At 50.4% G+C, this 68,586-nt stretch overlaps 4 protein-coding genes and 1 non-coding gene across 10 annotated transcripts; 3 read left to right on the top strand and 2 right to left on the bottom strand.

Annotated features, from left to right (window-relative positions):
• Positions 1-4,729: 4,729 nt before the first annotated feature.
• PRPF19 (pre-mRNA processing factor 19) lies at positions 4,730-14,523 on the bottom strand. Its single transcript, XM_043872841.1, has 16 exons — positions 14,284-14,523; positions 12,440-12,589; positions 12,170-12,246; positions 11,269-11,410; positions 11,113-11,186; positions 10,931-10,993; positions 10,030-10,071; positions 9,829-9,903; positions 9,411-9,486; positions 9,128-9,237; positions 7,969-8,124; positions 7,670-7,739; positions 7,372-7,457; positions 6,902-7,072; positions 6,668-6,773; positions 4,730-5,227 (listed from the first exon to the last, which is right to left on the bottom strand). The coding sequence occupies exons 1-16, from the start codon at positions 14,300-14,302 to the stop codon at positions 5,130-5,132; spliced, it is 1,515 nt and encodes a 504-aa protein (XP_043728776.1). The 5' UTR covers positions 14,303-14,523; the 3' UTR covers positions 4,730-5,129.
• A 4,798-nt stretch (positions 14,524-19,321) lies between these two features.
• Positions 19,322-19,428, top strand: LOC122677581. Its single transcript, XR_006335844.1, has one exon. It is a non-coding gene; the product is annotated as a U6 spliceosomal RNA (small nuclear RNA).
• Positions 19,429-29,036: 9,608 nt separating this feature from the next.
• Positions 29,037-37,828, top strand: TMEM109 (transmembrane protein 109). Of its 2 annotated transcripts, none has more exons than XM_043872829.1 (4): positions 29,037-29,297; positions 34,512-34,756; positions 35,684-35,786; positions 36,208-37,828. In XM_043872829.1, the coding sequence occupies exons 2-4, from the start codon at positions 34,520-34,522 to the stop codon at positions 36,597-36,599; spliced, it is 732 nt and encodes a 243-aa protein (XP_043728764.1). In that variant the 5' UTR covers positions 29,037-29,297; positions 34,512-34,519; the 3' UTR covers positions 36,600-37,828. The 2 variants fall into 2 exon arrangements, with proteins under 2 accessions (XP_043728764.1, XP_043728754.1); XM_043872819.1 differs by having other exon boundaries at positions 29,040-29,204.
• Positions 37,829-38,784: 956 nt separating this feature from the next.
• TMEM132A (transmembrane protein 132A) lies at positions 38,785-52,401 on the top strand. 5 transcript variants are annotated; one of them, XM_043872794.1, is made up of 12 exons: positions 38,791-39,044; positions 40,060-40,180; positions 41,638-41,726; positions 42,072-42,290; positions 43,200-43,531; positions 45,225-45,374; positions 46,387-46,585; positions 46,670-46,813; positions 48,298-48,500; positions 49,799-50,075; positions 50,482-50,673; positions 51,099-52,401. In XM_043872794.1, the coding sequence occupies exons 2-12, from the start codon at positions 40,090-40,092 to the stop codon at positions 52,158-52,160; spliced, it is 2,958 nt and encodes a 985-aa protein (XP_043728729.1). In that variant the 5' UTR covers positions 38,791-39,044; positions 40,060-40,089; the 3' UTR covers positions 52,161-52,401. The 5 variants fall into 5 exon arrangements, with proteins under 5 accessions (XP_043728721.1, XP_043728702.1, XP_043728694.1 ...); XM_043872775.1 differs by having other exon boundaries at positions 38,792-39,044; positions 41,638-41,852; XM_043872786.1 differs by lacking the exon at positions 40,060-40,180 and having other exon boundaries at positions 38,785-39,044.
• SLC15A3 (solute carrier family 15 member 3) lies at positions 52,397-67,400 on the bottom strand. The gene is made up of 8 exons (XM_043872805.1): positions 66,693-67,400; positions 63,004-63,293; positions 59,061-59,208; positions 57,289-57,399; positions 56,335-56,503; positions 54,062-54,220; positions 53,091-53,246; positions 52,397-52,612 (listed from the first exon to the last, which is right to left on the bottom strand). Exons 1-8 carry the CDS (start codon positions 67,248-67,250, stop codon positions 52,458-52,460), a joined length of 1,746 nt encoding a protein of 581 aa, XP_043728740.1. The 5' UTR covers positions 67,251-67,400; the 3' UTR covers positions 52,397-52,457.
• Between the last annotated feature and the right edge of the window lie 1,186 nt (positions 67,401-68,586).

The raw sequence follows: 68,586 nt of genomic DNA, 5'->3' as shown, positions 1-68,586 counted from the left end.
GAGTGGCTAAGCACACACATGTCCATTATCAACATTAGGACATATAAGAGCAGTGTAGGGTATTCCTATATTGGGACTTTACATGTAAAGGATAACCTGTGCAAGTTTATCCCTTACAGGCTGGCCTCCCAGAAAAGGAGTTGGCCTCTTATCTCCATGGAATCCAGCCACTGCCAAGAACCTAAGGTGCTGATCATTACAAAGCTTGGACCCTGGCCCCTTAATTATGTCAGAGGAGGGCGCTGGTGCTTCTCCAACTATGAATGCAGTGAGTGAATCTTGCTGCCTGCTAGCCACATCAAACAGCTGCAACAGCATGCTTTCGACCCTAGATTCATGGTCATTTCAGGGGAAAGAGCTGGGACAACCACCCCCACCACTGCCTGAACCCAGCACAAACAAGGAGCTGGCAGATTAGGGCCAGAAGAAAGACTCTGCCACATCATAGTGTTACTGTATCCCTTCCCCTGGGGACAACAAAGGAGAAGCTATGCTTCCCAATCACCCGACTCAAGAGTACCTCAGCGGGATAGTGGGAGTCACTCCCCTGGAGCACCCTGCCCAGGATGAATGTGCCCTGGGAACCTGGCTGTCCCCATCCTCAGTGAATGCTATTCCAGCAACCTGGGGGGTAGTTCTGTTTGGCCACTTGCACTTGTTGGCAAAATAGTTAAGAACTACAGCTACGTGAGAAGTCTCTTGAGAGTCCCTTGGACAGCAAGGAGAGCAAAAAAGTCAGTTCTAAAGGAAATCAACCCTGAATATTCACTAGAAGGATTGTTGCTGAAGTTGAAGCTCCAATACTTAGGCCAACTGATGCAAAGAGCTGACTCATTGGAAAAGACCCTGATGCTGGGAAAGATTGAGGGCAGGAGGAGAAGGGGGTGACAGAGAATGAGGTAGTTGGATGGCATCACTGATTCAATGGACATGAATTTGAGCAAACTCTAGGAGATAGTGAAGAACAGGAACGCCTAGTGTGCTGTAGTCCATGGGGTTGCAAAGAGTCGGACATGACTTAGTGACTGAACAATAGCTGTGAGTGTCAGTACTGATAAGTCTCAAGAAGAATGTTGAGTGGATAAAGTCAAAGATTGCAAGCTGAATGATTGCAGTTATACAAAGTACAAAAGTCAGCAAAAAAAAAAAAAAAGGAAGAATAATAGATTGTGGCAAAATTATAAAAGCGAAGACATAGATAGTGGCATAAATATAAAACCCCATATCAGTGTAGGGTAGCAGTTTTCTCTGCCTGGTAGAAAGAAGGATGTGTTTGTGGAAGGGTGCACAGCGGGCCCTCAATGCTGTCTTTCCTAAGCTGGGTGGTGGGTACGAGGGTGTTTATTATCCTTTGAACAGAAAAGATATGTTTTAGACCCTTTTGAATGAATGTTTCACAGTTGAAATAAGAAGAAAAAAAAAAAAAACTTTTAAAACGTGGTTAAGACCTGTTCCAAATTTTGAAACTCTTCAGATGAGATCTTAAGACTTCAAGATGCTGATTGCGACTGGCTGTCTCCCAACCTGCCTTAACACAGTCTGTGGGGCATTTCCACACATCCTGCCCCCCGCTGCCCCCCACACTGTCTGTCTCCTGCCCCCGTCCCCGCTCCTTCCTCCCTCCTAATTTGGGCAAGGCAGTGGGGCTGCCAGAGCCTCTCCGTGCACCAGCCACCCCTATCCTGGGACAACCTAGGGAATTTTTACTTCTCTAAAATATGCCTATGTCAACCTCTCCCCAGATTTACCTGCCTTTCAAAACAGCTGCACCCCATCTTCTGCATTGGTACCTCTATCCGAAGTCTACAGCCCAGGGTCATATCACCTGCATGCTCCCACCTCCCTGCCTCATCACATTGCACCTTGTGTCACCAGAGCTTAATAAATGGAAGAGTTACAAATGAAGAAGGCCCTGTGGGGCCCCACTTTTATAACACAGGTGTGGATCCCAAGGCCACCAGGGCCAGCAGTGTCACTCCAGTGCAGACAAGAGCAAGGAAGAGAAGCAGCCAGCTATGGAGGTCTTCCCAGGAGGCACGTATCAGCTCAACAGCCCTGTTTGATTTGAGGCACTAATTGAGTTTTACAGACAGAAGGTATTAATAATCCATCACATGCTCTGTCATGTCCGACTCTTCGGAACTCCATGGACTATAGCCCGCCAGGCTCCTCTGTCTATGGGATTCTCCAGGCAAGAATACTGGAGTGGGTTGCCATGCCCTCCTCCAGGTGATATTGCCGACCCAGAGATTGAATCTGCACCTCCTGTGTCTCCTACGTTGCAAGCAGATTCTTTGCTGCTTGAGTCATTGGGGAAGCCCACACCTGCAGAAGCAGACATGAAGACCAAAGTCATAGAAAGCTGTAATACTGGGATTCAAACCTGGCTTCTGACACCAAAAAGGTGAAAGTGAAAGTCGCTCAGTCGTGTCCGACTCTGCGACCCCATGGACTCATGGAATTCTCCAGGCGAGAATACTGGAGTGGGTAGCCTTTCCCTTCTCTAGGGGATCTTCCCAACCCAGGGATCAAACCCATGTCTCCTGCATTGCAGGCGGATTCTTCACCAACTGAGCCACAAGGGTTAAGGCCTGACACCAGAGCCCACACCTAACCACAGCCCTACACTCCTGGAACACCACAGAGCTGCCTGCTCCTGTCTCAGCTGACGCTAGGGCAGCCAGCTGTCTCTGAAGCCAGTTTACAATCCCAGCTCTACTATAATACTTAGTTTTCTGTCTGTGGAATGCAGATGATAGCGCCTGACTGGTGCTGAGAGCTGGGTCCTGGTGCCTCTGTTACCGGGGAGACTAGTGTAACTACAGCGCCCCCAGGTGGCTGTCTTGGTCAGTGCCCCAAGGCTGAGCAACCTTCGACAGCAGAGGCACAGGGGTGCGTGTGGGGACTGGGTCCTCATGCATGGACAGGTCTAGATGGATCGTCAAAGGGCTAAAGTTCACATAGAATGCAGTAAGCATGAATTACAAAAATTCATGAGCCTAATGACAGGAGCCCAGAAAAGACGAGCCTCTTACAATCTATCAATTGAGACCCAATTCCAAAAGATGCACCTTCAAGGCAATGAGCTGAAATCTAGACATGGCAGGAATGACAGCTCCCATTCCATTTTGGCTGAAATAACAGTCTGTCATCCATCCCCACCCTCCCCCTTCCTCCCACCACTTCGTCTTTTGTGTTCTGAGGAGAGACAGAGTCAGCTTCTGGGCTTTGTTTGAAGCCCCAGAGCTGAAACTGTCTGCCTCTTTGCAGCAATGAATTTGAATGCCAGCAGAGTATAGGGTGCTGCCTTCAAGGAGATTAAAACCTAAGTTTTAATAGTTAAAAGATAAATGAATAAACACCTCCAAGGTAACATGAGGACACTCTCCTGGCAGGCAGGGACCCCAGGGAGAGTAAACAGCAGAGCAGGCAGAAGTAAAAGCTGCAGCAGCAGTTAAAATATGTGCAGCATGCACCGCATTCATCAGTCCAAACACTGCTCACACACTAACCTACTTAAGCCTTGTTGTTTAGTGGCTAAATTGTGTCTGACTCTTTGAGACCCCATCTCTAGCCTGCCAGGCTCCTCTGTCCAGGGGGTTTCCCAGGCAAGAATACTGGAGAGGGTTGCCATTTCCTTCTCCAGGGGATCTCCCCAAACCCGGGGATTGAACCTGAGTCTCCTGCATCAGCAGGTGGATTCTTTACCACTGAGAGAGCAACCAGGGAAGCCCACCTCAGCCTTCCAACATCCTAGTAAGTACACTAATCTTAACGGACACTAAACAGAGACAAATTAATCAATTTGTCTGTGGCCTTACTCTACTTAGTGCCAAAGCCCGGAGTCTGTCCCCAGGCTTGCAGAGCCCACCTTCTAGGCTGGACTGCCAAGGTGCCTGAGGCCCCATGGGGGTGCAGGAAGCTGCCCAGTTGCTGGACAACTAAAGGCAAGGTTGTTTCAGGCATAAAATGAACAAAATGTCATCTCACATTCTTTCCCCCCCACGTTCCACTGGGACCGCTCTTCGAAAGGGTACTGATGACCTCCCAAGGCCATACCCAGTGGCACCACACTCCAGTCATGCTGGCTTCCCGAACCTGCAGCATGCATCTTGACCTTGATCTTCCAGCCTCGGAACCTTCCCTCAACTGCAACACTCCTCCCCTTTAGCTCCCATCAGTCACCCTCCAGCTTATCATCTAGAAGAGGCCCTTCTTGACCATCCAAAGCAGCTACACAGATACCCTACCTTAATTCCCCAACCACAGGGGGTGTGAGTTCCCTGACATTCTGCTAATTTACTGTTTGCTGGCCTGGGTCCTCCTGGACCAGTTTGACTTCTAATCTTCAAATACCAGAGTCATAGAAACATTTCTGATTAAGGCCAGTTGAGACAGATTTCCTGCCACCTTGGACTGAAGGACTGAGGACGTCCTGAGAGATGGGCAGCTCTGTGGCAGCGAGATCCTCAGAACTCTCCCCTTCCACTTCCAGGCTCACATGGGAGCCATCCCACAAGGCAGGTGACATGAAACCCTATAAATCACAAAGTCAAGGCCTGCAGAGATGTGGAAGAATCATTCTGGCAAATGGCTTGTAGATTATTTTTTAATTTCTGTTGTCCAATTAAAGAAACAACAGAACGACAGGCATCCTGGTGGTCGAAGTCCTATTTGGTGCTCCCTCCCCTTGATTACTCCCCGCTACAAACAGACACAGGAAGGTGGCTATGTTTGTTGTTTTCTTTTTTTAATGAAACTAGAGCGCTGCTTACAAAAACCTGCCTGAGCCCTCAGCCCAGCCCCTTCACAGTTCCCTTGGCTCAGCCTCTCCCCAACTCACGGGAACCAGAACACGGTGGGTGTGGAACAGCCATCAACTCCATCAACTCCTCGCGGAGAGAGGCCCTGGGGCCGACCCTGAGCCCTCAGTGGGTGACGGATGAGGGTGGTCCATGCCACTGCGGCTCTCAGGCCACCACCGGGACCAGAGTGAAATGATGCGAGTGTTCCACCCCATACACCCCCCACCCCCCCCAGTAGTCTCTTCTCCCCTGCCCCCCACCCCCACCCCTAATGCTATCCCCACTACTGAGACGAGGCCCCACTCCGGTCCAGAGAGCTGCCGCCTACAGGCTGTAGAATTTGAGGCTCCGGTCCATTCCTGTGGAAGCAATGAACTTGGCGTGGTGCCCGAAGGCCACCCCCGTGGTCAGGCCACTGTGCTCTGTGGAGAGACAAGACAACAGTGAGGAGGCTTTTCCTCTTTGGGGTCTCAGCATCAACCCCTGATGACACGCTCTCCACCCATCCCTGTGACCTGTATGTAAACCCCCGAGGCTAGAGCTCTAGGGTGACCCACACGGCACTGAGCTCCAGAGCCTCCCTGGGGCTGGCCCGTGGCAGGCACTGTGTGTGGCTAGGCTGAGTGAACACAGGAACACCAGTCCCCCACCACATAAGCTTTCGGGGGCAGCTACAAATCGGCTCTGCCTGGCTCAGTTCCAAGTCTGAGAACTGACAGGAAGCTGGACTTGTTGGTACTTAGTTCTAAGTCCCTGTGTGTAACTAGAACAGTCTTATCAGCTTGTTCTAGCTCACATGGAAAGCTGGGCTCCTGGCACAGGGCAGGGCTGGGTCAGGGGCAGAAGACATCAGGCAACCCTCCTCGCTGGGCTCAGGTAGTTCATGGACATCAGGGCAAATTCCCAGGATCACAGCTGGCCCACCAGCTCCCCACTCTAAAGCTGCCCTGTGCTTCCAGCCTGCCACTCCACTGACTCTGCTCCAAATCAAGGCACTGGGGCCCAGGGAAGGTGAAAACCCATGGGCCAAACCATCAGGCCTGGCCACCTCTGGGACACACACTGAGGAGAATCTGGGGTGGGAGAAGGTGCTTGTGCCCCGCCCACCACCCGCTAATGAGAACAAGAACTTCATTAACAAAGATGGCAGCAGCTGCCATTCGTTCAGTTCCTGAGGGTGCAAGAGGCACCCTGTCCCCATGCAGGCCACCTCCAAGGCACCGGCCGGCACAATATGCAAAGCAGTGTCAATACGCCCTTTTAAAGATGAAGGAACTACAGTTCCAAAAGGTAAAGTCATGTACCAGACACCACACAACTATCAGGAGGTGCCAACTTTGTTGAGGTGGTATTTGCATATAATGTACGCACATTCTCCTATATACTTTAAGTCATCTCTAAATAACTTATAATTACTAACACAACACAAATTCTATGCAAATAGTTTTAATTTTTTTGCAAATAGTTTTAAATATAATGTAAATGCTACATGAATAGTTGCCAGTGTGCAGGCAACTCGAGTTCTGCTTTTTGGAACTTTCTGGATTTTTTTCCTCCCACAAATATTTTTGATCCACAGTTGGTTGAGTCTGTGGAGAATCCACTGTACTATTTCTCCAGAGAAGTTAAGTGGCTTGCCCAGTGTCACAAAGCTGCAAGTGGCAGCTAGCATTTAAAGTCAGGCAGTCTGACTCCTGAGTTCCTTGTCTTAGCCACTAAATTCTACTGCCTCAGAGAGTGATTAAAAGCGGCCTTGGCAAATGCATGCCTGCCACTAGAAACCCCTAACCTAGTGATATTTCCCCCACTTTCTTCTGGGCCAGAGCACCCAGAGACCTCAGGATCTTAGGGCAAGCCTCTACCTGTAAAGTGAAGAATCTCTGTCCACTGTTTGCAGATGTAGATCTGGACATCGGTGCCGCCAAGGGCCAGGTAAGTACCGCTCTGGTCAAAGATCAATGACTTCACCTGCCAGAATCAGGAAAGAAGTCACATGAGAGGAAGCAGAAACTATAGGCAATTCGGGAAATACAGAGGCAGTTTAGAGTTAATTCATTGACAAATGAGGAGGAGGGGTGACAGAGAAAGGGGTATACCTCAAAGTTATTATCCAGTTGCAACGTCTTAAAGTTCTTAAGTTTGCGCAGATCCCAGAGTTTAACAGAGGAGTCATCAGCTGCCGTAGCCAGGTAGTAGCCGTTCTCCGAGAAGGCAATGCTGGTGATGGGGCCCGAGTGGCCGGGGAAGTTGGCCACATTGGTGCGCTCCTGCAGTTGGGGAGTAGGGAGTAAAATGTCACCCACTGGTCACAAGAAAGAAAATGGAGCTCAGACAACTCCCACTCCTGAGATGTCCTCCACCCTCAGGGAGAACAACCAGCAGGAAGAACAGGGGTGGACGCCCAGCCCAGGACCCCCAGACTACACCTACTGTGTGTCACACACACAGCCCCTGTCTCCCCACTCTCGGGACACCCGTGGGGGCAAGGTGCCATAAGCACTTCATCACACCACACAGGGGCAAGAGCTCCAACCCTGGGCTGCAGACAGGGACGGCCATGTCCTACCTTCAAGTCCCAGATCTTGATCTGAGAGTCCATGGTTCCTGTCCCGAAAATGAGTCCATCAGGGTGGAACTGCGCACAGGTGAGAGCTGTGGGGGGAGACAGACGGGCGGTCAGAGCCTGCCCTCAGGATACTAAGCACAGCAAAGGTAGGCTCCTGCTCACTGGGCCAGCACGTGCCCGGCACTCAGCAAGCACCCGCAGCATGTACTTTTCAGAACAAACGAGCAACAACTAAATAAAACACTAAAGTAAACAATACACAGCGAATGAAGAGCCCAGCACTCAGGAGACAACTTACAGCAGCCAGAGGTCTCATCGGTCACCTTGGTGAGCACACGTCCTGTCTGGATGTCAGAGAAGGCCCAGTACTGGAAAAACAGTGACAGCAGAGCCGGTGAGACCGCGGGTCCCCAGGTTCTGACGCCCCTCAGGAAGGCAGGGACCCTGCTCGGGCAGACCTTGGCAAGGTCATCCCCTCTCTGTAGAGAGGAATACTCTCTCCGGGGTCTGGGGACCCAGCTGGGTAAGATGTTTCCTCCTCCCAGGATGCCTGAGTTTGGGGACCAGAGGCCTCTTTGGGCCTGGCTGGGATGATACCTGGTCATCAGAGGAGCTCAGGAGATAGTCACCAGTGGCGTGGAGGCTGAGGCCTGTCACAGCGCTCTCGTGGGCACGAACAACCTGTACGCATGAGGCGTTCGGAACCGACCAAATCCTGATAGTAGCATCGGGGGAGGCAGAAAACACCAACTCCTAAAAGGAGAGCAAAGAGGCAGATTATCAGAGACAGAAGAGATGGACCACAATCATCTTGCAAAAGGGGACTGGGGATGGCCACAGCCCTACTGGGCCTGGAACCTTCCATCCACCCAACAATGCTTGAGTGGGCCAAAGGGTAAACGCTATTAGGATGGGAAATTAAACAGCATTTGGCCAAGTGGAGGAGGCCCTGCCATCTAGTGGTAAAAAGGATTAGTGAACCAGAGGGAAACCGTCCATCCCTTTCCCAGGACCAGAGAGATATACACCTAGGGCAATTCAGAAACTGAATGTTTAATTCCATTTTATTTAAATAGCCACATGTAGTTAATGGCTCCTGTCTAGGGCAGCACAAGTCTGAGCAGTAGCAGACCTGGAAGGGGTTGTGAAGGCATGTCCTAAGCATCCCACACTTAAGGATGTCAGGGCCAAGTTAATTCTCAGAAAAACTGGTGACAAGGAGAGAACTCACATAGTGTCACCAACCTATTATTTTGGTTAGTTAGGACATTGAAACCTGTAAGGTAAAACCAACTACCATCTTCCATCAACATAACTGCATAAGAGAAATAACATACTAACACGCTCAGCATTAAGTTTCCACCCCTGGCCTAGAGGACTGTGGGAATCGACCTATCCATCCCCCTCATACTCAAGGGGCAGAATTTTGTTGAATTTTGTGCTCTGCAGTTTCTATTCTAAAATAGCGTAGAGATTCTTCCTTCCCTAACATAAAACTTTTCAATATGCTTTTCAAACTATACATTTCCTTTCTTCCCTGGTTTGAAGGCCACTGTTTCAGGAGTTCTGACACAGAGTAGTGGGCAACCCCATGACCCCAAACCTGGCCCTGAACTGCCAGTGCTGAAGAGTTGGCACTCTCAGGCCCGTGTCACTTCACCAAGGAGGCAACAGGGGCGGGGGACTGGTTCTGGGCCCTTACACCACGGAAACAGGGCGCAGGAATGAGGGCTGAGGGTGTTAGGGGAGCACTTACCTGGGAAGGGTGAAAGACCACGCTGGTGACCTTCTTGGTATGGCCTTTGAGGGTGGCCAAAATCTGCTCAGAACTCTTGTCAAAGACGACGACATTCTTATCCGCCCCACCTGGAGGGGACCAAAATGAGATCCCAAAATGAGTCAGGTCCCCAGGCCCCTCTGCCAAAGGTTCTTTTGTCCCCAGACCCACACGGAGGACAGGAGTGGGCACCCTCCTTGCTGTCCTCCTCCCACCCTTCCCCAACCCTCCTCTCGGCTTGGTGGGCTGGGCCCGCTCTTACCAGTGAGGATCTTGTTGGTGTCGGAGGGGCAGAGGTCCAGGGCCAGGATCCCGGGAATGCTAGCACTGTGCAGCCCCTGTGCAGAAGAAGCCACATCAAACCCAGTCACGGCTGAATCAAGGGAGGCCACAAAGCCACTCAACAGACCCGGCCCCGGCCCCAGCCCCAGCCCTGGGGAACAAGAGTGACTTCTGTTCCTCGTCTATTGTGCTTGGCTTTCTGCCCAGATGCAGCAACTCCCTCAGTGACGATGGGGAAAGCCACAGCCGGGCAGGAGGAGAAACCCTGACAACTCAGCGGCCAAGGTGAGAAACAGAGGGGGCCAGAGGCCCTGGACAATGCTCCATGCTGGCCTGCCCCACCCTGGAAGTAGCCCGGAGGACCCTGTCTCCCAAGTCTGCGGGAACGAGCCACTCACCACATGTGATGCCACCTGCCGGTATTTGCTGAGCTCTTCTGGCTTCACCAGCTCCTCAGGCACAGTCTTCCCTCTCTGAGAAAAAGAAAAAGCCCCCAAGAAGTTAGTGGGTGCAGCAATTAATTGGCCATCCCCTCTCCTCCTAAGGGAACCACCAGCTCCTCCAGGTCAGCTCTGGGCCCTGGCCCTGAGAGGACTCACCTTCTTCCGCTCCGTGGTGAGCACGGTGGCCTTGTCTTGAAGCTGGGGGAGAGGGGAATAAGCTCAATGTGAGACAAATTTATTTGCCAGAAAAAAGCACAGTGAATGGTGGTCACATCTACACTTTCATAAGCCATCACCAAGAAATCATCAACTGCCAGGCTCTGTGCTAAAGGCTTCCGTGCATTATCTCTTTTCACATTCACTCCAACCTTATGAGGTGGGTGTTGATGACTATTTCTCAGAGGAGGAAACTGAGCCTCAGAGCAGTGCAGTCACTTGCCCAGGGCCACAGAGGCAATAGCTGGCAGGGCTCCCAGACCATGCCTGTGCCACTAAGGTGGGAGCTGAGATGCTAACAAGCTGCATGGCTTGGAAAAGACACAAACTATCAACTGGTACTAAGAAGGATCCCAAGTCACACAGCAGAGGACACAGAATCAGGGGCCAGCTATGTCTCTTGTGAGCTGTGCTTCTGAGTCTGAATCTACAGATTCTTCATCCATAAAATCAAAGTGATAATTCTTGTACTGTCTTCTTCAGAAAATAAAAAAACATGTAACAAAATGCTATAATATCTGTAAAGAACCCTAATAAAAGCAACAAACTGTACTTAATAATTAAAATCTTTAAAATTCCTACAAGTCCACAGAGTAGGTACTATCATCCTCACTTTAGTAGCAAGGGAAATTAGACATAGGATTAGTTAAGTCAGCCCAAGGTCATAAAGCTGATAACTGGGGACATCAAAACACAAAGCCAGGCAGCATGGTTGAGTGTGTGCTCTGTACGACTCCACTCCATCTCCAAATGGATGGGGTTTTTTACTAATATTCAACTCCAGGCAAATAGTGAAAGGGACAGTCCATCAGCTTTCCCACCAAGCGAGAGCATGACGTACCTTCTGAATAATCTCAGGAGTCATTCCCACCAGTTCGCCCAAATCCATTGGCTCGCCTGCACCCTGAAGAGAACAAGGAGGAAGGTGAGAGGAGCGTGGAATGCCCTCCTTCTCCCTTGCAAAGGAGGCCGCATGGGCCACCACGCACACTCCACTGCTGGCGGGGCTGAGAGGACACTCACCACAACACTTGGCTGGGAGCTTGGCACAGCCTGGGGCACAATGAGACCGGCCTGAGGTTTCAGGGTCGCCAGAGCTGAGAGAGAAGACAATGTTAGGGATGGCTATTACGAAACAGGCCTGCCCCACAGTGGGGGATGGTAGGCTGGAGGCTGTACCTTCTCGGGCAGCAGTGACTTCCTTGGTGAGACGGGCAATGACACGGCAGGCGGCATCGTGCTGGTACAGAGCGTGGGAGAGCTCCTGGCGGGTGGTCTGCAGCTGCTGGCGCAGGGTGAAGCTGTGCAGCATGACCGCATCCTAGGAGAGGGAGACGCCACAGTGAGAGGGCGGAGAGGCGTGGGGAGCACCCAGCAGAGGAGTCAGCCCTTGATTAAGAGGACGCTGCCTCCAACCCCGGGGCCTAGACCGGTATCAAGTGACCCAAGCAAGATCTGAGTGACCCTGAACTCGCGAGCAGACGCTCCCAAGCTCCTCACCGTGCCAAACCCTGGGCACACAGACAGGAAAGGGAGCCAGCTCTTCCCACCCGTCTTCTCTAATTTACCGGCACATCTCCGGCGTCATGCCGTCACCTCACCAGAAAGGAATAAAAACACTACAGCTGCTGTTTATTGATTGCTCTCATTGTGTCAGGCACTGAGCCAGACAGTCCTCAAGATGCAGTCCTTGACTCATTCATATTTAGAGCACCTACTGTGTACCTGGTTCTCACTGCTGGGGCTCTAACAATGAGTAATACAAGTCCCAGACATTATGAAGCTTATACTCTAATCTTACTCTGATTCTCTCAAAATCCTGAGAAACAGGTACGAATCCATGCAATATGGTCGGGAAAACCAGGACTTGGATACTTGCTAAGGGACATGCCAAGTGGGCAACAGAGCAGAGGGTGGAGCCCAGATCTGCGTGACATTAACAACCAGGTCCCTCCTCTGCTCTCACCTTCCCCTCAAAACAGAAAATGAGGTTCCATCCCTCCCATCCCCACCCATGTCCTAGTCCAGTGATCCCCTCTTTTCAAGTGGGAAAGATATCAATTCTCTTCCAGGGACTCACCCACTCGTCCTGCAAGGCTTTCAGAATGGCTGGGATGCTCGTGGCTGAGGGAGGCTTGGGCCGGATTGGGTGAGCAACTGCCAAGAGAGACAAAGTGGGTGTGAAAACCCATGACCTAGGGCATGCTGGCCCTCCCACACTCTTTCCCCTTCAACACTAACAGACCACCGTCTCCGCCCCCGACTCCCATGTGCTGTGCACCCACCACCCTTCCCACCTTCCCAGGCTCTAGGCTAGGACAGCCCTTGACTGAGGCTGGCCAGCAGGCACCTTTGATATCAATGAGCTGCTCCTCAGACAGAGGCTGGTTGTTGATGGGATCTGTGCCATTCTCTGCAATATACTTCTCAATGAGTCGCCTCTCATACACATGATTAGAGACAGGGGACACACAGGGGTGTTCTGGCACTTCATTGGAGACTGTGGAGAAAAGGCAGGTGGTGAGCCTGGGGTGGCGACAGGGACCCTGGGCCAAGGCTATGCTTCACCTTTGGCTGGCCTCCCCAAGACCTTGCCTCCCTACACTCAGCTAACAGGAATCAAGACATGACACCAAGCCAGTTCTAGATTGTACCCACAATGCTTTCCAGCCACTTAACTAGCTTCTCCATCAGTCTCTGACAGTCAGGTAGTCAACAAATAATTGCTGCAAGACTACTAAATGCTAAGCACCTAGGGAGCTGTCAATAATCCCTGCCCATCTCATTTTTGAACAAAAACACTTAGGCACCCATAATATAGCAGGACAGGGAGATACACACGAAGCCATTCAAGTCTCAGGCTAGGGCCTTGATGGAGTCTCAGACAAATTACAAAGCGATGTGATAAGTGGTACGATAACAAAGTATTTATACGGTGTTTACTAGGTGCCAAGCTCCACTGTAAACACTTTCTACTGATGAAATCATCCTCACCACGCCCCAATGGAAGTGTCCATTTACACCCCTGAGGATCAGGATTGTAGTTGCTCTCTGACTTGGTGCTAGGCAAATGCTCAGTAAACATCTAACAGACCAGCGAATGACGTGGAGTTGAGGGATACTGAAAAGACCTTCCTCAGGACTGAAACAATGAATGTGAAAATACTCTGCACACTGTCATTTCTTTAACGCTTAAGGATTCTTTTTCTAGTCACATTTCCCTTCACTCTTTCTCTCCTTTGTTTTGGGTTTATGGGGAGGTTCTGAGAAGAGTCAAGGGCTTGAGAGTTAGGAAACCGACAGAGAAAAGGATGAGAAACTAACAACCTGATGAACAACCAGAATGCAAAACACCCACTCGCCTCAATAACATATCCAAAGGAAAGACAGGACAAGGCATTTGAAAAAAGCATGGATTCAGGGTCAGAGAACCTGGCTCCGTCACACAGCTCTGCCACTAACTAGCTGTACTGTTTTACAAAAACCACATTTCTCCTTGAAGCTTACATCCTTATCTGTAAAACCTGATCTTTATTTCTGCTTTGGAGAATTCCTGTGGGGGCATAACGACTTTGCAGTCTTGCAAGCGTGCTGTAAACCAACAGAGGCTTTTCCAAATGTGCAACTGTTTTCATCAGCCCTACAGGGTGAGGCTGGTTTGGCTCCCAGGCCTGTCACCACCTCCAACAACTCACTGTGCGACCTTCGCAAAATGCAGAAGCTCTGCCTACGCAAGCGGGGCCTCAGACAACACATCCAGTGCCAAGGCCTTTATTTTTGTAGTTGGGGAAACTGAGGACCGCATCCCGGCGCCAGATCACAAAGTCAACTGGAGGCGGATCCTGCACAAGCTGGCTTCCTGATTCCTACAGGAGAGCTCTTTCCCCTGCACCACCAGCTCCCCGCTATCCAAGCCTCAGATCCACTGCGCAAACGAGGTGGGTTGCCTCTGTGCAGCCTGCGACAATGCGCTGGAGACGTTATGTAAACTATGAAGCGCTGCGCAAATTGACCTCACGCTGGAGGAGGAAGACCCCCCCCAACCCCGCCCCGGGCTGACAGGCCGCCGCCCTGCCTCCCCAGAGCCCCGTTTTTCAGGTCCGGCCCCGACCCCAGCGCCGCAGAGGCGCGCAGATCCTCACGCTCGGCTCTCCGGCCTCCAGCGCCCCGCGAGCGGCCGCAGCCGATACTCACTAGAGCAGATCAGAGACATGGCGCCCTCGCTGCACTCCGAGGCTCCTCACACTGGGCTCCGGGATCAGCTTCTGGGCCCCCGCGGGACACTTCCAGTTTCCTCGCTGCTTCCAGACGCTCCGCTGCGAGCGGGGAGCTGCCCCGCGGAGCGATGCTCGCGAAGGGCTTCACGTGGGAGTGTGGCCAGTCGCGCGCCTCAGCCTCCAGAATTTAACGGAAACTGTCCTTTCCCATAATGCAATCAGGCAGGAAAGGGCGCGCCAGGAAATACTCGGCTATTTCCGGGCCCTCTCGGCTAGTTTCGTAAAGCTCCAATGGATGGGAGAGGAGATTGGAAACTACATTTCCCTTAACGCACTGGGACCTTAAAGCCAATCAATTTAGCTACACTCTTTTGAGCCAGGGGCGGTGCATCGACCGTCTTGCAAATATTAGAGTATGTGAGAATTTTTTTTTTTAATGCTATTAGTCTTTTATTTCGTGAGCATGGTATACTTTTATTTACTTTCGTCTTCTGTAATATTTTTTCAGTATAGTTTATATTATTGTCCATAATGGTTTTGTGTATTTTTATAAGTCTATTTTTGAGTACTCCATAATTTTTTATTCTATTTTCAAATTTTTAATTTATTTTTAATTGGAGGATAATTGATTTACAATGTTATGTTGGTTTCTGTAACAATTTCTTAAGGAACTTTTAAAAATGCATTTTTCTGGGGTCTAATTTAAAGAGTCTGCATTTTCAGTTCATGCCCCATGTGTTTTCTGGCAAGTGTTTCTCAGAGGACTAGCTTAAGACCCAGTGAAGAAGACGAAGATACAGATGGGTAGAGAAGCTAACACTGGCTAAGAAACTCTTCTGGTCTTGTCCCTACTACCAATTTGCTGTGTGATTTTGGGCAAGTTATCTGCTTCTTGGACACACCGACCTTTTAAGTTCTCAAACTTATCCACTCTGACTGGTTCCAGATCCTTCACCTGGAACACTTTCCTCAACCCCTGCCCTTCTTCTCCACCCCCCATCCCCTCCAAAGTAAACCCAATCTCACCCTAAATAGCACTTCCTCTGGAGTCTCTTCTTGACCCCTGACTGAATTTTAGTCCCCACGGCACCCTGTAATTTTCCTCTGAGTCACTCTGGATAACTATAATAATTTATTTCAAAGAATTTATTATTTATTTTGGTTGTGCTGGGTCTTCATTGATGTGAGAGGGCTTACTCTAGTTGCAGTAAGCAGCGGTTACTCTTTGTTATGGTGTGTGGGCTCTCATTACAGTGGCTTCTCTAGTTGTAGGGCACAGACTTAGTTGCCTCTTGGCAGGTGGGATTTTCAGGAACCCTGGATTGAGCCCGTGTCCCCTGCATTGGCAGGTGGATTCTTAACCACTGGACCACCAGGGAAGTCCCACTATAATCATTTAATTATGTACAAGTATCTGTTTGCTGTCTGGGTTCTCTGCTAGGTTGTAAAGTCTATAATGGCAGGAACCATGATTGTGCTGGTCACTGCTGTTTCTCAGAGTCTAGCACAGTGCCTGATACATAGCAAGAATGTCGTAACTATTGTTGGTTGAATGACAGGCTGCCTGACAAGCCAGGCATCTAAGGTATTTGTGTGTGGTAGGAAATAAAATCGATCTGTTTAGAGGGAAACTTGAACCAGAGGTGGTTAGACTTGATTGGATCAACAGATGAACAGCAGATAAGCTATAGCATCATAACCACATTTCTAGCAGATTCCTCTGGGAGACATTTACTGGATGGGTTACAAAGGGAGGCAGCAAGACCCAGTCATTCACTTTTTGGACAAATCTTTACGCTAAGTGACTTTAGTTATGACCGACTCTGTGTGACCTTATGGACTGACTATAACCTGGTTCCTCTGTCCATCAGGACTCTCCAGGCAAGAATACTGGAGTGGGTTGCCGTGCCCTCCTCCAGGGGGGGTCTTCCCAACCCAGGTATCGAATCTGCATCTTTAACCTCTCCTGTATTGTCAGGCAGGTTCTTTACCACTAGCGCCACCTGGGAAGTCCAGTCTTTATTGAGTACCCACTATGTGCCAGTCAGACATTATACTTGACATTGGGGATAGCACTTTGAGCAAAACCAGAGGTGTCCCTATGAAAGTGAAAGTGAAAGTGAAAGTCACTCAGTCATGTTCGACTCTATGTGACCCAATGGACTGTACCATCCATGGAATTCACCAGGCCAGAATTCTGGAATGGGTAGCCTTCTCCAGGGGATCTTCCCAACCCAGGGATCGAATTCAGGTCTCCCTCATTGCAGGCGGATTCTTTATCAACTGAGCCACCAGGGAAGCCCATGTCCCTATGGTAGGGAGCTTACAGCTGTGATAGAAGAATGGAGGAAACAGGGAGTTGTTTCCAGGCTTTTGAGTTTCAAAAGCCAGTCCCTCATAACATAGAAAGGATTCAGGGCAACTGATTTTGGAGTAACTATTAGAGGTGAGAATTTGATCTCAGTTTCCTCCTCACTCCCTCCAGTCTCAATCTCTGCACAAAGGAGATAAAGATTACCTAAGGTTGGGAAGCAAAGAGGTGGGGGGAACGGCTATAACTGTCCGTGGGTTCTCGAGACTGGAACTCTATGCCTTGCTCCCCTGGGCCAAGACTGCTGCTGCTGCTTGAGAAGCAAGGGTACACATAGGTCAATAACCCAGAAGCTCCATCTCCCAGGTAGATTAAGTTACAACCTTGTGGACAACTGACAGAGGATTAAGCAGGACAGTGCACCTCAAGCAACTAAGGATTAGGTGGATTCTCCCCCTTCACCCTGTTAATTTTCCAGAAGGTTTATACAGACTGCAAAACAACGGTGGGAAGAGCCTTGAACTGTCTAAGAGTGTCCCTCCACTCAGATGGAAAAGAGAGTTGAAAAGAAGCTAACTTGGGACTTTCCTGGTGGTCCAGTGGCTAGGACTCTGTGCTCCCGATGCAGGGGGTCCAGATTTGACCCCTGGTTAGGAACTAGATTCCACATGTTGCAATTAAAGATCCTGCATGCCACAATGAAGACAGAAGATCCCACGTGCTACAATTAAGATCCAATGCAACCAAATAAATTAAATAATTTTTTTTTTTTAAGAAAGGAGGGCTTCTCTTGTGTTTCATTGGTAAAGAATCTGCCTGCCAATGCAGGAGATATGGATTTGATCCCTGGTCCGGGAAGATCCCACATGCCATGGAGCAACCAAGCCAATGTGCCACAATTATTGAACCTGTGCTTTAGAACCTGGGAACCACAACTACATGCCCACATGCCCAACTGAGCCTGAGTGCCCTAGAGTATGTGCCCCTCAACAAGAGAAGCCACTGCGTTGAGAAGCCCATGCATTGCAATGAAGAGTAGCCCTCCCCACCTCCACTCACCGCAACTAGAGAAAAGCCTGTGCAGCGATGAAGACCCAGCACAGCCAAAAACAGATACACAAATAAATGAAATTTTATAAAAGAAATTAATTTTTCATAAGGGGAAAAATAGTTATATTTCCTGCACAGGAAAGCCCATGACATGGGACTGGTGATCCTACAAATCAGAAATGATCGCACAAGCAAATGTGAAGTTGCAGCTGTTAGGAAGGCTGGGAGGTGTGACTGAGGATGCTACCAGAATTTGTTCTGAAAGAAAGAAACCCTTCGTCAAAGCAGAGGGCCCAGAGGAAAATGAATGTGTCTGAAGGAAAGAAGCAATTTGACAAGGGGACAGACTGGTTGCTACTCATGTGTAGTCTGTGTACAACAAGGAATGTCACTTACCATCTAGTCCTACAAGGAAGGATTAAGTCATTAGCCACTATAGTCACTGCCCTAAGTACTCCTTGAAAGGAATTCAGGACAAAGAACAGGATGAGGCAGACTGTGCTTTGGAAAAGTGCACAAAACGGGCCCTTAAATTGTCAGCTATAAAAAGAAAATTTTTTATGAACCTCAATTCTTCTGTCCTCCTATACATAGAAAAGCACTAAAATCACAGACTGAGATACCTGTTCCTCACAACTAGTAGTAACCTACTGAGATGTAAGTGAGATTGTACACACTCTTTAGCTAAAATCACACGTACACTGGCCTCTCTCCCTCACTCTCAGCAGCAGTTCCTCAGAGCTATCAGAGGCTGTCTCTCAGGCTATAGTCCTCAGTAAGATAAGGCATAGAACTCAACTCACAGCTCCTATGTCGTGCATCTTTTTTCAGTTGACAGTTGGTGACCGTACAGAGAGGGACCCAGAGCAGACTTCTCTCATTTGCCTGAACTCTAGGATGATCTAGAGCCCTGGTACCACCAAGGGCTCCTTGTGTCCACCCACCTCCTTGGTGTGACCCAATGAAATTAGACGAGTCTCTCTTAAACTCCAGAGCTTCCATCTGGGTTGACAATCCTGGGTTTTATTCACAGGTTGTTAAATTCCTCGGTATGAAAAGTGGGTTATCCTTGAACTTAGGTTCAAGAAGAGATACCTGTATTTCCTGTATTGAGAGACACCGAGGAAATTTTTCTCAGTTGAAGCACGCTGAAGAGGACTTCCTTGGTGGTACAGTGGATAAGAATCTGCCTGCTAATGCAGGGGACATGGGTTCAGTCCCTGGTCCGGGAAGATTCCACGTGCTTCAGAGCAACAAAGCCCATGGGCCACAACTACTGAGTCCATGGGCTGCAGCTACTGAAGCCCATATGCCTAGAGCCCATGCTCTGCAAGAGAAGCCACCACAATGGGAAGCCTGTGCACCACAATGAAGAATAGGCCCCACTTGCTGCAACTGGAGGAAGCCTGTGAGCAGCAACAAAGACCCAGTGCAACCACAAATAATAAATAAATAAATACAATTATATTTAAAAAAGAAAGACATTGTGAAGGTTTGGACTGGGTGATTAGGTTGAAAGCTGACAGCTTCATAAACTCTAACAGAAAGTGAAAGCGGTAGTTGCTCAGTCATGCCTGACTCTTTTACAACCCATGAACTGTAGCCTGCCAGGCTCTTCTGTCCATAGAATTCTCCAGGCAAGAATACTGAAGTGGTGCTCGCTTCGGCAGCACATATACTAAAATTGGAACGATACAGAGAAGATTAGCATGGCCCCTGCGCAAGGATGACACGCAAATTCGTGAAGCGTTCTATATTTTAAAAAGAGAAAAAAAAAAAAAAAAGAATACTGAAGTGGGTTGCCATTCCTTTCTACAGGGGATCTTCCCAACCCAGGGATCGAACCGGGGTCTCCTGCATTGCAGGCAGATTCTTTACCATTTGAGCCACTAGGAAAGACCAAACTTTAACAGGGTTAGTCTGAATTAAAGTGAAGCTACCACATGAGAGCTTTCAGCTCCAGAGATAAGGGACACAGTTCCTCCTGGTTGGTTGCAGCCTTCTCAGGCAATGGAGACATTTATGGCAGTGGGAAAGGAAGGAAACCCACTCATTAACATAGAAAAGTTGCTCATCGAAAGGAACTCATAAGGATTGGCCATCCAGTGCTCTGAGAAACTGGGGATGGGGGTGGGGTTTAGATTGTTGGAGGGAGAAAGCAAGGCAGGTAGAAGAGCTGAAATGACTCCAGGGTGACACCTAGAGGAATTAAGCTCATAAACAGAACATGTGTCCACCAGACAGTTTTCGGTAGTAATTTTATCCTGGCCAATCAACTTTAAAATGGGGAATAGAGTTTCCCAAAAAGAAGAAAAGAGGAGCCAACAAATACTTCCGTAAGTCTTTACTTAATTGGGAACTAAAGGAAACCCCACCCTGAAATGGCCAAGATGGGGTTGTTTGACATTCCAAAACTGGTTTTTGCATAGTTAAAGAAACTGGTTTGATAAACCATCTTTTCAAAACTCTGAACCCAGGGGAACAAAAGTCCTTCTAGGAGGAGCTTGCATTTCTCTCTTTGTGCTTTGAGATATAAAATGTTCTACCAGGACTCTGAGGAACTCTTATCTACACCACTTGCAATTTCTGAGACTGAGGGGGAAAAAACAGAAAAGAGACCTTTTTAAATTCAAGCAAGTAAATTTAACTTATTCTGTTAACTTACTTATAAACAAATGAGTTTTATATTGTCATAACTGATTAATGACTAAGTTTTTAGTTTTTATTTTATTTTTTAATAACTAAGCTTTTCAGTGAAGCTATGGGATCTATGGCTATGTATGTCTATATGTCTGTGTATATGTTATAGATATAATATATTTCTACCTCTGGGTAGTATGGCCAAAATTAATTTGTAAAGGATCTCTATATAATTGGTTTAAATGAAATTAAGCACTTATACAAATTCTCAGAAATATAAAAGAAACTAACCCAAATGGATTTCAGGTTCACTTGAATCTGGGAAATATTCAGTATTACATTAATATCTGGTGTTAAACAAATTTAAGCCTTTTGATCTAATTAATACTGAGATGGTATAATCAGCATTATGTATAATCCTTTTATTGTATGTAGGGTTGCTAAAAGTCAAATAAGATCTGATTTTTACAAAACTTGTCAGCAAGAAAAATAACTTGCTATAGTAAGATTTTTACGAGTAAATTAAGTGTAAATGAGATAAGAGTTTTTAGGTAAACTCTTTAGGAATAATTATGTTTTACAGCCTGTTTACTTAAAAATAGTTTATGCAGATTTTTGGTAACTTGAAACTTTGGAGTTTTGCTAAGTTAAGTTAAATGATAGAAGTTTATTGACTATCTAGGTCATTTACAAATAAAATAATATACTGAAACATTAATACAAAGATTCTTTTACAGAGAGACTAGTGATATTTAGGACTATTAGTTAATATGAGACATTTTCTATAAGAAAGTACATGATTTTAGAAATTATAGCTAATAAGTTTTTCATTCTACAGACTGCTAATTAAAAGACAGTTCATAATTGCTTACTTCTTAACTTTTACTAGAAATTAAGGTTTTAAAGGTTTAAGATTATAATTAAAATACATAATTCAAACTTTCAAAAATTAATAAGGAAAGTATATATTTGTATGCAAAGGAAAAATAGAAGTATAAAGAATGGAAGTGAATTTTGTTAAGGGAAAAGGAAATAATTTTGTTCTAAAAAAGGTTAAAGACAGAGAGAGAAAAGGGACAATATAGGACAAAATCTGAAGGTAAAAAAAGAAAGTTATAGAAGGTTATGGAAAAGAAATTCTAGGAAAAGAGTTTTGCATGTGAGCAGAACTGGCTAAGGTTAGAATTAACTTAATTGATTGAGTTTTACTATAAAAAATAAGCTGGTACAAACTTAGAATTTGGTTTTCTCTCTGTTAAGAGCAAAAAAGTTTTCTTGGCATATTGATACTGCTTTTGATGGCAGATTGTAAAGTTTCTTACCTTTTAAACAACCTGTTGTAAATTTTTGTATTTGCCTCTGAAATATTCTATTGTCTCATGATTGAGGGCAGGAGGAGAAGGGAGCCACAGAGGATGAGATGGTTGGATGGTGTCACCATATGAGTTTGAGCAAGCTCCAGGAGATAGTGAAGGACCAGGAAGACTGGCATGCTTTAGTTCATGGGGTCGCAAAGAGTTGAACATGACTTCATGACTGAACAACAACAACAATTGTCACTTGGTTAAATAAATATTGTTTCATAATGACCTATGATCCTATTTGACCAAGTGTTTTAAATTTTTTAAAATTATTTATTTATTTACTTATTTATTTTTGGCTGCACTGAGTCTTCACTATTCCGTGTGGACTTTGTCTCGTTGTGGTGAGTGGCGGCCACTCTCCAGCTGCGCTGCACGGGCCTCTCGTTGTGGCAGCTTCTCTTATTGTGGAGCATGGGCTCTAGGTGCGTGGGTTTCAGTAATTGCGTCACATGGACTTAATTGCTGCTCAGCATGTGGCATCTTCCCAGACGAGGGATTGAACCCATGTCCCCCAAATTGACAGGTGGATTCCTAACCACTGAACCACCAGGCAAGGCCCTAAAACTTTTTGTTATCTTTGACAAACTTGATCAAACCAATTTTAAAATGAAGTTCTCTCGACCTCTAGCTAACTTGGGGATACTTCAGAGGATACGAAAACATCTCGAAGAAAGATATTAAGTTAATTATGCTTATTTGGTATATTAAATTACAGGGGAAGCACTGTCAACTTTCTTAGGTTATAGTGTATGTTGTGTTAGTTGCTCAGTCATGTCTGACTCTTTGGGACCCCATGGACTGTAGCCCACCAGGCTCCTCTGTCCACGGAATTCTCCAGGCAAGACTACTGGAGGGCACTGCCACTTCCTTCTCCACTATGGGTAACTGTTATTAACATAAATGTTCTGGAAATTATATGAAATGTCTAAAATTTGATTGCGTCCTGATAACATGTTATCAGTCATAATTCTAATTATTATTTTAATATTCTATGTCACAAAAATAACTAAATTTCTTTGACAACTACATTGTAGTCAGGTCTTTAGCCTTGCCCTTTAAAGTCTTTTGTCATTTTGACAATTGTCATTTGACAAATAATTGTCATTTGACAATTATTATTTTGCTCTGGTGCTTTGTAAAAATGCTTCATCTTCAAGAAGACTCATAGAAAGGGCTTTCTGATAAGTACAGGTTTCTGAAAATGTTTAGATTATATTGCTGAACTGGGTAAAAAAAGAATTCTAATGGAAAACCTGATGGCTTCATAAACCTATGAAGTATCAGGATTAACAAGTATGGCTTTTTGTCTGAAATATTATTGACTTTTAATCTTTGCTTTCCAGATATAAAGAAACCTTTCTCCTTAAGCTAACTGTGATTTACAGCAATCTGATGAATTATATCTTTGTAAGCAGAACTGAAACATTTATCTTTTCCCTCTATTTGATCCCTCCAGAATTTGGAAACTCTTAGTGAGTATTCTTATTTTCATGGCAATACTGTTATTTGCATAAGTTCAGTAAGAACTTATTCTCCTTAACAACAGCACACAATTGGAAACATTGGTTATACTATCAAGGCTTTGATTGGAATGTCATAATTGAGAGACATGTGCATAGACTCAGATATGACAAGACAGCATTAAGGAACTAAGACTGACTTTATGGAGCCATTAACTCCTTGAAAAAAAATAGTCTGGGACCTTTCAACCTAATCAGATGAATAATTCAACCCATTTCCTGGCAGGTTCAAGAACCTCAAGACATTTTGGACCCTCAAGATGAGAGTGATTCACCCAAATTTATAGGTATCTCAAATAGAATCTGATGGCAAGTCCTTAGCATGACTTTCCTGGCCTTGAGAAACCTTTTAAAGTTCAAATCTGAGAATCCTTACGAAAAGTTCCAACAAAAAAAATTTAAAAGAGCTTTTGTCATTGTTCAGTAGCTAAGTCAAGTTTGACTCTTTGTGACCCCATGGACTGAGGCACACCAGGCTCCCCTGTTCTTCACTATCTCCTCGAGTTTGCTCAAACTCATGTCCACTGAGTCCGTGATGCTATTTAACCATCTCATCATCTCCCACCCTCTTCTCCTTTTGCCTTCAATTTTTCCCAGCATCTGGGTCTTTTCCAATGAGTCAGCTCTTTGCATCAGGTGGCCAAAATACTGGAGTTTCAGCTTCAGCATCAGTCCTTCCAATGACTATTCAGGACTGATTTCCTTTAGGACTGACTGGTTTGACCTCCTTGTAATCCAAGGGACTCTCAAGAGTCTTCTCCAGTACCACAGTTCAAAAGCATCAATTCTTTGGCACTCGGCCTTCTTTGTGGTCCAACTCTCAAATCTGTACATGACTACTGGAAAAACCATACAGACTTTTATTGGCAAAGTGATGTCTCTGCTTTTTAATATGCTGTGTATGTTGGTCATAGCCTTCCTTCCAAGGAGAAAGCGTCTTTTAATTTCATGGCTGCAGTCACAGTCTGCAATGATTTTAGAGCCCCCAAAATAAAACCTGTCGCTGTTTCCACTTTTCCCTTTCTATTTGCCATGATCTTGATGGGACCCCAAAATTTTGAGTTTTAAGTATGTATGGTCAATTATACTTATATATATATATATAATCAGGTTAAGTTTATTGAAACTGGACTCATTTTGCAAGCAAATTAGTCTTAATCTGGCTATATTCTGTAGAGACAAGGATGGTTTTCAAAAGAAAAATTATGTTTCAGTAATATACCTTTGTAGATATTAAGCTCTAGTGCTGTTAGTGGGCTTTGCATTTTGGTATTTACTGCCTAAGACTCACTTCCCAGATGACTCCTTTTTATCAATTTGCATTATTGTAAGGTTTAATGAACTATTAAAAGGGCAGTCTAAAATTGTTTCTGATGTTTACTCTAGTAATCTATCTTTGGATGAAGATCATATGTGCCATGACCTGAAACAAGGAGATTTCAAACTGGAAAAGGCATCATTTAAAGAACTGTCTCCAACCTAGATGAAAGGATTTTTATCATATTCTTAACTAGCTCATGTGCAGTGAAACCAAAGAGAATTAACTCCTGCATTCATTCCTCCCAATTTAAAAAGGGCCCCTGTACCAGACTGGTCTAAAGACAGGACTGCTGACCTCAATATCACCTTAGAACAATACCCACACCAGGATGAGAAGATGACATGAGGAGTGAACAGCTATTCCAAGATGCTGGGCCTGACCTATGTGATCATTTATAGTGTTTTCTTGGTTTCTATCATGGATACACAAATCCTATGCAGAGTTTAAAAATCAATCCAATTGTTGTATTTATGGTTGATTATCCATGTTCTTTTGGTTTACATTGGTGGATTTTTCCACTCCAAAGGCTTGATTGGATGGTCCTTAGGACATTTATTCTAGAAGAAAAAAGTTATATAGTTCTGTTCAAGCCCTTATTGATATTAATAGATGGGACTCCCTCACTTGGCTAATCAATCATACCTGCTCTGACCCTGGCCATAAATACAATTTTTCTTTAAAGGTTAAACACTCAAGCTCAATCAGAACAATGAACTAAATTTCAGTCAAAAATCATAACCTCCTGCTTACTGGGAGAGACTGTCCTTCAATTATGGGACGGATTTATATTGTTAATACAATGCTATAGTCATTTAAATTTAAAGGCTTCCTTATAGTGGGAACACTTAAATTATACTAAGGATAATGAGCTTAATAACATTAAGAAATTAGGCTGAGTGAAGGCAATGGCAACCCAGTCCAGTACTCTTGCTTGGAAAATTCTATGGATGGAGGAGCCTGGTGGGCTGCAGTCCATGGGGTCGCACAGAGTTGGACACGACTGATGTGACTTAGCAGCAGCAGCCTTATGAAAAATGTCAACTTATTATTACCCTTAAAGATAGCGATTGGTGTGGAACAGATGGGTCAGGTGACCAGGGGTCACATCCAATGGAACTTCTTGGTTTAAATGCTGACTTAAGGGACTTCCCTGGTGGTCCAGTAGCTAATACTCCAAACTTTCAATGCAGGGGGCCAGTGTTCTGTTTCTGGTCGGGGACCTGGACCCCACATGCTGCAACTAAGAATTTGTATGCCGAAACTAAAGATCCCTCACTCCACAACTAAGACTCAGTGCAGCAAATAAATAAATTTTAAAAATCCTTACTTAAGACTTTAAAAAATGCTACTAACTGTACTACCTGTATTCTGTTTACTCTACAAGATTGTTGTTTTTCATATTACCCAAAGTGCAACTGAGATTCTGACAAATATTTTGATGACTAAGCAGCTTGAAACAGTCAACCAAATATACAGCTGTTTCGTCCTTAAGTCGTGTCTGACTGCTTGTGACTTCATAGACTCAGTGCGTCAGGCTCCTCTGTCCATGGAATTCTCCAGGCAAGAATACTGGAGTGGGTTGCTATTTCCTTCTCCAGGAGATCTTCCCAACCCAGGAATTGAACCTGGATCTCCTGAGTCACTTGCATTGGCAGGCAGATTCTTTCCCACTGAACCACCAGGGAAGCCCTGACCAAATATATAGTTCTGTATAAAATTAAAATAATTGTAATAATGAGAAGCCTGGCATGCTGCAGTCCATGGGGTCACAAAGAGTCAGACACCACTTAGCAACTGAACAATAGTATAACTCTAGATATGGGGAGAAGCAACAAAAGGGAATCATTTCCTGAAATATAGCAGACTAGTGAGACAAGTGGTTCAGATATGTTTATGGCTACTATTAACAGGGACATTAATAATGCACTGAGTGGCATATCAAGGGAATCCTCACCTGACCTAGCAATAAGCCTTCCTGGCACCAGGGGACAATTTGGTTATGAAATGCCTCCCAAACCTTGGTTAAGTTTAGGACCACAAGGAGGCACTGTAAAACAAGGAATGTCACTCACCATCCAGTTTCACAAATCTACTAGATTAAGTCCTCAGCACTGACCTGCAATACACACCGAAAGAAATTCAGGATGAAGAACAGGGTGAGCCACTCTGTGCTTTGAGAAAATAGGCAAAACAGACCCTTTGATAGCTAGATATGATAGGAAATTTTTCTTGTGAACCCTAATTCTTGCATCTTCCCATACTTAGAAAAGCATTAAAATCATGAACTGAGATACCTGTTCCTCTCGACTAGCAGTAACCTTCTATCAAGATGTATGCTGGATTGCACACACCTCTTACCAAAGTTACAGATATACTGGCCTCTCCCCCTACCTCTTGGGAGTAGTTCCTCAGAGCTATGGAAGGCTGAATTAAAAAGCTGATTCAGGGAGGGAGGGGAAAAAATAGATTTCTCTTTTAGAGTGTTGAGTTTCAGAACTGTTTCAGGAACATCAAAGGGGAGCTTACCTACATAAGAGCATTTGGGCAGCAACTTAAATTTTAAAAACAAAGAACTTCATTTACTTCATCGAAAAAAGTTCACTCCACTTATTTCCTAGAATCTCCACACCTGCTAAGAAGTGAAGATGTATGTTAGGATCTTCTGATGCTGTCCAAAATCATGGCTTTCTCTGCCCACTGAAGCCAAATAAAATATGGAGACCAGGTTTGGAGGAAATAGAAAGGTGGCTTCAATCCTCAGGTGGAGGAGGGGAGACACAGCAGGCTCCTGCCTCAAGCACTGGGCCTCCCTTCCTTGAGAAATCAGGGAATTATATAGGTGAGGGTGCACAGTCAAGGGTCAGTGACAAGGAACAAAGGTGTAAGGATCTTATATTCTTCTTCCTCTTGCACTGTTTCAAAAACAGCTATAGACTGGAGTCAAGCAGCTTGTTAGTTGGGTCCATCGTCTTTCCTGGATTGTACTGGAGCCTTCCCCTGGGGACTCAGTTGGTAAAGAATCTGGCTGCAATGCAGGAGACCCAGGTTTGATCCCCGGGTCAGGAAGTTCCCCGGGAGGAGGAAACTGCAATCCACTCCTGTGTTCTTGCCTTGAAAATCCCATGGACAGAGAAGCCCATAGGGCTATGACCCGCAGGGTTGCAAAGAGGTCCGTCCGACAGGACTAAACGAATTTTGCATGCATGCATGCACTGACTACAGATAGAAATATTCAAAGTAAAAAAAAGTGCTCAGAAAAGGGCAAGAGAAAAAAAGAAAACTTTTTCCTTTTTCTCACTGGAACACTTTTAGTACTTCATAGAATTAAAAAACAAAATTCACCCAAATACATTTCAAATATCTAGTTATAGAAGATTCATAAATTAGGCAGCATCCCATCTCTCCAAAGGGCTATAGTAAAGGAACGGTTTTTAAACGCAGGACATGGAATCCATGAACACAAGAAAAGATTACTTTAGGCATGACAGTGAAAGTGAAAAGTCGCGTAGTCCTGTCCAACTCTTTCCGACCCCCATGGACTATACAGTCCATGGAATTTTCCAAGCCAGAATATTGCAGTGGGTAGCCTTTCCGTTCTCCAGGGGATCTTTCCAACCCAGGGATGGAACTCAGGTCTCCCGCATTGCAGGCATAGGTTACATATTTTATGGGGAACGGAAGGGATCTATCTATATGGCAGATTATCTCAGCCTCCTTTGGGGACAACAGAGAGCCCGTGTGACAGATTGCCTCATTGATGCTAACCAAAAAATCCCTGACTAACTTGTTAAGACTACATTTCTGGGTGACGTTGAAATTTAAGCTACGACAGGTATTAATTCCCGGATTAGAGACTTGTCCTAACAATAAGTGACTCCATTTCAAGCCTACAGTTTTCTTTCAAACAATAGTAAAGTTGAAATAAGGACATCCAGAGAGATGAAGTGACCTGCCAGAATAACAAAGCAGGCTAAAGACCTCGTCATTCCAAATCCCGCGGCGTTCTCACTCACAATGCTGCCCTTTTTATTGAAACGGGTCTGGAAGTTAGTGCCCTTCCCTCTCTAAAACTGAGAGAACATTTAGGAATCATCTGCAGAGTTAAGGTGTGGAAGTGCTCTCTGAGGGAAAGGATGCATTTTCCCGGTTGAGCGCCTCTTACTGCTCCTCTAACACCCTTTTCCCTTTGTGTCTGTTAAGCGCGAAAATTTTTCTCAAAAGACCAGGTGCGCTCAGGCGCCTCTTTCTTAGAACTACATTTCCCACAATGCCTCTGGAGGCCCCACGTAGCTGGAGAACTACAATGCCCGAAATGCCAAGGGTCTTTTCTTTTCTTTCTTTTTTTTTTTTTGAGCGGATAAGCTTCCACTCCAAATTCAAAAATGAAGTTTACCCACTCTGTAGCCCAGATATAGTCACTTCTTTCCCCTTTCCTGCCAGAAACTTCCGTTCCTAGCTCGAACTTCCGACCCCATTCTTCTCCCAGTGCGAATGCCTGGGATAAATACGCAAGCAGAGAGTAGAGCGCATGCGCTGACCCGGGGGTTTGGGCATTTTGGGAGGCCTGCAGGTCCGGGCGCGTCCCGCCTTGCGCGTGCGCAGACGATAAACCAACGCCCCAGAGTTGAGGCGCGGGTGTAGTGCCGCATTTTAGTGAAGTCGCACGTGAAGAGCAGCGGTGGCCAGAGCCCGGTGAGTGCAAGCTGAGACCGGGGCTCGGGGGCTGCACGCGGGACTCGGTGGCGGCGGCTGCTATAGGTGGGAGCCCGGCGGCCGCGAGGCCTGGCGAGCGCCTGTGGGGAGGGGTCCGAAGTCGCTCAGCGAGCAATCTTAACTGCGGACCCGGATCCTCGTTGCTATGCAACAGGGGGCGTCGTTACTAAGTAACAGGGGAGGCGCGCGTTTCCGGGGAGAAGAGAGTTTGAGGTGCTGCTCCGAGGTCCGGTGGAGGACACGCGGCTGTCAAGTTTGCGGGACGAGGCCAGCGCTGAGCCCCTCGACCCCGACTCCCGCCTACGGCTCGGCCTCCCGCGGCTTCGCTCCGAGCCCTTTGGGGGTACCCCGAACCCCTGGGCCGCGCGGCGTCCCTTGCCGGCGACGTCACCCAGCAGCCTTGCCAGGGGACACGCTGTTCGAAATAGCACAAGCATGCCACTGACACCCTGTCTCGGGGAGGCCGGGCCCTGGGGAAGGCGCCGTGCGCATGGGAGGCTGCCCCTTCGCTCGCCGCCCTGCCCCCAAACAGTTGCTGGGCAGCAGCTGTTAGGGGTTTAGCGGGGGCTGACCCCACCTGCCAGGACGCTGACTTCATACTCCCGAGTCGCAGCTTCACCCGGTCTAGGAGCTTCCTTTCCACGCAGCTGTGGTTTTCGAGTGGCCGCTGCATATTTGGATCAACTTTAAAATAGTCCTCTCCGTACCTCTCCGTTGCTCTCCGTTACCATGCTCACCGCTTCTTGGCGGGCTTCTAACACTCATTTAACAAGCATTTATTAGACATTGTTCTGTGCTACGCGCTGGGGATTCCAAGGAAGGTTAGCTGTTAAGTCCGAAGGGGAGGTGCTCAAAACCTATTGGGGAAGGCGGGCATAAAAACTTCTAAATTATGCTACAGTGCAATGAGTGGTAAGTTGGCAATTTGTGGGCTACAACTTTCCTATATATGTTTATGCTTTACAAAGTTCTTGTAGAAACATGTTAGCTACTTGCATTAACTCTTAACCTCGTTTGATCCCATTTTAGATTTGAGGAGACTGAAACTCAGACAGGTTAAGTAATAAAGTAGAAGGTAGTGGCTTCTAAATTTTATTTCTTTTGGCTGCGCTGCAGTGCCTGTGGGATCTTAGTTCCCTTGGTCGGGGATTGAGCCCACACCCCCTGCACTGGAAGCATGGAGTGTTAACCACTAGACTGCCAGGGAAGTCCAGTAGTGGCTTCTAGTGTATGGCAGAACTGAGCCTGGGACAGAAAAGTCTAGAGTGCTTTGTACACTGCTGCATTTTGGGGGCTTTGCCGGAACAGTAGACTTTTCCCTGTGCTGCTGATCATTTGTGGCAGCTGTCCTGTTATGCATCAGAAATCTGCAAGGAGCTCTGAAAACAAAAGTCTGAACCTGACTCTGGGGAGAGTCCCAGTAAAGAAGCCTCAGGGGCTGGAGGGTGTAGGTGGGACAGAGACACTCCAGCTTGAGGAGGCTCAAGCCCTTCTCACGGCAACCACAATTGAGAACTGTTGCTCCATGGGGGCAGTTTCTACAATGATGGGGAAATCAGGACCGGCAGAAGGCACAAAATCAGCTGCCCCTCCTGCCATGTTGTGATTTATAGTGCGAGAGGAAGCGACCAGGAGGAAAGAGCCTTGGCAGGGAGTCTGGGGACCGCCCCACCCTACCCTCTTAGCAAACCACAGCTAAACATATAGTGCCTTCTCACTACCACAGTTAAATGAAGCAGTTTCCCCAGTTCAGGCTGTCCCTACCCGAGCCATATTGCTGCTGCCTAAACAAAAGCGGCAGGTCTAGTCCTGGCTTTTTGCTGCAGAACCATGACCTGTGAGCCCAGCAGGTGGGTCATCTTCTGGTGGGTGGTCTCCTTGTAGGAGTCTGGGTGTCCTCTGTCTGTGAGGTGGTTGATTTGGGGGCAGAACTTTAAACTCCTTGAGGGCAGCAACCATGTCTTAGTGAGGCAGGGTGGGTGGGGTATGGAAGGAGCAAAGGGCACGGTTTAGATCCTGGGTTCTGGAGTCAGTTTCCTCTCCTGCTGTGTGAACTTGAACACTTGATCTCTCTGAGCCATAGTTTTCTGAGTAAATGTGGAGAAATAGTAGTATCTTATAAGACTGTTGTGGACTTAGATGAGATGGTGAAAGAACAAGCACTTTGTAAATTATAAAGCAACACACAATTTGTTGTTGTTTGAGTGCCTGCTATTTGCTGAGACATTTAAGACATCCTTCCTCTCAGAGCTCATGGTTGCTGCAGCCCGTGACTCCCATGCTTCTTTTTATCAAAAGTATTTGATTGGGATGAAGTGAGGAGGTATCATGGTGATGAGTTAGACCCTTGCTGAAGAAGAAATGAAGAGGAATCCTTTAAAGAAAACAATTTGAAGAAAAAAGGGAAAATGAAAGTGTTAGTTGTGTTCAACTCGTTGCGACCCTATGGTCTGTAGCCCGCCAGGCTCCTGTGTCCATGGGATTCTCTAGGCAAGAATACTGGAGTGGGTAGCTAGTCCCTTTTCCAGAGGAATCTTCCCGACCCAGGGATCAAACCCAGGTCTCCTACATTGCAGGCAGATTCTTTACCATCTGAGCCACCAGGGAAGCCTTTGAAGAAAGAGAAGTAGCCAGTAATCTACTTGCTGTCTTATCTCCAAAGGGCTCACTCTGGAATCGGGTTAGATTTGGTTTCTGGTACATTTCCGAAGGTTGACTGGCAGGCAATGCCAGCCTCACTGTGGAGAGTTTATTTCAAGGTCCCCCAAGTCTCCTCAGATTTCCAGGTGGCTCAGTGGTAAAGAATCCGCCTGCCAATTCAGGAGATGTAGGAGCCAGGGTTCAATCCCTGGGTCAGGAAGAACCCGTGGAGGAGGAAATGGCAACCTGCTCCAGTATTCTTGCCTGGAGAATCCCACGGACAGAGGAGCCTGGCGGGCTACAGTCCCTGGGGTCGAAAAGAGTCAGACACGACTGAGCGATTGAGCACACACAACTCCCCTGAACTGCAGCAAATGGCTGCCTGAAAGTTGAGGCTGGCACAGAACGCAGGAGGCTTCCAGTTGGGGGTGGGGGGGAGCAATTCACGTCGCCTTGACCTTCTAGATAGGAGGAGACATCATCGGATCCCTCCGGATGGAGGTCCTTGGATATAGAATCCAACCCAAGATAGCAACCCTGCTCGTTAAGTCCTCAGTGCGGTCATGACCCAGATAGACCAGGAACTGACCAGTGCTTTCCTCATCTCTGACCACGGGCAGGCAGGAACCATCTGGTTCTTGATTTGTGCCAGGAAAAGAGTAGAAGGCTTCCTAACCTGAGGTTGTTCCCTCTGAACTGCCTGTTTTGCAGCCTGCCTGATCCTACAGGTCTCAGGAGGGATTTAGAGCAGCTGTTTCTGTGCCAGAAAGTGCCCCAAATGTTATATTTTTGTAACCGGTTCTTGGACCCTCCTACCCACTAAACAAGAATGAGAATATCTTCTCCTCTTCCTTGATTTCTGGCTGACTACCTGAGGGCCCTGGTAGCTATAAAAACTTCAAACACCTGACTGCTCCTGCCTCAGGGGCCTGGTTAAGCCTCTGCTTCTCAAGTCTGAATCTCCGACACTCCCAGGAACTGCAGGTTCATTTCTGAGCCTGTAAGAGAACAGGGAATTTGCCGGTGCTGTTTGACTTTTCTCAAGCACGGTAGCAAATGGAAGTTGGAACTGAAAACGTTTTTCTTGGCTAAATTCACTGGTACTTCAATGAGTCGATACTTGTTGGGTCTTAACTTGCCTACAGCATCACATTACAGAGGAGATCAGAGCATAAAACACAAAGCAGTTAAGTGAATTATCACCAGTAATTCACGGAGTGGGATTGGTAGATGCCAAGTCTATTTTAGCTCATGAATAATCTCTTGTGTGACTTTCCAAATCACTTGTGAGATTTAAGTTGAAGAGGATACAGTATGGTGGTATATGTGAGGGTGCTAATGTCACATGCGTGCATGCTAAGTTGCTTCAGTGTCCAACTCTTTGTGACCCCACGGACTGTAGCCCGCCGCACTGCTCTGTCCATGGGATTCTCCCGGAAAGAACACTGGAGTGAGTTGACATGCCCGCCTCCAGGGGATCTTCCCAACCCACGGATCAAACCCAAGTCTCCTTGTCTCCTGCACTGCAGGCAGATTCTTTCCCGCTGAGCCACCAGGGAAGCCTGATGTCAGGTGTACCTGAATTCAAATTCTGGCTCCCCTACTTACTACTTATCCTTCCTCAGTTTCTTCATCAGTAAAATGGGGGATAAGAGCCTACCTAATGGGTTGTTATGAGGATTAAGTGAGATAGGTGGCCCATGGTTAACTTTTTATTATTAATAATATTGTTCCTTAAAAGGTGTGCTTTAGCTCTTTGCCTCCGTTGGGAGCTGGGGAGTTGAGGTCATTCAGTGTGAGTGGATCTTGACTTTGCACAGTGGAAACCTGTGGGGCGCTTTTGCAGGTCCAAATCCGGGCCATACTCACCGTGACATCAGAACATCCTGTCTTAGGGCAGAGGCATCAATAGTTTGTGAAGCTTTCAGATGTTTCCAGTGAGCAACCACAGTTGTGATCCACCTTCACTTCTGTGATTTGGAAGCCAAAATTTGGGTCCAAATCCTGGCCTTTCTCCTTAGTCCCAGTGGCCTTGGGCAGATGCTTAAGTCCTAAGTCTCAGCCTCTTCTCCTCTCTACCCATAGTGGTGAGGAGAATAAGGACCATCTCACATTATACTCCTGCAGAACAAATGGCCTGTGTACAGTGTGTTCTTATTTGAGCACCCAACCAAGCACGTTTCTTTACATCTTTATACAGTGGTAATCCTATTTAAGTGCAATTTTTAAGTTTAAAAATATATATATATATATATATATATATATAAGCTTTATCTAAAGTAGATTATAACCTTCTTGGGGACAAAGTCTTATAATTTTTTTTTTTTTTAATGCCCAAAGCACCTAATACACAGAGGCGGGCCTTCAGGTTTTTAGAGCTGGAGTAAGCATCATAGAGAGCTTCTCATCCACCTTAAGGCACTGACTTACACTTGCTGGTTTATTAATATGCAAGAAGTAAAGAATGTGAAAGAGGAACCCAATGAATCAGATGATTATGCCCAGCTGAGGTTGAAAGTCTCAGTTCTGCGTTTCTCAACTAACAGGGAGGGGTGAAGGAGGGTGCTGAGGCAAGTCACGCCCAGGACAGTGGGTTTCTCTGCCAGTTCCGGCCCTCGCAAATGCCATGCTTCTAAACCCTGGCAGATCCAGCCATGGCAGGCTCAGGCAGCAGTTCGCCATGGGGCAAGCATCTGTTCAAAGTCATCCTGGTGGTGCTCGTGGCCCTCCTGCTCCCGCACTCGGCGTCTTCCCAGTCACATCGAGACTTCGTGACGCCAGGCCAGCAGAAGAGGGAGGCCCCGGTTGATCTTTTGAGCCAGATTGGTCGCTCTGTGCGGGGAACCTTGGATGCCTGGATTGGGGCAGAAACCATGAACCTGGTTTCTGAGGTAAGGAGGGTGTTCCCTGCTGTGACCACACACGTTGAGGACAGAGGAGCTGTCTTGTTTACGGCCGCTCGCCTTGACTCTACATCCTCTGTATCATAATCTGCGGGGCAGAGAGCCCCCCTTTTCCACAGAATGAAGCTAGACAGCCCCTGCCTTTTGCACCCACTTTGTTTCATTCCTACCCCAGAGCCTTTAGCTCCACCCCCCTCTTCCCCTTATCCCTGCCTTTTCTTGCCAGAAAGACTGGGAAATGAGCCATCTTTGTAAACCTATGTCACTGGTGACTATGTGTCTGACTTTGGTCTAAATCTGACCTAAAGTCTTAAATTGGCAAAATATCAAGACCTGAGTCCATTCTTTCACCTGAAAAGGGGGAGTGGGGATGACTCAGGGCCTTAAGGCAGGGCTGTCTCTTCTACCCAGTGGCATCCCAAGCATGTTGCCGCATACTTTTGATAGGTCTTATTGAATACCTGAAACAAAGATCTTACCATTTATAAGATCCATAATACAGAAGAGCCAATTGACTTGGTTGTCCCTGAAACATCCTAGTCCTTCAGGGATGCTGCTTCCCAGACCTTCAATACTTGGGAGGCTAGGAGGAGCCCCGCCCCCCCGCCCCCCCCCCCCACCAAGTTTTACAGGGTGACTGCTTCAGGGATTTGATGATTCCCCCACATACCCACATTCACCCACTACCATCACCAAAGTATTTGAGCACATCAGTTGAATTAGGGCCCCAGTGTCATGGGTTCCAGCTCAGGAAGGAGAAATGGCCCATCCCCACACACTGGAAGGTGGCTGTGGAAGGGACCCCTCAGCCAGGCTGAGAAGCAGGTGGAGGCGTTCCTGGCCAGTGGTGGTAAGGCCCGGAGGAGAAGAGCATCATTAATTATGGACTCATCTCGTGCCCTCCTCTTCCCACAGACCTTGGCGCAGATAATGTGGGCCATCTCGTCAGCCATCTGCGTGGCCTTCTTCGTGCTGTCTGGGATCGTTGCTCAGTTGCTGAACACCTTGGGGCTAGAAGGTGAGTGGCAGAGAACTGGTTAGGTCAGCTGGAGCTTAGCGTGTCACTTCCTGTTTGTGAGAGTTTATCTTTTCAAGGTCTAAACTTTTCCCTAGCTATTTAACTCCTCCCAGGTCTCCCCAGAGGCAAGCCTAAGAGCAGGCTACTAACTGGCATCGTGCTAAGCCATAGCATCTCTTCTAACCAGTACCCACAGAGGCTCACTCCCATTTCGTAAATGCAACAGACTCAACCAAGGGAAGGAGTCTGCCCACAGTCAGCTGGACCCGATGCTGGGATTTAAGCTCCATGACCCAAGGGGAAAGGATTTTTCCTTGGCTAAGGGGGTTTGGCTCTTCCCCTTTTAATTGGTCCTTGAGAGCACTCCCCACTCCCTTCACCGTGCCAGCGTGGCTGATTCTATAACTCTCTCCCCTTCCAGGAGATCACCTCACCCAGGGCCTGCAGCTCACCCCCAGCCAAGTCCAGACCTTCCTGCTGTGGGGAGCAGGCGCCCTGGTTGCCTACTGGCTGCTGTCAGTACTCCTCGGCTTGGTCTTGGCCTTGCTGGGACGGATCCTGTGGGGCCTGAAGCTTGCCCTCTTCCTGGCCGCCTTTGTGGCCCTGGTGAGGTCCGTGCCCGACCCCTCCACCCGGGCACTGCTCCTCCTCGCCTTGCTGACCCTCTACGCCCTGCTGAGCCGGCTCACTGGCACCCGGGCCTCAGGGGCCCAGCTGGAGGCCAAGGTGCGGGGGCTGGAACGCCAGGTGGAGGAGCTGCGCTGGCGGCAGAGGCGAGCAGTCAAGGGGCCCCGGAACGTGGAGGAGGAGTGAGAGGGTCGCCGGACGCCGCCCCCTGCATCATACCAAAGAGCCAAGCTGCTTCTGGATCGCACAACCCTCCTTCCAGCCCCTTGCCCCTTTCTCGCCCTGTCTCTGAACCTTTCAGACCTTTCTCTCTGCAGTCCCCTTAGCCGAGAGAGGAAGACCATCCCCCGACTTGTCCTCAGGGGCCCTGTCCTCTGAGGTTCTCTTGTCTGGGCTTGGTTCTCCCCACTCTTTCTCTGCTCCCAGCCTGCCTTAGCAGGACAGGTGGTTGGCGGGGGGCTCCTGCCAGCTTCTGCACCCACTCTCAGCAAACACCCCGATCACTGCCTATGGCCTCCATGACTCAGCCACGACTTGCCTTCCTCCAGTGCTCTTTCCCTCCTGTCCTTCTCTACCTCTCCCTTTGCCAAGTCCCCTGCTTCCATCCTTGTTTGTCTTCTCCTCCTAGCCCTGTACTCCAACCAAACCCCAGTCCCTAAAGGGATGCTCCTGTCCCTTTCATTGCCCGGTGGTGGGGTTGGGGAGAGGCAGGGCCTATGGAGCCTGAGGGCAAACAGAAGTGGGGAAGTTCCCACCTGGGGCCCGGGGTGAAACATACCTTGAGTCTGTTACAAGTGCCTTAATCCGAGCCAGCGGGGTTCGAGCCAGCGGGGTTCTCCGTTTGCCTCCTGCTGCCATACTGTATGTAAGAAACTGCCCTGTGGCTGCTTTGTGTCAAGAGGAAAGTGGTTCCTCTCGGATTCTTGATTCCCCTTCAGCCAGAGCAAAAGATGACTGCTTTGTAGGCTTGTGCCTGCAAGTAGGACCCTGCGATGGCCGTGAGCTCCCCCGTGGGGGTTTCAGAGGCCCCGAAGGAGGAAGGAGTTACTCATCTTCCTGTCTGCACAGCTCCAGGCGGTTCTCCATCTCTCTGTCCGTCACTGCCACCAAGGAGTCGCCGGTCAGTGGCCCAGGAGGAGTGCAACACAGACAGCAGAGATGTACCACACAGCCCCTTCTCATGCTCTGCAGCTGAGATGTCCCCACTGGGGCGGGGGGTGGCACTCATTTCTTCCTCCAAGGCTCTGGTAGAGGTGGGTGGCCTCTGCCAGGCCCTGCACACGATGTGAAGAGTAAAGAAATGCCCAGTTCTTACTGTTGAGGTTGAAATGGAATCACAGCTGCAGTGATATATATATATATATTTTTATTGGCGCTTGGTTGGTTTTAAATAAAGTGCACGCTATTTTATTATCTCTTTCCGGATAAAATGTATTTGCTAAAAGTCTGGCTTGCCTTGATTGCTCCCTCTCCAGCTAAACCCATTTCTGCGGAGCTGCTGTTTCTCCCTGCAGGTGCCAAATAGGGAGAAAGGGAGTGAGGAAGAAAGCTGGTACCAGGGATCCTTCCCTCCTGGGCTGTGAGGAATGAGGAGGGCACACCCCATTCCCAAACTTCTGGGACTGACCAGCTTCCAGAGAATAGTGTGCCTGTAGGGGAGGAGGGAAGGGACCGCTTCCATCCCTCTGTGCAGGAGCGGTAAAGGCTGGCCCCCAGCCAGAGACAGACTAGCTTGCCTTCCCTACATCTCCACCTTGGTTCTCAACCGGGCCCATGAGCTGGATCAGTTATTTCATGGAGGGGCCCTGGTGTCGGTTTTCCTTTTTAAACTGCCCAGGAAAGGCCAGTGTGCAGCTGGGTGTCCTGCCCTAGACTGCTCACTCCCAACACTGCTTGGCGGAGGAGGCTGGGCCAGGAGACTGGACCTGGGAGGCAGGCCTTCCCCGGGGGCAGAGAGGAGCCCTCACACTTCCAGGCCCACAGGCTTCCCGCAGGGATGGGGCTGCGTGCACCCAGGCAGTGGTCCCCTGGCCCTATGGGCCCCCTTTCATCCCCTCTCCACCCGAGCCTGGTTCCTTATATCCCTGAATTCTGGTTCTGGTGTCAGATGCCTTTACAGGTGAGCAGCTTGTGGAGTGGGGATGAAGCAGAGGACGTGGCTCTTTCCTCCTTGATCAGGAGCTTCCCAGAGAGGGAGCGAACCGAACACATCGTCCTGTGCCTTGGCACAGCCAAATCAGTCCCCAGGGAAGTGGCCTTCTGATCAGCCTCTAGCACGGAGGCGCTCGGGACTAGGGATCCGCGGGGCACTAGGACCCAGCGGGGCCGAGGGGCAGCCCTAGAGCCGCGCTCGCTCCCTCCCACCCTCCTGCTCCAGCTCCGGCTCCCGCTCCATTGTCTGGGAACTGCAGCCGCCGGGCGGGCGGACCCGTGGTCGGGCGGGCAGCACCGGGGACTCACCCGGCCGGGAGATGCCGGGCGGATCGCGGCCACCTGAGCCGCCCGCCTAGTCCCCGCCTTCCTTGGGAAGGATGTGCGCCTGGATGGCGGGGCGCGCGGCGGCGGCTCCCCGGGGGCCCTGCGGCCCCTGGCTCTGCCTCCTGGTGGCCTTCGCCCTGGACATCGTGAGAGGTCAGCGGGAGGGACGGGGCGGGGCGAGGGGCAGCCGGGCCCAGACTGAGGCCGGGGACGAGGGATGCTCGGGAGCCGGGAGTCTACGAGTTCTGGAACGAAACCCCGAGCCGGGTCGCCCGGCAGCGTGCCCTGAGGGTGGAGAGGTCTTCCCCGCCCCCCCCCCGGGATCTGGCCCCCAGCCCTGGGCCTCTGTTGCTTCCCTCACTTGCGTAACCTGGCAATTCCTTCCTGATCCAGGACCAGCGCGGTCCCCGGTCTCTCGCGCGTCATCCTCCCACCCTCGCCGAGTCCCCGCACCTTCCGCGAGCTTCTCCTCCAGCTGGGACCTCTAACCTGGTTGCCCCCTGCCCCGCACGCACCGACTCCCTAATTGGCTGTCCAGAGAGCTGTAGCCCTGTGGCTTCAAGCCCCCTCCCCTCTGCCCAGGACCTGAGAGATCCTCACTGCCTTCCCCCTGCGCCAGGAGCTCTCTGACCTTGGAGTCTCCAGGGGTTGCCCCATCCCTGCCTTCCTGAGTATGGGGATCCCTGGAGGAGGGGCAGAGCCTCCCCTGGACCCCGGGGGTGGGAGTCAGACTGCCCCTGGCATGGACTGAGGCTGCTAGGCGGATGATGCCAGAGAGAGTGGGGGATAGTGAGACATTTTCTGCCCCCTCCCCCCTCCCTCACAAGAGAGCTGAACTCTTGAGTGATGGGAGTCCCTGGGAGTCAGGCCACAAGAGCATGTTGTAATTATCCAGGCAGCGGAGTAGACAAGAGGACCAGAAGCCAGGGTCTGACCCCAGGGAGCCAGTCACTCACCTATTACACTTGCGGGGGGGGGGGGGGGGGGGGCGCGGAGGTGAAGCCTCTCACCACAGGCTGCTTGGTGGGGAGGGTCTTGAAGGAGGTTGAAACCATCCAGTCCCCCAGCCCAGCAGTGGGGCTGAGAGTGAACTGGCTCTAGGGCTCCTTTCAGCCACCTGCTCCCCTCCCTGGGGACCCAGCAGGAGCCCTAATAACCCCTCACACAGAGAGAAGAGGAAAGGCTTGTCACATCTATTATGCAGCAGCAACAACCCCTCCTCCAGACCGTGTGGCACGGTTTACAGAGCCCTCCGCTGGCTACCGTGTCACCAAGTGCTCCTTCTACAGGTGAGGAGCATACTGACCCAAGCTTCATCAGGGCAGAATTAGGACATAAATGCAGGTCTCCAGGCTCCCAGAGGGCTTCCCTTGTGGCTCAGCTCATAAAGAATCCTCCTGCTATGCGGGAGCCCTGGATTTGATCCCTGGGTTGGGAAGATCCCCTGGAGAAGGGAAAGGCTACCCACTCCAGTATTCTGGCCTGGAGAATTCCATGGACTATAGATCATAGGATCGAAAAGAGTCAGACACGACTGAGGGACTTTCACTTCAGGTTCCCAGATCATGCGCTCCAGGAATCGGGGATTCTGGGATGAGTGTGATAAGCGCCCTGGTCAACAGACAGGAAAACTAAGTCAGAGGAGGCAGCCAGGGTGAGAGAGCAAGCAATCAAGGAGGGCTTCCTAAAGAAGGAGGCGACATTCACTCTTGGCCCTGAAAGAGGAGGGAGGCAAGGACAAGAGACCTACAGTCTAGGGAGTGAAGCCCGCAGGGGCCCAGTGGAAAGCAGCCCAGGATGGAGAGAGGGGGAGGGTGGAGAGACAGGTTGTGTAATGGTTGGTGGCTGGGCTCTTTGACTCCCACCTCCACCATGCTCCAGCTATGGAACCCCATGCCAGTCCCTGAACCTCTCAACTTCATTTTGTACAACCATAAAATGGCATTAATAGTAATAAACCTAGTTCTCAGAGCTATTATAGAACACAGAAGCGTTAACATATGCAAAGCATTTAAAATAGTAGCTTGCACACAGTTAACTTTCAAAAAATTATTATTAGGGCTAGCTAGTAGTCAGTTGATACAAACCAGATATGCTCTGAGAGGTCCTTTGCCCTTTTGAGTGTTGAATACTTTGACTCCCTCCCCAGGCTTACATACAGTTCTTGCCCCTTCCCCCATTCCCGGCTTGCCCTCCAATACCCAGTTAGGATGGGGTAGAAAGAAGCAAGTTTGAGAAACCAGTGCAAGGTTGCCACGGTGATGATACAGTGGCAGCAAGGGTGGATGCCCAGCCAAGTCTGGCCAAGGACCCAGGGGACAGAGGAAGGGTCTCTAATTCTACAAAGCTCACCTCGTCACCATCTTTTATTACCACATGGACCCTGTCTGGGGAGGGCTTGGTGTCACACAAATGCCTTGGTGTCAGAGGCAGGTAGGTAGAGGGCAGGAGCCAGTGGGGGAAGAGGAGACATTGAGAAGGTTCTGCTGGTGGGAGGAAGGCCTGGATCTGTGGAAGGCAGAAGGAGTGACTCAGAAGCTGGCAGTCAGTCCTGGATGGAGAGTCAAATCCCGGCGCCAGTTACCTGTGAAATGGGGAGACTCCCCCCTCCAACATCCTGGGATAATGGGACTCACAACCCTCTTCTCCCTCCACCGCTCACTACTGCTGTGCCATGGGGCAAAGCTGGGTTCAGCCCCTGCCCGCTCAGAAGCTGCCACCACCCCTACCCTTTCTCCCTCCCTAGTGGACTGTGACCAGGACCCCCTGGACCCCGTCTACCTGCCGGCGGCCCTGGGACTCCTGGATGCCCCTGAGCACTTCCGTGTGCAGCAGGTGGGCCGCTACCCCCCTGCTAACTCCTCTCTGGGCTCCCGATCTGAGACCTTTCTGCTCCTGCAGCCCTGGCCCAGGGCCCAGCCACTTCTCCGGGCCTCCTACCCACCCTTCGCCACTCAGCAGGTAAGGAGGCGCCACCAGAGTCTCCTGGGCTACTGGGACTGAGAGCCGAGGTCTGCTATGTGTGGCTCAGGGCCCTTCTGCAGCCCTAGCCACGCTCCCCCTTTCCCAGAGGGGGAGAAGGAGACTCATCAAGGCTCTCTCTTACTAGCCTGGGATTTCGCATCCCCCTGAGATTTCGCTAACCCCCAGCTTTGTTGAGCACCCCCCTTCTCCCTCCAGGTGGTCCCTCCTCGGGTCACTGACCCACACCAACGGCCAGTCCCATGGGACGTGAGGGCTGTATCAGTGGAAGCGGCCGTGACTCCAGCAGAGCCCCACGCCCGTGTCCTCTTCCACCTCAGAGGGCAGGATTGGCCCCCAGGGCCTGGCAGCCTGCCCTGTGCCCGGCTCCATGCCACACACCCTGCAGGCACTGCTCACCGAGCCTGCCGCTTCCAGGTGAGTGGGGGCACCACCTGGGCCGGCCCTGCTGCTGTGCTGGCCAGAGGGTGACCCCAGAATAGGGAAGAGAGGGCTCACCACTTCTGGGAGGTTTGGGGGTCACAGACCACCTGATTGCATTCCTGCTCTGCTAGCTCTCACAGAGCTCTGTTACTGGGGGCCCCTTGAGGAGTTCAGACCATTGTACATGACTTTGGGCAAGTAACTTAATCTCCCTGAGGCTCAGTTTCTTCATCAGTAAAATGACATAATAGCAATTCTTACCTCATATGGGGCTGGAATAAAGAAATGAGATGAGGACTTCCCTGGTGGTCCAGTGGTTAAGACTCTGCCCTTCCAGTGTAGGAGGTGCAGGTTTGATTCTTGGTCAGGGAACTAGGATCCCACATGCTGTGAAGCGTGGTGCAGCCAAAACAAAACAAAAATAGTCATTAAAAAAAAAATAGAATAAATGAGAGGGATGCAAAAATAGCTTTTGGCACAATGCCTGGCACAAGAGCAATCCCTCAGTGGGTGTTTATATTATTGTTAGTATTGCTTTTATTGTTGCACTTTTCCCTCTTTGGCAGCCTAGCACGGGATTCCATTGGAGAGAGGTGTTCTGTGGGCTGTGGTTCTGAGACACGTGAGCTGTAGTCAGGGCAGTCCCGGGGCATGATCAGGGGGAGGTGTTGGGGCTGGTTCACTTCAGAATAAGAATGTTCCCAAAGGTAGAAAAATGGCCAATGGGATGTGTTCTAAGACCTAGCCTGTTGTGTTGCCAGCTGGCTGTGTCACCTGCTTGCATCTCTGGCCTATGCTGGCCCTGTGTTCGTGGACCCCTCCAGCTCTGGGTTTCCTGCCAGAGGATGGGTGCTGGGGCTCCCCTGCCCCACCACGCTGATCATGGCTGTTGTGTCTTGGCAGCCATCCCTGGGCGCCTGTGTGGTGGAGCTGGAGTTCCCTTCGCACTGGTTCTCCCAGGGCTCCGCCACCCGGGCAGAGCTGGCCTACACACTGGAGCCAACAGCTGAGGGTCCTGGGGGCTGTGAGTCTGCCGGGGAGGAAGACCCCGGGGAGCAGGCCCTCCCAGTGGGCAGTGTGGAGCTGCGCCCAGCGGACCCCCCACAGCACCAAGAGGTGCCCCTGGATGAGGCAGTGACTCTGCGGGTGCCTGACGTGCCTTTGCGGCCCGGCCAGCTCTTCAGCGCCACCCTCCTGCTTCGGCACAACTTCACAGCTGGTGTCCTGACCCTGCGGTGAGCTGCCCAAGTCCCTGGGGATGGATCAGAGGCAGGGAACTTCTGCAGGAAGACTGGGCAAGTGACCCCTCCTCTTGGGGTCCTTATGGGATCCCTGACCTCTGCAAAACACGTGTCCATCAAACCCCCACCAGGCTAAGCGCTGATAGCAGGCAGGACCCTCCCATTGGGCAGGACCTTGAACTTGGAATTGGAAGTAGGAAACTTCCCTCCCCCAGCACTTTTCTGAGACTCCTTGGTCCGGTGGGGCTAACGTTGTCCACGAGACAATTATGTCTCCAGGGAGGGGGAACAGGAAGAGGACTTAGAAAGTGGTAAGTGCGGTGCCTGGGGGTGGTTAATGCTTGGATGCCCCAGGAGAGGTATTTGCCCCAGTCCCATTCATCTACATCTTTTCCCGCTTTTGGACAGAGTTGGTTCCTTCCCATAGAAAGGCCCTCCTTTTCATGTCCTTTCCTTTAGGAAGTCCTCCCCACTCCACCCCAGCCATTCCCCCACCCCACTGTTACTATTTGTGTGTGTCCCACCCCTGTCTCTCTCCCTCTCTTCTGCTTACTGGCACCATCATTAGATCTTTCCTAGACTCTTAAAAGATGCCAAGCCCTGTGTCTCCACTCTGGAGCTCAGCAAAGAGCAAGGCCCAGGGGGGAACCCTAGTGGTAGGGAAGGGAGCTGCATGGACATGGACAGGATCATACTGTACCCAACTCTGCACGGGCAGGGGTTAGAGGGTGTAGGCAGGGGAAATTCATCCTGTCACCATGAAAGCTTTTTAAAGAAAATGGTATCTGTGTTGCTGGAGGCTTGATGAATGAGCAGGTGAAGACAGGAAGGGCAGGGACTTCCCTGGTGGTCCAGTGGCTAAGACTCCGTGCTCCCAAAGCAGGGGGCCTGGGTTCCATCCCTGGTCAGATAACTAGATCACTCATGCCACAAGTAAAAGAGATCACAGGCTGAAATTAAAGATTCCACATGCCGCAAAGAAGATCGAAGATCCTGCATGCTACAACCAAGATCCTGCTGTGCTGTGCTTAGTCACTCAGTCATGTCCAACTCTTCCAACCCCATGGACTATATAGCCTGCCAGGCTCCTCTGTCCATGGGGATTCTCCAGGCAAGAATACTGGAGTGGGTTGCCATGCCCTCCACCAGGGGATCTTCCCAACCTAAGGATAGAACCCAGGTCTCCCGCATTGCAGGTGGATTCTTTACCCTTTGAGCCACCAGGGAAACCCAACCAAGACCCAGTGAAGCCTAAATAAATAAATATTTTATTTAAAAATAAAAAGAAAGGAAGGAAGGAAGGGCAGACCAGGCTGAAAGCACAGCCTGAGCAAAGGCTGAGAGGCAGGAAGGGGCATGGTGGATGTGTACTTTGGGAGCAGCTGAAGCTAAAGGTGCCATGGAGAGATGTCACAACCGAAGAAGAAACTGGACCGACCAACCCTAGAGAGCCTCAGATGCCAGTCTAAGACTTGACCTTGTGGACTGTGGGGAGTCATAAGTGCTCTGTGAATGAGGAGAGCTGTGTGATAGGCAGGACCTGCATTGAGATGGGGTCCCCCTGGGTTGGAGGGTGGTGGGGAGAAGATTCAGACCAGAGCTCCTTATCTTTCTGCTCCAATCCAGCCCACACTTCAGCACACACCACCCCACCTGCGACAAACTGTACCTATGTCCCCTCCCCCAGGATCAAGGTAAAGAAGGGGCTGCACGTGATGGCTGCCCGCCTAGCCCAGCCCACCCTCTGGACTGCCAAGCTGGACCGCTTCAAGGGCTCCAAGCACCACACCACTCTCATAACCTGCCATCGAGTCGGGCCAGTGGAGCCAAACTCCAGGTGGGTACTTTCTTCCCACGAGGGGTAGTGTGGGGGAGGGATGGTCCTAGAGTGCAAGTGGGCAGATTTATGGGGCTGGAGGGGAGGAGGCTTCCATGCAGCCCCCTCGTATTTGCATGTAGTCAGGCACAAGAGCAGTCTCCTTCAAGGAAGCAGCACAAAACAGATATCTTTCCTTCACTCAGCTACTATTTATCCATCTTTTGGCACGTGCCAGGTACAGTGTCTGTGAGTCTTATTCCAGATGACATCAACCGTTCCTGGCCACCCAGTCACAACTCTCACAGCCACTACCCCACCTCCGACTCCCACCACATGCGTCCATTTTTCCAGGCTGTTAATATTTCCCCAAAAGCCCAGCTGCAGTTCTTAAACACTTATAAACACTTCTTATTTATGCTCTGCTTCTGGGTCAAGGCCTTGGACTTTGTAGCCCCTGTTTGAATTCTAGTTCTGACACTTTATGGATAAATATCTTAGGCAAGCTGGTGAATCCCACCTCCCCCATTCCCACCCCAGCCTCTGTTTCCTCACCTGTGAAATGGACATCACGATGCACCCCTTATAGTCTATAAAAATAAGGTACCACACAGCACTTTTCTAGGCCAGTTTCTGGCACATAGTAGGCGCTTGATCAAAGGAAGCTGTGAGGTTCTTTATAATTCAGGGATTGAGTGCCAGTCCTGGGTCTCGGAAGTGAATCTTCCTCCTTGGTGTTTTATGCCACCCTGATGGCTGTGGAAGGCAGAGGTTAGCAAGCCTCCCAGGGGTTGGTAAAGTGGCCACTTGGATCTTGAGTGGATACTGGGACTCTGGAGCCAGGATGCTTGGGTTTCATCCCAGCTCTGCCACTTTTTACTGCATGACCTTGGGCAAGTTATATAACCTCTGTACCTCAGTTTCCTCATCTGTAAAATGGGGATAATCATAGGACTGACCTCACCAAGACAGGAAGTGCTCATGACAACACCTGACTGCTAGCAAGCACTCAGATTCTCTCTCTTCTGGCCAGCAGCCCCCTTGAACTGTCCGAGTTCCTGTGGGTGGACTTTTTGGTGGAGAATGGCACTAGTGGGGGCGTGGCGGTCACTCGCCCTGTCACCTGGCAGCTAGAGTACCCAGGCCAGGCCCCCGAAGCAGAGAAGGACAAAATGGTGTGGGAGATCCTGGTGTCGGAGCGGGACATAAGAGCCCTCGTCCCACTGGCCAAGGTAAGGGGTCCGCAGCTTTTCCCAGCCAGGCTGGGGGGCAGGTGAGGTGGAGAGCTTGGGGCTGAGCTTCTCCTGCACCCCCAGGCTGAGGAGCTCGTGAACACGGCGCCGTTGACTGGAGTGCCGCGGCGTGTCCCTGTGCGCCTTGTCACCGTGGACAGTGGTGGAGCTCTGGTGGAGGTGACAGAACACATCGGCTGCGAGTCGGCCAACACACAGGTCCTGCAGGTGAGTGGCACGTTGGAGCTGTACCTGCTTGATGCACACACAGAGTTTCTCCTTCCCCAATCAGGTCCCCAAGAGAACAGCTTCTTTTTCTTTTTTTCAATCTTTTGGCCATGCTGCACGGCATGTGGGATCTTAGTTCCCTGACCAGGAACTGAACCTGTGGCCCCTGCATCAGCAGCGTGGAGTGTTAACCACTGGACCACCAAGGGAGTCCCAGAGAGCAGCTTCTTCTTGATACCAGTGACCTCACAAGGGGAACCACAGCTTTGGTCCCACCAACTCTCTCCAGAGTCAAGTGGGAGCTGTACCACCCCAAAGCCCCCAATTCAGGCATTTTCCCATTCATTACTGCATTGGCAGATGAACTGACATGGGAGGGTTAAGAGCATGTACTTTACAGTGGGAAAGGTTTCGTTTGAAACCCATCTTTGTCATCAACTAACTGTGTGGCTGTGGGCAAGTCTCAACCACTCTGAGCCTCCGTTTCCTAAGCTTTAAAATGAAAATATATTTTAGGGATGTTGTAAGAATTAAAAGCACTCTAAGAGGGACTTCCCTGGCTGCCCAGTGGTTAAGACTTCTCTTTCCAATGCAGGGGGTGTGGGTTTGATCCCTGGTCAGGGAGCCAAGATCCCACATGCCTCCCAGCCAAAAACCAGAGTATAAAATGGAAGCAGGATTATAACAAATTCAATAAAGACTTTAAAATGGTCCACATCAAAAAAGAAAAAGAAAAAGCCACCCTAAGACTGTATTCAGTAAAGCAGGGGCTGAAACACCAGCAGCTACTGCTGTTACATTTGTTGTTGTTCAGTCACTCAGTCGTGTCCGACTCTCTGCAACCCCATGGACTGCAGCACACTGGGCTTCCCTGTCCTTCACTATCTCCCAGAGTTCACTCACTCATGTCCATTGAATCAGTGATGCCATCCAACCATCTCATCCTCTGTTGTAGAATGATAAAATAATGACAACTATCATTATTTGAGCCTTGAAATAATCTGTGAGGTTAAAAAAAACAGCAGGGCAATGTTCTCCAATCAAAGTTCTAAGAGGGGGAAGCCCAGAGGCTTTACTTCCTAAATCCTGGCTGCCTGAGTGAAGGTGTCCTTTGCTACCTGTGCCAGGTAGCATTATGTAAGTGATTCCTACCTGAGAGTCCTTGGATGGATAGACCTGCCTTGCCCTCAGCCTTTGTCCACCAAAGCACTAATGAGGAGCCAAACTTGTGCATTCAAACCCTTACCTGCTGGGGGAAAGATTTTGTTGTATGCAAAAAGCCAGTTTCCCCAACAGCCCCAGGTAAACTCAGGGAAGGGCAGTACCTCCCTGGGCAATGGATCTTGGCTGCATGGGAAAATCTCAGGGAAGCCATACCTTATAGTGGAACACAGAATGAATTTCAGCCTTACCCTTTCTTACGGGGCAGGAGTCAGGAATACTCTCTGGTCTGCACCTGTTCCCTGCCCTCTGCCCTTCCACAGGTGTCTGAGGCCTGTGACGCTGTGTTTGTGTCCGGCAAGGAGAGCCGGGGCGCTCGGGGGGTGCGGGTGGATTTCTGGTGGCGCCGGCTGCGGGCCTCGCTGCGGATGACAGTGTGGGCCCCACTGCTGCCCCTGCGCATCGAGGTGACTGACACCACCCTCGAGCAGGTCCGAGGCTGGAGGGTACCTGGCCCAGCGGAAGGGTGAGTGGAGCCCTGGGGAAGCTCACCGGCTTTGGCGAAGTCCCTCTGGAACTGAGCGTGCGGGGAGGGGGGCGGGATACCACCATAAACCCGAATTGAAGTGTGAAAAACTGCCCTGTGGTCTGCGGTTCCTTCTGCCCCTGCCTGCCCTTCACAGTCTCTGACTGCTGTTTGTAACTGCTGACCTCCACTTCTCTCCTCCTTCCCTGCCTCTAATAGTTCATATCACTTCTAACATACCGCATGATCAGGTTAATCTTGTTTGTGGTCTGACTATCCCCCTCCACACTCCTCCCCTCAAAGGAGAGGGCTTTCTCTATTCTGTTCTCTGCTGTGTCCTCAAGATAGCACCTAGCTCAATAACTGTTGAGGGGATCCCCCCAGAGCCCAAGGGTGAGAGGGCCTCAGGCCTCAGGAATCTGTCCTCCCAGGCCCTCCAGAGATGGAGCACTCGTAGGTCTCCTTCAATAACAGAGCACCCCTCACCTCAGTTCAGTTCAGTTGCTCAGTCGTGTCCCACTCTTTGCAATCCCATGGACTGCAGCACGCCAGACCTCCCTGTCCATCACCAATTCCCGGAGTTTACTCAAACTCATGTCCATTGAGTCGGTGATGCCATCCAACCATCTCATCCTCTGTTGTCCTCTTCTCCTCTGGCTTTCAATCTTTCCCAGCATCAGGGTCTTTTCAAATGAGTTAGTCCTTCACATCAGGTGGCCAAAGTATTGGAGTTTCAGCTTCAACATCAGTCCTTCCAGTGAATATTCAGGACTGATTTCCTTTAGGATGGACTGGTTGGATCTCCTTGCAGTCCAAGGGACTCTCAAGAGTCTTCTCCAACACCACACTTCAAAAGCATCAATTCTTCCTCGCTCAGCTTTCTTTATAGTTCAACTGTTATATCCATATCTGACTACTGGAAAACCATAGCCTTGACTAGATGGACCTTTGTTGGCAAAGTAATGTCTCTGCTTTTTAATATGCTGTCTAGGTTGGTCATAACTTTTCTTCCAAGGAGTAAGCATCTTTTAATTTCATGGCTGCAGTCACCATCTGCAGTGGTTTTGGAGCCCCCCAAAATAAAGTCTGTCACTGTTTCCCCTCGCCTCACGCATAGTCAAAGAGTTCCAATTAGGAGCCAGAGGGGACAGGGGCGCGGCGCCAGCAGGTGGAAGGACCAGATCACTGAGGCACGGCTGTGGGCGGGGCTTGGATAACCTGCCCCCCACCTGGAGGCGGGGCCTCTCGTGGGCGAGGCCCGCGCTGACGCCCCTCCCCCGGGTCGCCCCTTCCCTCAGCGCGCTGGAGCCGGAGGCCGCGGCGGTGGAGGAGGCGGAGCGGCGAGCCCGCAGCTGCCGCCTGCTGTACCAGCGCGCCGGCGTGCGCTTCCTCGTCCCCTTCGCTGCCCATCCGCTGGACGGCGGCCGCCGCCTCACCCATCTGCTCGGCCCGGACTGGCTGCTGGACGTGTCCCACCTCGTGGCGCCGCACGCCCGTGTGCAAGACCCGCGCGTAGCCTCGCTGGAGGGAGGCCGGGTCCTGGTGGGCCGGGAGCCCGGTGTCACCTCCATCGAGGTGAGTAGACGCCCCGAAAAGGGCGTATGGAGGTGACTCCCAGAATATTAATGGGCAGGTGCAAAGAGTGTCGGAATGGCCCAGAGTGCACCTGGGGAAGTTTGAGCCCGGGGGACGGGGGATTGGGTCAGAATAGGGCGGCCGTGTAATGGGGTCGAAGTCCTCAAAGTATGAAGGGCAGGGGTTGGGTGTGTGGGGCCTAGGTCTTGAGAGAGGAGGGAACTGTCCCTTAGGAGTGGGATTGTGGTCCAAGTATATATAGGGTGTGTGGTTTGGGTGCAGAAGGTGGGAAAGCTGCCTAGCTCATAAACCAGATCCCTCTGTAGGGGTGCTGGGTTCTTCAAATAGAGAAGATGTGACTGTGAATGATACCTCTCCCCCACTTCCAACTCCCTCTCACCCTCAGGTGCGCTCCCCATTGTCTGACTCCATCCTCGGGGAGCAGGCGCTGGCTGTGACAGATGACAAGGTCTCCGTGCTGGAGCTGCGGGTGCAGCCGGTGATGGGCATCTCACTGGCCCTAAGCTGGGGCACTGCCCACCCCGGGGAGGTCACAGCCACGTGCTGGGCGCAGTCCGCCCTTCCCGCCCCAAAGCAGGTGACACGCTGCGGGGTCAGGGGGTTGAGGTCGACATCTCCAGCTGGGGGTTGATAACCAGAGGGATGGGAGGTACCTCCACCCTTCACCTTGGGGTTTTCAGGATGAGGACTGACTCCCTGTAAGGTAGTGAGCTCTCTGCAGCTGGCGGTGATCATGCAGTGACTGGCTGGAGTATGGCAGTGGGAGGTTATTAGAGGGCTCTAACTGAGGACCCTCCCGATGACTCAGACCCCGGGGCTGAGTAGCAGACAGGTGATTGACGCATGTCCCCTCTCTCCTTGTGTCTTGTCCCTCTCTGCCTGTGTCTGTTTTCTCTCTGGTCTCTTCTCCTCCTCCGTGTGGCCTGTGTCCCGTGGGAGTGGTCTCTGTGTGCATGCGTGCGTGCCCTCGCATGTCTCTGCCCGTGTCTGTGTGCTCCACAGGAGGTGGCCCTCTCCCTGTGGCTGTCCTTCTCTGACCACACCCTGGCCCCCGCCGAGCTCTACGACCACCATGACCTGGGACTGTCCGTCTCAGCCGAGGAGCCCGGTGCCGTGCTGCCAGCTGAGGAGCAGGGTGCCCATCTCCGGGTGGTGGTGAGTGGGGCGGGTGCCGAGGGGCTGCCCTTGCACGTGGCTCTGCACCCCCCGGAGCCCTGCCGCCGCGGCCGCCACCGTGTGCCCCTGGCCTCTGGCACTGCCTGGCTAGGGCGGCCCCCTGCTCCCACCTCGGCCCCTGCCCTCCCATCCAGCCCAGCTCAGAGCTCGTCACCAGCTCCAGAGGCCAGCGTGGGTGGAGGACGGCGGGCAGCAGGCAGCATGGGGGGCAGTGGGGATGTGAGGGGCAAGTTCGAGCAGACAGAGGAAGAGGCCGGGAAGGAGGAGGCAGAAGCTAGGGAGGAGGAGGAGGAGGACGGAGAGGAGGAGATGGTTCCCGCCCCTCAGCGGGTCACTGAGCTAGAGCTGGGCATGTATGCCCTGCTGGGCATCTTCTGTCTGGCCATCCTCATCTTCCTGGTCAATGGCGTGGTCTTCGTGCTGCGCTACCAGCGCAAGGAGCCTCCCGACGGTGCTGCTGACCCTGCCTCCCCCCAGCCCCACAACTGGGTCTGGCTGGGCACCGACCAGGAGGAACTGAGTCGCCAGCTGGACCGGCAGTCCCCTGGCCCGCCCAAGGGGGAGGGGGGCTGCCCTTGCGAGAGTGGGGGAGGAGGGGAGGCCCTGACCCTGGCCCAGGCCCAGGCCCAGGCCCCTGCTGGGGGCACCACCAGCTCCTCGGGCACCTTGGCCAGGAAGGAAGCCGGGGGGCGGAGGAAGCGCGTGGAGTTTGTGACGTTTGCGCCAGCGCCCCCGGCCCAGCTGCCCGAGGAGCCAGTGGGGGCTCCGGCCGTGCAGTCCATCCTGGTGGCGGGCGAGGAGGACATCCGCTGGGTGTGTGAGGACATGGGGCTGAAGGACCCCGAGGAGCTACGCAGCTACATGGAGCGGATCCGGGGCAGCTCCTGACCCTCCCCGCCTGCCTGGCCCGGGGCCGTGGGCCTTCAGCCCGGGCAGCCTCCCGCTCATCCTCTGGTGCTTGTTAGATCTGAGTCCCTGCCTGGTCCCTCGCCGGGACTCCCACCCAGGCCCCCTCTGCCCTGCCCCTTGTCATGGACCGTGGTCGTAAGGAAGGGCTCGTGGCCCTTATTTATGAGAACCATTTCATCCTAACGTCCGGTACAGAATTAAACTGAGGACACCAGCCGGGTACTGCCGCTGTCTGTGTTGGGGGAAGAGAGGCGGCTGTGGGGGATGGGGCCCTGTTCAGCCACTGTCCCTCCTGGGACAGCTTTGGGGGGCTGGGCCCTTGGCCGCCTTCTCATAGCGACCAGTGATTATGATGAACAGCAGGGCTGCGGCAGCCTGAATGCCGGCCAGCAGGAAGAAGTAGAGGTCCATTCGGTATTTGTTGATGTTCCCTGGAGAAAGGAGGGGTTGGCGTTTGGGTCAGGGTGGGGCTGTCCTGGAGCTGGCAGCTGAAGTCACAGTGGGCAGTGGCTGGGATCTGAGCACACTGGGCAGATGGTCCTCCAGCACTGGGCTGCCCTGGGTGTTTCCTGTGGTGTCTACAATGTCCTGTTAGCTGGCTGTTCTTTCAGGGACTTAAAACAGACCAAGAAAGGTGACCCTTAACCAGAATGGCAGGGTTCCAGAAGCAGGAAGGCGCCTTGGAAGTCTGCTGAGTTCATAGACTCCTTTTGGATAGTTAGGGTCATGGAGGCCCAAGGAGGGGAGGCCACGCTGTGGGCGATGAGCTAGGTTTGGGCTCCAACCCCGTTCTCCTGAGTCTAACGTGCCACTTCCTTCTGCCTGGGGTCAAAGCACTTAGCAGTTGACACCCCCTTTCTAAGCCTCCTTCCAACCGTGTCCCACTCCCAGGGAGCCCCCCAGACTCACCATTATCCTCCGGGGAGTACAGCCAGCCCCCCGGCAGTGACAGTAGTCCCACAAGGCTGGAGCCCAGTAGCGAGCCCACCCCGGACAGGCAGAAGAAGATGCCCATCATAGCACCCTGCATGGAGCGTGGGGCCTCTGAGTACGCAAACTCCAGGCCTGCAGAGAGGGAGGAAGGATTATCCAAGGGGCTGGAGGAGGAGCAGAGAACAGGCTCAGGCCCCAGTCTGCTGGGCCACAGCCCCCAACCCGCCCCCACCAAGCCTCTCTCCTGGCTTCCCCCAGATGGCCCCTTGCCTCTGCCCAGCTCATCTTCCCTGGACATGTCCTCCTGACTGCTCCCACACTGCTGTCTCCCCTCTGCCCCTTCCTCCTGGGTCTCCCACTTCAATGATGGCACCGCTGAGCCAGCCCGGTCTTCACCCTCTCTCCCCCGCACCCTCTCTGCCCAGCTTTCACATCATCACCACATCATTTTGATTTAACCTCAGAAATCTCTTCCCAGAGTCTGTCCCTGCCCCTGTTCCCTCTGCTCTGGGCCACATGAACAAAGGGAGGGCAGAGAGGACCCCCGTCGGCCCAGGGGCCTTGGAGAGGGCCTCATGGAGGAGACGGCAGTCAGACTGGGAGAGGAAGTCTAAGTCCCCTTAGACTGAAGGAGAAATGGGAGTTCACATCCAATCTGTGAAATAGGGAGGTAGAGGGGACAGCAAGTACAAAGACACAGAGGGTGGGGAACATGGCACCAGAGGGGCTGGGGGTAAATTGGTATGGGAAGTGTCTTATTCACCTCTAATCCCCACTGGGATTAGTGCTGACAAGTCCCCACTGGGTGACTGCAGCCCTGCTCAGAAGACCCTGCCTGCCTCCATGAAGACAAGCTCTAGAGGCTGATCCCATGAAACCTCTGACTTCAAGGCACCACCACGCAGAGCCCATCACCTGTGCAAGAGCAGGGGAGGGGTCCAGGGTACCTGCAATGCTGGCAAAAATCTCACTGATCCCGATGAGCATGTACTGAGGGGTCTGCCACCAGATGGACAGTGGTGCTGCGTAGTACGTGTCCCGCCCAATCTGCTGGGACACTGTCTGGTTGTGATTGATGTATTCTAAACGCTTCATCTCCAGGATTCCTGGTGACAGAGAGAAGGTATACAGTCAGATCCACTGTGGGCAGCTTGTGCTAATCTCTTCAGTCATGTCCAACTCTTTGCGACCCCATGGACTGCAGCCCACCAGGCTCCCCTGTCCATGGGATTCTCCAGGCAAGAATCCTGGAGTGGGCTGCCATGCCCTTCCCCAGGGAATCTTCCCAAATCAGGGATCGAACCCATGTCTCTTATGTCTCCTGCATTGGCAGGCAGGTTCTTTACTACTAGCACCACCTGGGAAGCCTTTAGGCAGCTTTGCCCATGACAGACCTTGGCAGGTAGTGGGTATTCACCAAGTAGCTAGTGATTGACCAGGCATCAGGTAAGGAAATTAATACTGGCCCTCCAACTATTCCCTTTTTGCCTTGACTGCTAGGAAGCTCAGAACTAGATTTTGCACTCAATAAGAGTAACAGCTCTTATTAATTGAGAGCCTGTTATGGGTGAGACACCTAGTATGCATTCTTGTAAATGAGAAAGAGAACTTTAAGCAATCAGCCCCAAGTCACAAAGCTGATAAGTAGTTGGGGCCGTCCTTGTGCCTCAGTGTGTCTGGTTTCAAAGCTGGTCCATTCCCATGATATCACATGACTCCTCTGCTGCAGCATCAAGTATTACAGTAGCATTTCTAACCTGGCTTTCAAGTTTATTTTCTCTCCCTTCATTGCTTAGGAGACAGCTGTGCTCTCATGGAACGAACACTGTTTATGTAATTAAGTGACTTGGGTTCCAGTCATGGCCCTGCCACTGGTTAGTTGTGTGACCTTGGGCCAATCACTTAACCTCTCTGAGACCCAGTACTTTTATGCAAGAAGTTCAGTGGTAATGAATTCACCTGCAATGCAGAAAACTTGGGTTCGATCCCTGGGTCGGGAAGATCCCCTGGGGAAGGTATTGGCTACCCACTCCAGTATTCTTATCTAGAGAATCCCATAGACAGAGGAGCCTGGCAGTCTACAGTCCATGGGGTCGCAAAGAGTTGGACATGACTGAGTGAGCACGCACGCAGGAATAAAAATCCCAGGATTCTTGTGAGGGTGATATAGGACAAAATTTACCAAAGTACCTAGCTGAAAAACAATCTACTTTGGTTTTCATCCTTTCATCCTCAGTTAACAAACACAATACTGTTTACTGAGCTTTAATTCCTTTGGCTCCTACTTATGATCCAGGCATGGTGCTGAGTGATTTACTGATTTCATCTTATTTAATCCTCACAACACTCCTGTTAGACCACATTCCATGAGGGCAGAACCCAGGCCCTGCATAGTGTCTGAATGAATTACTCTCTCCTTTTTAAAGATGAAGTTCAGAGACACTAAGAAACTTCAGGATCATTATGTCACAAAGTGAAAGGGCTAAGGTCAGTGTAGTAGCATGCAAAGCTTCTTTTATCAGAGCCCTTTCTTGTAAGTGGCTTCGCAGCTTCAAATCCTTTTGAAATGGAAGAAGGAAAAGAATAAATAGTAAATACTTTTTGAAAAAAGTCCCCCAACCACTGAACAGCTGTATGTCTTTGGAAAACACATTCTACACACTTATTGAATATCTAAGTTCATTATTCATGTTGTTGTTGTCCAGTTGCTCGACAAAGTGTGTCCGAGTCTTTGCGGCCCCATGGACTGTAACCTGCCAGGCTCCTCTGTCCATGGGATTCTCTAGGCAAGAATACTGGAGTGGGTTGCCATGCCCTTCTCCAGGGTATCTTCCTGACCCAGGGATCAAACCTGGGTCTCCCACATTGCAGGCAGATTCTTTACCATCTGAGCCACCAGGGAAGCCCTCATTATTCATAGCAGTGAATAAAAGAAGAAAAAGAAAAAAAATTCCCTGCCTTCAGGGAGCTTACATCCCACTGGGGAAAATCTTTTTTCCTCTCTTGACCTGAGCTTCCTTATCTGTCAAAAATGAGAGGAGGCTGGACTCAAGGAGGAGAGTCTCTTTCAGCTCACATCTTCCAGAAGCCAAGACTGGCACCTACAGGTGGAGGGTGTACTTGACCCAGACCCACAGCTCCATAATCAGCCCCTGGGGGAACCAGCCTCCCTCCAGCCCCAGACAAAGGCCATCCCACTCCCTCAGGCCCCACACTGCACCTGCCACAATGACCGAGGTGAAACCAAAGAACATCCCCAGCGCCATCTTCTGCAGAGCAGAGGGAAGCAGCTTGCAGCGCAGCAGTAAAGGGTCAAGCAGGTGGTCCTTTACAGGCACCAGAATCAGCAACACCACGACATTGGCCAGGAGCAGCCAGGCTTCTGGGATCTGCAAGAAGAAACCAAGAGGGGCAGGTGAGCGGAGCAGAAGGAGCTCTGGACTAGAGTCGGCAGACCTGGACTCCATCCAGATTGTCCCTGCGTGACCCGGAGTCAGTCTGTTCCCCTCCCCTGAATGCACACTTCTCAGCTGTGCAACTAGGGGACGGATTAGATCAGGGATGGCAAACAGCATCCTTTAACTTCTATCAATTGGCTGTGGCTGCCTGGAACGTTCATGGGCTCAGCATGAAAGAATGTCGAGATTGATTAGTGATGCCTGCCATGGGCAAGGAGTGAGGTTTAGTAGCAAATATTCAGTTAGCCAAAATGTTCATTGAAGTTCTTTCATAAGGTGTTACAGAAAAACTTGAACGAACTTTTTGCCCACCCAATATGTCATTTATCTGCCAGTTTGATTTTAAGAGTCTCTGCGGTGGCAAGGACCTGGTTTGGAAAGTCCTGGTGCAAGGCAGAGATCTGAGTATCTGGGGTTCCAGAGAGGGAGCAAATGAGGAAGAGATAAGAATGCCCCAAGTGTGTCTGATCTGAGAGTCTGGTGCAAACTGGCAGTGAGGCCCACTTCAGAGCAGCGGTAGAGTGAAGCTGGCCAGAAGTCTTGTATGTAGCTGAGCTTTACGGCAGGATGCCTGGACCTCCAGGTGCATTTTCTATATTCCAAGGATGCTCTGCCACTGGGAGACAGGAGTGTGGAGGCTGCTTCAGTATTCTTTTTCTCAGAGGAAGCCCCCAGCCTGGCCTGAGATTGGGGCTGAACGCACATGTGTCTCTCACCTTGTAGACACCGCTCTGGACTCTCAGATCCTCGGATTTGTTGGTAGGGCAGTTGGGGAAGATGTTCGGGATTTGGAGGTGAAGACCTTGTAGGACGTACGTGGACTGCATCTGCCGAGAGAACTAGAGATGAGGCTGGAACAGAGCTGGCCACCTTACCTCCACCCCAGGACACTCCCAGCTCCAAGTCAGGCACTCCTCTGCAGTAGTACAGGGCGGCCAGGCAGCTGTCCCCTTTCCTAGTCTCAGGGAGAAGAGACCGCACCACCCTCCTCGCTCCTGGGGAGCTTCCGTCACTCTGCTCCCAGGCCTGAGGGCTACGTGCCCAGCTTTGCTCCAGAGCCAGGGTCCCAGCTGGTCTGGCTCATGTTCATGTCTCCAGGGCCAGCATAGAGTACTCGTGGATAAATGTTTGTTGACATGGGGAAGATAATGACATGGCTGGCCCCATGGGGAGCTCTTATCTGACACTGAAGCCAAGCTGAGTCACACAGGTTGACACAATTGGGGATGCGTAGCCACTGATCCACCAGAGTGTCCCTGGACATAGCGGAAGGAGCAGACTCCAGGGGGCCCTGTCATCCTAGGTGTTACCCTGTTAGTTGCTCTGTGAGGGAGGGGGAATCCAAGAGAATCCCGCAGAAGGGCCAGGGGGCAGCAGAGGTCCCTTGTGCTGACCAAGGCAGCAGTTGTTTGCTAACTGGTATGGAAGGATGTCAGTGTTCTAACAACTGGTGTGACTGGGGATCAGCCATGGACACACACGTCCCATCACAGACAGCTTCTGCCTCTGTGCTGTCTCCAAGTAGCAGGCTGACCCTGAACGACCCCCATCTTCTGCATCTCGAAACAAGATTCTTACAAAGCAGATGTGGGAGGCAATGACTTTAGGGCCTAGGGCTTAGAGGTTGGGGTTAGTTGCCCACCCTCCACACACCCACACACTTTGCGGGGCGGGAGGAAGCAGTGGTTCTCAAACCTCGCTAAGAGTGAGCATCATCTGAGAAGTTTATTACACTAGAGACTCCCCTGGCAATTCTCTTTCATGAATCTGGGGGTGAGACCTGGGAATCTGTATATTTTTAAAAAACTGTGCAGGGGATTCTGAGGCAGAGCCAGGGTTGGGAACTTCTGTTGCAAAGCACTGGAGGTGCTGAGCTTGTCTCAGACTTGCTGTAGGGTCTCAGATAACTGACCTACCTTTTCTGGGCCTTCGTTGCCAAGTCAGAGAATAGAATGCTTCAGAGTTGTCTGAGCCTCTAGTCTAACATGAGAAACTGAGGCTGGGAGGGATGGGGTGATTTATTCAGTCACTGGGACTCAGACCTGTCTCTAGAGCTGCTTGTGCACTCAGGGAATGTGATTATTGGGACAGCTTTGCATCAGGGCCCACCTGGCTGCTACAAGGCAGCAGTTCACTTTGTGAGGCTCTCCCCCATTAGGAGATGGGGGGAGGGCGCGGGGAGGGGCTGGTAGCTCAGCTGGTAAAGAATCCACCTGCAATGCAGGAGACGGGGGTTTGAGCCCTGCGTCAGGAAGATCCCCTGAAGAAGGAAATGGCAACCCACTCCAGTGTTCTTGCCTGGAAACTTCCATGGACAGAGAAGCCTGGTAGGTTACACAGCCCACAGAGTCGTAAGAGTTGGACATGACTTAGCGACTGAACCACACCACCCTCATTCTACATGCCCAGAGTATCTATGGTGAGAGATGAGACTACTAACGGGCCTAGGGAGCCATTTCCTCCAGAGTGAAAGGGCAGGGGTGCTGACCTGGAAGTATACCATCCAATAGGGTACCAAAGTCACCATGATGGGCAAGATCTTCACCAGCACCTGGAAGTTGGCAATGTCCTCTTGGCGGGAAGGGCCAGGCTGTGGAAACCTCTGGTCAGGCAGCAGCTGGGCACTGGGAGGGTCTCTAAGGGGCCAAAGAGGCAGCAGATTAAATGGCAGCTACCGTCACCACCACCACGGCTACCTTCCCACCTCCACCATCACCCCCTACTTTAATCCCACTCCCCTATCACCAGCTATCACAGCCATCATCTCGGAAATCACTGCCCTCCTCTCCTCCACTCCACCATCAGTATCACTTTCACTGCCATTATCAACATTTGCACCCCTATCAGCATCATTAGTACAGTAACCACAGTCACCAAAGCCATCCTCTCCACGGAGTTCTCATTGTTATCACCACTAATTTTGTGTGTGTGTGTGTGTTGGCATTGCCACTGTCAATACGATCACTATCATCCCTGAAGCAGAGGTGGTGACCAAGACTCATTCCATCAGAGAGCTTCAGCCTCTTGGGTCCTAGGGGAAATAAGACCAGAGGCTGTGGCAAGCAGAGTCTTGGGGGATTTTTTGGCTCATAGTGTTGATTTGCTCTGGGAATCAGGGAAGCCCCCATTCATGCCTGACTCAGGGAAAGAGGCATTACAGTTTGAGACACTCCAGTTCCCCAGGTGTGGTCTCCAAGCCCATCCTCCTTAACAGGCAACATGAGAGCCCTCTCCCTACAGACCAAGTAATGGAGAGGTAGGGGTAGGGGGAACATTATTAGGAGGCAGGAAAGATCAGCTTTTACCCTTTGCCCTTTGTCTTGAGAAGTTTCTAATCCCTTCTCACCCAAGAGCCTCAGCTCATCCTTTGAGACTCCCAAAGGGAAGATACCAGTGTGGTGTGATGACCATCATGAGCTTCTCCCCTCCCAGTTTGTGATGCCGCTTCTTGACTGACAGATGGAGTTTATCTGCCCTGCCCTTGAATCTGAGGAAGCCTGTGACTGTGTTAACCAACAGAATGAGGAAGAAGTGATGCTCTGGGACTCAGAAACTCCAAAAGGCCTTCAAGGGATGCAAAGCTTCCACTTCTTGTCTTTTGGGACATTTTCTCTTGGAATGCTTCCTTTCTTTCCTAGCCCAAACACCTTGCCTCCCGGGGTCGAGGCCACACAAAGAGGAACCAAGGTGCGTTTGCTGACAGTCAAGGTCAACAGTGAACCAGGAATGTGAGCTGTCTTGGGTGTTCTAACGCTTACAAGTCCCCATGTGACTGTAGCCCCCATGACATCACAAGAAGCAGAACTACCCAGGTGAGCCCAGTGAACCACAGGACTTTGAGAGGCGAAAAAGGTGGTAGCTTAAGACACTAAGTTCTGGGGTGGTTCATTAGGCAGCAATGGATCATTCCAACAAAACCTTATAGCAATGTACCAGGTTGGGAGAAAGCATGCTCTATACCTTTTCTGTCTAGATTCCACGGATGGGAGCTGTAACTGGGTCCACGGTCTGGAGACAGGTTTGCTTAGCATAAGTAGTCAATAAACTCAGGGAAGAGAGGGGCAAAAGGCAGCCATTGTGCATATGCAAGATTATTCAGAACTTTCCTCCCTTGATGTTGTTTAGTCACTCAGTTGTGTCTGACTCTTTGCAACCCCACGGACTACAGCATCTCAGGTTTCCCTGTCCTTCACCATCTCCCGGAGTTTGCTCAGACTCATGTCCACTGAGTAGCTGGTTTTGCCATCCAGCCATTTTGTCCTCTGTCATCCCCTTCTCCTCCTGCCTTCAATCTTTCATCAGGGTCTTTTCTAATGAGTTGGCTCTTCACATCAGGTGGTCAAAGTATTGGAGATTCAGCTTCAGCATCAGTCCTTCCAATGAACGTTCAGGGTTGATTTCCTTTAGGATTGACTGGTTTGATCTCCTTGCTGTCCAGGGGACTCTCAAGAGTCTTCTCCAATACCACAGTTCAAAAGCATCAATTCTTTGGTGCTCATCCTTTTTTATGGTCCAACTCTCACATCTGTACAAGACTACTGGAAAAACCATAGGTTTGACTATATGAATCTTTGTTGGCAAAGTAACGTCTCTGCTTTTTAATATGCTCATAGCTTTTTTTCCAAGAAGCAAGAGTCTTTTAATTTCATGACTGTAGTCACCATCTGTAGCGATTTTGGAGCCCAAGAAAATAAAGTCTGTCACTGTTTCCATTATTTCCCCATCTATTTGAGATGAAGTGATGGGACTGGATGCCATGACGTTCGTTTTTTGAATGTTGAGTTTTAAGCCAGCTTTTCCATGCTTCTCTTTCACCTTCATCAAGAGGCTCTTTAGTTCCTCTTTGCTTTCTGCCATAATGGTGGTGTCATCTGCATATCTGAGGTTATATCTCCCAGTAGTCTTGATTCCAGCTTGTGCTTCATCCAGTCTGGTATTTCTCATGATGTACTCTGCATATAAATTAAATAAGCAGGGTGACAATATACAGCCTTGATATACTCCTTTCCTAATTTTGAACCAGTCTGTTCCATGTCTGGTTCTAACTGTTGCTTCTTGGCCTGCATACAGGTTTCGCAGGAGGCAGGTAGGATGGTCTGGTATTCCCATCTCTTTAAGAATTTTCCAGTTTGTTGTGATCCACACAGTCAAAGTCTTTAGTGAAGTCAATGAAGCAGAAGTAGATGTTTTTCTGGAATTCTCTTGCGTTTTCTATGATTCAACAGATGTTGGCAATTTGATCTCTGGTTCTTCTCCCTCTTCTAAATCCAGATTGAACATCTGAAAGTTCATATTTCATGTACTGTTGAAGCCTGGCTTGGAGAATTTTGAACAGTACTTTGCTAGCACGTGAAATGAATGCAATTGTGCAGTAGTTTGAACATTCTTTGGCATTGCCTTTCTTTGGGATTGGAATGAAAACTGACCTTTTCCAGTCCTGTGGCCATTGCTGAGTTTTCCAAATTTGCTGGCATACTGAGTGCAGCACTTTAACTGCATCATATTTTAGGATTTGAAATAGCTCAACTGGAATTCCATCACCTCCACTAGCTTTGTTTGCTTTCTAACAAAGTGATGCTTTCTAAGGCCCACTTGACTTCACACATTCCAAGATGTCTGGCTCTAGGTGAGTGATCACACCATCACAGTTATCTGAGTCATTAAGATATTTTTTGTATAGTTTTTCAGTGTATTCTTGCCACCTTTTCTTAATATCTTCTGCTTCCATACCATTTCTTTCCTTTATTGTAACCATCTTTTCATGAAATGTTCCCTTGGTATCTCTAATTTTCTTGAAGAGATCTCTCTCTAGTCTTTCCCATTCTATTGTTTTCCTCTTTTTCTTTGCTTTGTTCACTTAGGAAGGCTTTCTTAACTCTCCTTGCTATTCTTTGGAGCTCTGCATTCAGATGAGTATATATTTCCTTTCTGCCTTGCCTTTCACTTCTCTACTTTTCTCAGCTATTTGTAGGACCTCCTCAGATAACCATTTTGCTTTGTTGCATTTCTTTTTTGAGGGGATGGTTTTCCTCCCTTGGGAAAAGAAACTGGTTTGGCTGACTTCTTAGTCTTTCTTATACTTAATATCAAGGTGGTGTAGAATTCTGTCCCAACTGCCTTCACTGGTACCATCATCTCCACAACCACCACCTCTGCTGCCATGGTTTGTATTTATTGCCAGAAGTTATTGTCACTGATAACACCATCATCCCTATATTCATCACTTCCATCACTGTCAAGACTGTTAACATCCTCATATTTTCTACAGTTAGTTCACTGTCAATATTACCACCACCCTCATCTCCATCACCATCCTCAGGCATAGTGGGCAGCTCTAGCTGCCCATCATCATGAAGGGCTACCACTGGAGCTGATCCAGAGTATCTTTAAACTGGACCACCTGGCCCCTCCCCCCAGAGTCCCCTCCTCACCTGGAAGAGCGTCGGTGCCACAGTCGGGGACAGCAGTTTTGGAGAGCAAGTTTGAGCATGGAGGACACTTGGCTGCCTGTGGGCGGTTTGATGATGAAGCTGGGGGTGGCAAAGAGGAAGATGAAGAAGGCCAGGCCCACACAGCCCGTGATGATGCAGTAGCCCAGAAGGAAGCTGATGTTCTGTTGGATAAAGGCCACCACCAGCAAGGACAGCATGGCACCCACATTGATGCTCCAGTAAAACCAATTGAAGAAGCGGCGGCTGGCATGGCGGCCAAGATCCATCACCTGCCAGGCAGTGGTAAGAGTGAGGAGCAAGGAGGTTTGGTGGCACCCTGCCATGACATACTCTCTGTGACTGCATGACCCTCCTACAGAGACACTTCTTGCATCAGTTGGTGGGCATTCTGGCACTTTCCTAATCCCTGATCACTAAGTAGATGCTCAATAATATTTGTCGAATGAATGAATAAACCCTTCCCTTGGGAGTCACTTGTTAATGATAAGGACATTTTGGCGCAGCTGTTTCTTCATGCCCTTGACACACATTGCTTTTTTACTGTCACTAAGTGGTGCACACAACAGATGTCTCTCATGCCACTTTGTTCATTTCTAGCTGATTTATCCCTTTGTGTTTGAGCAGACCATGGTGTGCATAACCTTCATAATCAGAAAAAAGCCAGTCAAGATCTCAGGTCTGCTCCACAGTATTAAATATGATTCATGCATATTACTGGAAGAACAAAAGTCCAATGGAAAATTTCCTCTGCAGTTTGGAGATGCAAATAGCCTTTTCTATTGTGCCCCCACCCCCACTTGCCTCCCAGTCAAACAAAGTTGGCATAATCAGGGAAAGCAGAAGTGATCCCAGATGCAGCCCCAAGAGCAGACTCTGGCCTGATTTTAAAAAAAAAATTCAGGCCCCCCAGCAAGGGCAGAAGGGCTGAAAAATCTTTATTCAGAGTTTGGATCAATCTGTGACAGCCAAGCCCCAGGCCCACTTCCGGTCTGCTGGCTTGGATCAACTGTATTGGCAGCTGTCCTGCTCCTAGATCCTGCTCCAGATTCTGACTCAGCAGGTCTGGGGCAGGGCCTGGACATCTGAAATCTGAAAAAGCAGTGAGCTCTGGAAGTCACCTCTCTAAATAAGCAAATTTGTACCCCATCACCCCTTCAACAACTCCCCAAATCTCAGAACCCATCATTCTTCTTCTACCCAGAGATACATATATCCATTAGCTAAGCAGATTTTGTCAAGCTTTAACTTCTGTGATTGCACTAGGAAAAAGATAACTAGGTATTTTGTTCCTTTTCCAGATGTAAGATTAGAGTTCACACAGATGCATTTAAAATTGCATCCCTTTGGAGATGTTGAGGGATCCTCTTGGCAGTAAAAAGGGAAGGGCCTGTCCACTCACTGAAAATCCTTGCTATAGACTTTCAAGCAGAAAATCAAATAAGTCCCATAATGAGCAGTCACTCCATTTATTAATTGGATGTAAAATGAATATGACAGTTGCAACTCTAAGGGGAAGAGCAGGCAGCCCATTCAGGATATAAATGAGTTCTCCCAAAATGAGCAGCCACTTTGTTGAGAATGATGGATGGCCCGTTCTGAAACCAGCAAGTGTGTTAAAACGCTTGGCTCCTGTGTATGGCTGTTCTGCCAGATGATGCCAACTCTTCCCACCCTCCCTGCCCATCTGACTGTCCCCCTGAATTCTGCAACAGCTCCCTCACTGCTCTGGTGTGCCCACTCTTGTGACCCCCATCCACTCTCTACCTTGTGGCCAGAGCCATTTTAAAGAACTCAAATCTAATCATGTCCATCCCTGCCTCAAATCATTTTAGTGTTTCTGAACTGCCTAGGGGTCAGGTCAGACCCCCAGGCAGCCTTCCAGCCTGGCCCGGCCCCACCCAAAGTCCATGCTGCCCAGTGGCAGAGCCTCTGAGAGGTCAATTCCGCCACCAAGAGGTGGGAAAGACAGGAGGCAGTAGATGGCTGAGGCCCTCTGGAGGTCAATGAGGTCAAGGCACAGGTTAAGGGCACCTGGGGATAGGGTGGGATGTCAGTGAAGAGGACAGTTAAGGGAAGGTGAGGGATCCCCAGTGGCAGATTTTGGGGGTCTCCTGGTCTGAAGGAAGGTCAGTGGGGGCTGAGAAATGGAGAGGGCTGTCCTGGGGGCACTGAATCCCTCATCAGCAAAGCTATCCAAACATGCTGGGTGAGTCACTCCTTGGCAAGGTCACTGGAGAGTATGTTGGATGCTGGACTGTGGATGACAGCTGAATGCAATGATTCTTTCTAAAATGTCCCCTTTCTGATTGTAACACATGTAATTAAAAAGCATTTTAAAACAGACAGTTAGGTAAAAAAAAGTACAACTAGTCCAGTGGCCTGTTCCCACTACTATTAAAATTTTTCCCAGTTTCTCCCTTTTGTTGACACCTGGTCTTTTCACATGGCTGTGATCATATTCTGTATGCAGTTGCGCACTGCTTTTTCTCATTAACATTGTAAGTGATTTTTTTCAAATCATGTTACATATTTTAAAAAATTACTGTCTTAACATCCCACTGAGTAGAACTATCAAAATACAGCTGTGCTATTAGGTATTTTTCCAGCAGTCATGTACGGATGTGAGAGTTGGATCATAAAGGAGGCAGAGGCCCCAAGAATTGATGCTTTTGAACTGTGGTGCCAGAGAAGACTCTTGAGAGTCCCTTGGACTACAAGGAGATCAAACCAGTCAATCCTAAAGGAAATCAATCTTGAATATTCATTGGAAGGACTGATGATGAAGCTGAAGCTCTAATACTTTGGCCACTTGATGCAAAGAACCGACTCATTGGAAAAGACACTAATGCTGGGAAAGATTGAGGGCAGGAGGAGAAGGGGGCAACAGAGGATGAGATGGTTGGATGGCTTCACTGATTCAATGGACGTGAATATGGGCAAACTGCGGGAGATAGTGAGGGTCAGGGAAGCCTGGCGTGCTGCAGTTCATGGGGTTGCAAAGAGTCAGACATGACTTGGCAACTGAACAACAATAAATCAGGTGATTACTCATTCAGTTAGCAAATATCTATTGAATTTTATGTGCCATCTTCTGTCCAAGAGGATACAGAAAAAGGCTCAGAAGTTAGGATATTGGCCCAAGTGCCGCTGGTTCCTGAGCAGCAGAGCTAAGATCTGAACAAGTAGGCCTGACTCCACCTCTGGCACAGCTGGCAGGAAAAGGCTTGCTCCTCTTGCAGCCCCCAGATCGCTATAACACGCAAATCTGGGGCTCCTGATGGGGCCTTAAGTCCAGTAGCCGTATCCTCCTTTTGAGCAGCTCTCCAAGAGACCTTGGAAAGGTTGATTAATGTCCTGAAACCTCAGTGTCCTCATCTGTAAAATGGCATAATACCACTACCTACCCTGTAAGTAGTTCAGAGGATGAAATGAATTAAAACACGGAAAGTGACACATCGTCAAAGAAGGCCAACTAGGGTTGTCACTATTGTCGTTTTAGTTGTTGAAATAAGCAAACCCCGACCCCCCCTCCCCCCCAGCTTCTTTCAAATAAGGAAACTGGACCGGAGAGGGGAAGTGGTTTGTCCGAGGTCACGCTGGCAGTCAAAGCCTCCTGATTCCCAAATCCCTCCCTCTCCCCCCACCCTCCCCGGCCCTCTGCCACTCACCTGGTCGGCCCCGAAAGAGGTGAGGTTGCTCCTGACGGAGCTGGCGGCCAGGGCGAGCAGCAGCAGCACCGCGTAGATGGTGGGCGCGCAGTAGGTGGCGCGCGAGGGGTGCTGGCAGCCGGGCGAGGGGCAGGCGGGCACCAGGTGCGCGGAGGGTATTTCTCCGCAGAAGGAGCTGCGGCCGTCTGGGAAGGCGGTGGCGGCCAGCAGGCCCGAGGCGGCCAAGTAGAGCAGCAGGCTGAGCACGATGGCGCGGTAGCGGCCCAAGTACACGTCGGCCAGCCAGCCGCCCACGGGCGACAGCAGGTAGGAGGCGCCCAGGAAGACAAGTGCGGCACGGGACGCCTGCTCGCCCCCCCAGTTGAGCTCGGCGCTGTTCAGGTAGAGCACGAGGTTGCCCGTGACGCCGAAGAAGGCGGCGCGCTCCAGCATCTCCACCAGCAGCACCGCGGCCGCCGCGGCCCGCCACCACCGACGGGGCCCCCGCGGCCTGCGCGCCAGGAGCGGCTGGCGTTCCTCCGACGCCCAGAGCGCCCCAGGGGCGCGCGTCCCGGCCATCCTGGGCCCCCTGCGGCGCGACTCGGACCCACCCCCTCCCCCGCCGAGCCCCCCGCCCTTCCCCCGTCCCTCGCCCCTTCCCCGAGGCCTCACTCCTCTCCTCCCTTCCCTCCTTTCTCACCTCCTTGGCGGGGCGGGGCGGGGGGGGTCCCCCTTCCTCTCCCTCTCCCCTTCTTTGCTCCCCCGTCCCCTCTCCCCGTCTTTCTCGCCCCCTCGGGAGCTACCCGGATTCTACCTCTTTGCTCCCTAACTCTCCCCTCTCCCCTCCTGTCACCCCTAACTCTTCCTCCTTCCTCCAGCCATCCTACTGCCGACCCTTCCTCTCGACTCTTCTCTGCCCCTCCCCCTCCTTTCCTGTCGGTCTCTCCGGTTGGCTGCCTTTTCTTAACCGTTGTCCCTTTCTCTGGCGGCACCTGGCCTGCACCCCGGGGACAGGGGTGCTCACAGGGCCTGCCTCTGGCTCCACCGCCCGCTGCCTCCTCCACTGCCTCCCGTCCCAAGACTATAAGCCTGTCCCCCCGTCCCGGCCCTCCGGGCACCTCTCCCTCCGAGCTCAGCCTCGGTCCAGCTCTCCGCTTCTTAAGAAACTCGGGGAGCCCCTAGCTTCCCCTTTCACTGCTTCTGTGGCCCGGGCTGCGTCACATGGTGCCCCGGGGCTGTTTAGGAGAAGCGAAAGCCTGGGTCACACGGATCCTGCCCGCCCAGCTTTCTAAAAACCTCCTTTCCCCGCCCATCACCCTCTCCCCCAGCTCTGCCCACTTTCCTGGAGGCTGGAGGGATGTTTTCCCATCTTTCACTTTCATTTCTCCCTCGGATCCCACTTTCGCTGCATCCTCTTCCAGTCACTTCCAAAACTAGAGATAAAGAACCAGAAAGGCAACCTGTATCATTTGGTCCTACTCTCCCACTTGGTGGATGCGGAGATTGAGGCCCCCCATGGAGGGGAGAGGAAGGAAGGTTTGGGGAGAACTGGCTTATGGTAGCTGAACTAGGGGTAAACCACTGCCTGGTCTCTTGAGAGACACAGGAAGCTCTCAAATGCAATTCAGATTGTGCAAAAGCTATTGTGGAAAAGGAAGTGGGGGCACCTTCAAGAAGCTTGTTGAGCCATAGAGGGCCCACAAGTGAGTCTAGATTGAGAGAGCCTGGCCTCAGACTAAATCAAAATCAGGCCTCAGCCCTCCCCTCCTCGGAGCCCTGAGAACCCTTGGATTAAAGGCCAGTCCTCACCCTGACCTAAAAGTCCCACGGCATCTGGCCCCTGCCCTCCTCCAACATCACGCAGCCCCACGTCCACTCACATCCCGCCACACCGACCTTTCTGTTCCTCTCAGGT

Source organism: Cervus elaphus, chromosome 2 (genome assembly GCF_910594005.1).
Source record: "Cervus elaphus chromosome 2, mCerEla1.1, whole genome shotgun sequence".
Taxonomy (NCBI): domain Eukaryota; kingdom Metazoa; phylum Chordata; class Mammalia; order Artiodactyla; family Cervidae; genus Cervus; species Cervus elaphus.
The sequence above is the reverse complement of the archived record's forward strand: the minus strand, read 5'-3'. Positions and strand labels throughout refer to the sequence as shown.

Excerpts from the sequence above, each read along its gene's own strand:
- TMEM109 (XM_043872829.1), top strand. The coding sequence starts at position 34,520 with ATGGCAGGCTCAGGCAGCAGTTCGCCATGGGGCAAGCATCTGTTCAAA. Across the intron at positions 34,757-35,683 it reads CCATGAACCTGGTTTCTGAG|ACCTTGGCGCAGATAATGTG; the intron begins GTAAGGAGGGTG and ends CTCTTCCCACAG. Across the intron at positions 35,787-36,207 it reads GAACACCTTGGGGCTAGAAG|GAGATCACCTCACCCAGGGC; the intron begins GTGAGTGGCAGA and ends CTCCCCTTCCAG.
- SLC15A3 (XM_043872805.1), bottom strand. The coding sequence starts at position 67,250 with ATGGCCGGGACGCGCGCCCCTGGGGCGCTCTGGGCGTCGGAGGAACGC. Across the intron at positions 59,209-63,003 it reads TGGCACCGACGCTCTTCCAG|AGACCCTCCCAGTGCCCAGC; the intron begins GTGAGGAGGGGA and ends TTGGCCCCTTAG. Across the intron at positions 54,221-56,334 it reads CACCTCGGTCATTGTGGCAG|GAATCCTGGAGATGAAGCGT; the intron begins GTGCAGTGTGGG and ends CTCTGTCACCAG.
- PRPF19 (XM_043872841.1), bottom strand. Across the intron at positions 10,994-11,112 it reads GCTCCCAGCCAAGTGTTGTG|GGTGCAGGCGAGCCAATGGA; the intron begins GTGAGTGTCCTC and ends TGTTCTCTTCAG. Across the intron at positions 5,228-6,667 it reads AGAGATTCTTCACTTTACAG|AGCACAGTGGCCTGACCACG; the intron begins GTAGAGGCTTGC and ends GTCTCTCCACAG.
- TMEM132A (XM_043872759.1), top strand. The coding sequence starts at position 38,945 with ATGTGCGCCTGGATGGCGGGGCGCGCGGCGGCGGCTCCCCGGGGGCCC. Across the intron at positions 39,045-41,637 it reads CGCCCTGGACATCGTGAGAG|TGGACTGTGACCAGGACCCC; the intron begins GTCAGCGGGAGG and ends CTCCCTCCCTAG. Across the intron at positions 46,814-48,297 it reads CCAACACACAGGTCCTGCAG|GTGTCTGAGGCCTGTGACGC; the intron begins GTGAGTGGCACG and ends GCCCTTCCACAG.